At 31.7% G+C, this 72,089-nt stretch overlaps 1 protein-coding gene across 1 annotated transcript; it reads left to right on the top strand.

Annotated features, from left to right (window-relative positions):
* The first annotated feature begins 39,189 nt into the window (after positions 1-39,189).
* LOC139499431 (uncharacterized) lies at positions 39,190-47,025 on the top strand. Its single transcript, XM_071288109.1, has 3 exons — positions 39,190-39,310; positions 39,916-40,252; positions 44,572-47,025. The coding sequence occupies exons 2-3, from the start codon at positions 39,967-39,969 to the stop codon at positions 46,593-46,595; spliced, it is 2,310 nt and encodes a 769-aa protein (XP_071144210.1). The 5' UTR covers positions 39,190-39,310; positions 39,916-39,966; the 3' UTR covers positions 46,596-47,025.
* The last annotated feature ends 25,064 nt before the right edge of the window (positions 47,026-72,089 follow it).

Here is a 72,089-nt window from a genome sequence, read left to right as displayed (position 1 = left end):
CAATTGAGAAAGAAGTATTTTTCAATAGTTATTCATAATCTCTGCTTTTTGTAAGTGCAAATTGACTAAGAACAATAAGATATTGCTTTTCTACCAAGAAAAAAAAACGTTGACATATCAGCTTCTATTGTCCTTTTAATTAATTTTTTTATACTTTGCGTAATATTGTACCACAAAAAATGCCTTCATGGTTATTCATACTCTTTTTCGAAGCGTTTAGGTCCGTTAACTTGAAAGAAATTAACAGAGAAAGCGAATTCGGAAATTTGATTGAAAAGGGGGAGTGTGTAAAAATGTATAAAATCCAGAATAATACAGTGATAACGATATGTATTAAACATGTAATGAACTTTTGAATAATACGAACATCATTAATTTGGGTTGTCAAGCCGAAAATATCTAAGAAATGAAAAAAAAAATAGGAAAATTGGCACCATTTTTATAAAAAATTCCAAAATTGTTACAAAAATCTTTTTTTTCTCGTAAAAATTACTTCTTTTATTTATGAAAAGTATTTTTTTATACATTGACATGTTAAACGTACATAATTGTTGCATTGTGACAACAGAAAATGAAGCTACATGTTAATTTTTAACGCTTCAACACTGTTGATCATTTTTCAATTTGGAATTATTCTCGATTATAATTCAATTTTTACAAAAATTGTTCCGTACGATTTTTTTACAACCGACCAAAAAAGGACGTTCAGATACAGAATTCAGCTGTGTGTTAGTTGGGTGCATTAAAGTCACTAACTAAGCGTCTTTTCTGAAAATGTCACTCGCCTATTATTTGTTCCTTTCTACAACAATAATGATAAATGTGTTCCAGCTGGGCATGTTTTTTTTTTCTTTGTTTTTATGACACTTAAAACAATGCTACGTGTTTGAGTATTGTTGATGCCCTTTTGTCTAAGAAAGGGGGAATTTTATTTAACCTTTACCTGGGTTCTTTGATGTTAATCAATACTTCTTTAAATATGACTAAAGGATAAGTTTGTATTGTTGTTGTCTTAATTGTTTTCATCTGAAACGATTGTCACTACCCAGTTGAAGTGTGGTCTGTTGTTGTACCAATAGTGACTGGTGAATACTAATGTGGCCACCATTTGTTTTCTTTCGACCGACAGTAAACCCTTTGCCAAAATACGGTGTACACAGCTACTTTCGATAAAAATAGGCAAGACAAACCGATCTGTCGTGTAGAAATAGCGTTTACAACAACCCGTTAATGGTCCGTATGTGTTCTGGTGCAAGACAAAATATATGTTCACATCAAGTTTACCCTAACTTTCAAGTGGCTGCTCTTTAGTCGGGTTGTTGTCTCTTTAAGGTAGCACAATACAAAGATTTGTTTACTTCCAATCACTAACCTTTAAAATGCTGTAACTTTCTTATGAATGCATTCAAAACAATAAAAGAGGTATATATAGATAGATAAAAGATTAAACTTTTAAATGAATGCAATATGTTTATTATGCAATCATAATGCTATCAATTATTATGTAATTAGTGGCAAAATCTCGGTCAGTTCACTTGCACGAATTTAGCTCTTTCATTTCTTTAACTATACAGAAAATTTTTACGAAATCTTAATCAACACATCATGGGCTTCAAAGGGTTGTCTCAAATTGTCCCTATGGTATTTCATTCTCTCATAAATCTCTAATTAGTGTGAACATCCTAACCACATAAAAGAAGATAATGTATAATTAGGTGTAAAATTTGTTCTATACATTCTATCTGAAATCGGAGACACCCTTTTGTAGATAATGGCCATAGGAACAACATATAATAAAATCAATCCTCTAGGAATACCTAATTTCAATTGAAAGTGGAAATTCGAGGAAAACTATTTTAGACACAGTTAACATTATAATTGGTTACATAATTGTTGCATCATACTAACATTGCATTTATTTGAAAGAATAATCTGTTAGCTATCCATAACTACCACTTTTGTAAATTTTCAAGCATTATTAAGAAAGTTACAGCATTTTAATACTTGGGAGTTGGGGTTATAAAATCTTTGTATTGTGCTACCTTAACACATTCTCCATTTTCATTCTCAATTTAATATATAAATATATGTTTAAATATTAAATGACTGAATGATACATTTAGATAACGATAAATCTATATAAATTTAATTTATAGATACATTTGTTCATTTATTATCATTTTTTTTGGTAATGTCGTACCCTTTTAGACTAGATATATATTATATTTTGTAATGTACTGTATCGTATCTATATGATCCATCGCCCCGTAAGATTTATCGTTGGCTATCATTCAGTCATTTTATATTTGTACCTGTACATCTGAAGTTCTATTTCATTACTGGAGATGTTTGGTTTTGAGCAGTCCTGATATAAAAAGATATTAAAAGCTGCTACAAACATGACCAGGCCATTTAACTTATTTATACATTTTTCCTTTTTTCGGTCACAAAATTACTTATTTGCAAGCTCATGCATTTTGTATTTTTGTCAAAAAAAAAAAAGAAAAAAAAAGGGTTTAATGACATTTTCTTTGCTCAATGCTATTGATTATCGACATGGACTCCCCATTTACATGCTTTGGGTTTTTCCAAATGTTTCTAGTTGTAACATCTGGACTGTGGAAAGTTGGGAGAAACAGAGCTGTATAAAAAGATCATACAATCCTTGGTTTGACAACATTTTGAAGATGTACTCACAAACTAGCAGGTAAGATACAATAAAACTTTTGCCGTTTTCAAAATAAGTTGTTATGATCAAATTTCATTGTGAATCAAACACAAACATTATTTGATTTAATGGTTTCAAAAATCAAGCCCATTTAAAAACAATTGAATCAGTGACATTTTGGATATAGTTTCATATATTAAATTATGTTTGGTTGAATAATATATATATTTGTTTTTTTTTAATTCTTATTTCAGTTTAAATTTATTGTTGTCTTATGTTACTTTATATTATATGGCAACTCCACGTCATTTTAAAAATTTTTGTAGTGAAATGATTTGTTATTCTAAAAATGATATGCCTTCTGTAATCAACAAACAAATCAATAATTATATGTTTAAATAAAATGTTCATCGTGGGACACAGGAATAAATGTCATTATATTAGGAAGATGATTTACTAGTTATATACATGTGCCTCGTTTAGTCTTCCATAGAGGGAAGCTTATGAATCGCAGCTGGTAGAGTTGTCGTTAGTTGTACATAGTCTCATTAATCCTTGACTCGACCCATTTATGGTACTGGTGTAATGTTAGAAGGAAGAACATGGTCTCCAGTTATAAGATGATCACGTTAAATAACAGTTGTTTTCATATCGTTTGATGTCATTGTGCTTTACATGGTGCAAATTGATAAGGACGTTTCGTTTTGAATTTTCCTTAGAGTTGGTAGTTTAATATTTTACTTTTTGTTATTTTTGATGTTTCATCATAGTCACATTGTTCAAACATTTCTATAATATGATGGAATCTGCAATATGTAAAGTTTCATTTATGTACTTCTTTGTCGCCTAACTTTCCTTTAGATAACAAATCAGGAAAAATGTATATTGTTTTGAGAACATCTAGCCAAAGTATCAATATCAATTTTTTTGTTAGTTTGTTGGAATGTTAAAATTAATAACATAAATAATATCAGAAAATAGAATATTTCAATGCTGACATATTTTCTATCACAACTTTATGTGTCATTATTTTTTCTAATTGCATTTTTTTTTAAATCAGGTTGCAGAAATCAAAAGACTGATGAACTCACAAGTCGAAAAGAGAAAAAGTATATGACAAAAAAAAAAAAAAAAAAATACTACATTCAAATTAAAAATGAAGTAACACAAACCTATTCTAAAATTTGAGACGAACTTATGTTATTTAAATAGGTTTTCACGAAGCTTCGGTGGCATTGCTTATGGTAATTTTGGAGTAAAACTTAGTGACGTCAAAATAACGGAAACTTTTTAATAGCTTCTTTGTATGCAGCGACCCTGAATGAAGAAAATGTTGATCAGATGTTAATGGACAACCAAAACTCTTGGTTGTGTTGACAATATATTATTAAAATAGGATTTAGTAAAATGCGGCATTCTACAAACACGTCACACTTTTTTTCATTTCTATATTTTTTCGACAAAGCTTATAGAAAATTTAACTTTTTTTTCAGATTATGTCCTTTTTTAATTGTCATCGTAGCCTGTCTACATCTAGTAACTGCCATAGAGACCGGCCGCTGTTTCCAGGCTTATCAAGGATTATCCAGTGGTTGTAGTATACCTTTGTTTGATATTTTCCCTTATAAAAAAGCATGCACGCCATCTTGCTATCGTCACGATATTTGTTACGGTTGTGTAAGTATGAACATAGCGTCAACAAAAGACTATTGTATGCAGATTTTGCTCCTCACTGTCCAATGACAGTGTCCATATCGTTTTCAAAAGGATTGTCTTCACCGGGAACAAGCAATACAACTGTCCTGACTTGATTTTCTTGTATCATTTCATAACGATTAATCATAAAAAGATCGTCCTTAATCGTCCACCATTGCATTAGGATTTCTCAACATAAGAGTTATAATCAACGATAGAAGAAATACCACTTTTAAGATCACATTATAACGTATATTGATTACATGGTTAGCAATAATCTTAGCAAATCGACGAATGACACATTTGAAGTAGGATCTGTCTAACCTTTGGGAGTACCCGCGGTCAACCACGGTTTTTCCTGGGATTCGGTTTGTTTAGTCTTCAAATTTTTTACGTTTTTTTTGTAATCTGATTTGCCATAGCGTTGTCCGTTTTTTTAAAACTTTTGAGTTTGAATGTCCTGTTGGTGTCTCTCGTCTTTGTTTTACAAATTCCAAATTGTGCAGATGAAAGATGTATTGATGCGCCTTTTGTTCAAATCTACTAAATTGATTTTGTATAATAAAAGATATCCTAAAAAAAAGATATGATATAAAAAAGAAGATTGAATTTGAATGCCAAACGTCTCCAAAAACATAAGCACAAACAGATACTGGCAATAAAGATCACATGGTCTATATCATGTATATATAATTAGATTTGATATCTATTTGCAGGCATCAAAATTCAGTAAAATTAGATTGTACTTTGATCTTTTCTTACAAGACATGCTGGACGTTAGTAATAGGATGTCATTTCCAAAGAAAGCAGGATGCAAGTATTTTGCACGAAATATATACTATAACGCTGTTTGTGTTGGAGGTTTTTTACTGTTCAGGATGACACCAAAGACCGAATGCAGCCAAAGCCGGGTGCTTAGTTGTTATCCTTGATTATAAAGTCTTCGTGTTATAACAAAAAACAACAAATTATACAAAAATGATCGATCTTGTTATATAAAGTTGAATATGGCATTCTTGGTACTCGAGATGCTCAGACCAAGATAAAGTAGCGGTGCCAACAAACGTCTTTCTCATTACAAAAAACATGTGGAATCTGTGTTACAGTTATATAAACGTACTTTAATTAAAAAAAATCGACAGAATAGATCATATTTACCCAATATTTGACAAAAAAAAACTCCTGCAGATATGAAAAAAAATCGCTGTTTTAACTTTTGACAGTACAATCTTTAGTTTCATTAAACAGATTAGAAACCTCTCATGCCTATAAAGAGAAAAGGATATTGGAAGAAATATATTACAAAATCAAACTGAAGTCATGAAATGAGTAAAACTACAAACAAAAAAGATGAATTGCCTGAAACAATCAGTAATTAATTCACATTTGATCTTTAATTCATGAGTTTAAAATTACATATCAGCATTTTTACCCTATTTTCAGAAAATTTACTAAAATACCTTCATTCCAGCATATAAAAATGAGACAAACAATTTTCAGCACGCTAAAAATGAAGTGCTTTACACATAATGTGCTTAAAATTATATACTTTCGTATCATGCATGACCGGTTACTAATAAGAGCGACACAACCTTTCAATAGGTAAACTATTGTCCAATTAGCAATTCAAATCGTCTTCTTCAATCTAAATCGTGATTTCCAAGAGATGAATGATTGATCAATTGTTGGTTGCTAAACGTTCAGCGGCAAATATTTCATGCTTGTTTACGGAGATATTGTAATTAAATGTTCTTGTTCTGTAGTTGATAATGTCTGAAACGTTTTATCTGTTTTGGCAAGACATGCATTGGCTAGATGGCATTGACGTACACCTCTCCTGATATGTAGGTTCATCCAAATAATAATTGATATAATATGATTCACGATTTAAAACCAAAAGATGTTTTCGATTACTTGGTAAACATTTTATTATATTTAAACCCCACACGCTTGTAATTTTTAGAACAAACATCAAATAACGGCATTACAAACTCATCCCAAATTCATATTGTATTAAGAGAAATTTACTGATCACGTCACTTTTTACGTGGATACATTCGTATGACGTACAGTTCACTAATTATGTTGTGCTGTATTTGTGTTCTGTCGTAAATTATTTTCGGATGTTCGTTGCTATTCTGTTGTTGTTATGTTGATATATGGACAATTGTATTATTTAATTGCACTATTCAAAGAGAAGACCCTAAAATAACGATCAAGAGTTGTTGTCTTTTTTTTTCAAAACTATGTTGTTGAAGTCCTTTCTTAAACTGCAAGTGATAAAAAAATATTATAAAGTTGTCTCTTTTAGCATGTTGTTTTTTTTTGTTTTGTTATTCACAGACCTGAAATTGAAACACTTCAAACTTTCTGTGTACTATACTTAGTTGTGCAGAGGTTCCATCCTATGTTATGCATTGCTAACTTTTACCGCTTATACAAAAACAGCCATTCGAATTGATTATAAACCGTATAGCGGGTTACTTTCACGGATGTAAAATTTCGCGATTTAGGGGCTTCAAAGTATATAAACAAAAATGGCGGTTTTCATTTTGGTGGATTCTTAAATCCAAATTAAATATTTTGGCGTAAATTGTTATTTTTGCATATAAAATATTGAAAAATTGATAAGCAAGTTAATTAATTTATTTACCTAAATGACGTCTTATTTATTGATCTTGACCAAAACTTTGGTGTCCTTACTACATGTACTAATTAGGTTATAAAAATTATCAAGACTGATTTACAACTCTTTTGTAATTTGACACTAGCTAATAAGGGTACGTATCTGATAGAGTACCCTTCTCTCAATATCTATTTGACATTAATTGATAAGGATATACACACGTGACAGTCATTTTATAAAATATATGTATGTTCAATGTCCTTTTTGTTTATGATTTTAAAAGATCTCACGTTTTAGCTATTGGAAAGTAACGAATGTATGAATCTTTTTGAAATTTTCATCCTCCATAATACATTGTAATAAGCCAAATCAAATATTCCGTGAAAATAACCCGCTATACGGTATTTTATTACACTAACTTGACTATAATATAAATGTTTACTTGATGGTTTTATTTTGGCTACAAAGTATTCTATAATATTTTGTTGAGGCGCCAGGGTGACTACAGATTACCTATAAACAATAGCTAGCAGCTGAATTATGTTGACATAGAGTAATACAACTCCTTGTAGTAAAACACGGTAACGCCCCCACATAATATGGGAAGTGACCAAGGTAAACACTCCTGTAACCAATGCTTCAATAATCAGTGTCCCAACTGTTGGAAGATGGAGGCCTCGATTTTAAAAGATGAGGTGAAGGAGGTTCCAGGGTAACCCTTTTGTAGACCCCACCGTTACCATTAATCACATTTTCCAAACCTGCAAATTGTAGACTTGTCAGACCTAGAGCAAGGACCGAATCACTACCAGTTAACTGTGCACCCAATGATTGTAGATGATAATTGATTTCTTTAAAATGTGTTGATTTTTTCTTAGATAATAAAACCGGTATTTTGAAAAACTGAAGTTATTTCTAGTTGCCCAACTAACAATCGTTTAGATGTTGATAAACTACGTTATGAAGGAATATTTAAACTATCCTGTACTGGTCCAATACCATGGAGGAACTGCTTGGATACTCTGTATTTGTGACCATAATATTGCAACCACATACAGCAAACTATTATCTAAAAAAAAAAAAACATACCGCTAAAAAATAAAAAAAATAGCAACTGTTCTTTTTGGTGGGGTTGGAGGATTTTAAAGAATTAAAATATCCCTAGATTCGTTGTCGACATCAAATTAACCAGTGCCAGAGACATACATTCAAATGTAAATGTCATGCAAGAGGTTTAATTATAACGATGTCATACATGTATATGGCAATGAGCTAAACAGTGAAAACCCACACAAACATTTGATTGATTATTCAAAATAAAAAAATATTTATCATATCTATTATTTACGTATTTCTCTGTCCTTAATGATTTTGCATTTATTTGTATTTTATTCCTGTCACGCAATGTTTTTTTGGCGGTATTATGTATCTTGCTATAGGTTGCATTTCTGCAAATATTGACAATGCAATTTTCCATAGGAACTCCTTTTACGGCTAAAACTTTACCACTTTTACTATGAAGTTTTGAAAAAAATCTTATCCTAGCATTGAAAGTTCATATGCACCACCATTTTTTTTAAAGGTCAAAATATAGGGACTTCGAATGAAAGGTTACCACAAATTTCAATGTAAACAATGTGCACATGTTTATTTACTGGTAACATTCCCAAATTATGTTTCTGTGAGATGGAACACACAGAGCATGACTGGGAACCAGTATGTAAACAAAATTAATTTTTCTATGAATATTCAAGATCTCCCCAAAAGAGGCGTGTTTTGAAAAATAGCTGTATTTACAAAGTGCAAAGTATATACGCAGAAGGTTTGACATGCCAACAACCAGGTTCAATCCTCAATCTCTTTCTGAAAATGTCTTAAAGTTTAATCGGTAAATGACCATTGAATATTGGTATACTACTATAGCCTGAATGAGACTACATATTTGAAATGTGAAGAACAAATCACTGTATTTAAAACGCATACTACAGCGTGTAGGAATTAAAAACAAGAAAAGGTGGTTGCTGGTAAAGTAATAATGTATTAAGTGCCTGAACCAAGGCATGCTATGGAATCAATGTGTTGTTCGCTATTATTTTAGTTTATTTGATTGTTTGTTTGTTTAACCATTGTTGGTTTTCTGATGTACTCTAATGTATTATTTGGTCGATGTCATTTGTTTTGGGGATAATACAAACGAAAGAAAAAAGAAGATACCTTCGCATTATCACAACTTTTCATGAACGAATTTTGTCTGGTATCAACCTTGAAATGAGTAAAAGGAAAATTGTGAGAATTGAATATGTTACAAATGGAACATTACAACATGCATCGAACGAATATGACTTCTCTGCATTGATCGCAATAAATAGAACTCAAAACAGAATTGGACATTTTGTAATGGTAGATATAACTTTTTTTTATATTTAATTGAAATTTAAGTTGTTTTTCTATATCTAATTGGAATTTAAGTTGTTTTTCTATATTTAATTGAAATTCCTGACATACCATCGTTTTATTGCTGCTCCTTCTGAAATCAAACATTAGCAAAAGTTCGCATTTGAATGGTTTGTATATTTAAATATCAAATTGTTAAATTTTCGGCACACTTCGAACGAAAATCTAGTCTTTTGTTTTCTCTGAAGATACTTGTTATCCCCTATTATTGTACTTCATATTGGAAATCAATGTGACTGATAATATATATATTTTTTTCAACGCCTATGTGTATGCAAAATTAAATTAAGAATGGAAATGGGGAATGTGTCGAGGTAGACAACAACCCGACCATAATATCTCATGTATACCTCACCAATAATGTTCGTCGATGGGCTTCGTTGTTCAATCACACATGTATGTCTAATATCTATAGCAATTGCATAATAACTTTGAATGAGGACAGTAATTATGATCTTGTTCAATAACTACTTAGGATAAGAAATCCTGACTACAATTCAGATGAGCCAGAGGAATAGATTTGTATCAATAAACGTAGTAAAATAGAGGTGTAATTCGGAGATGTCAAATAGATGTTTGGTACCTAATGAAACGCAATATTTACAATCATCTATTAGCTTCGTCGGCATCTTGAGATTACAAAAACAGACACACAGTGTTATAGTTTCCTATCTTTGGTATTTTAAGTTGCATTGTATTGAAAAAATATCTTTATAATAATATATATGTACATCTCTGGAGGTTATTAGATTTTAGCATGTCATGATAGGTTGTTACAATGTTATCTAAACATTCATATTGTTTCATCTTAATTCGTACAACAGCAATAACATCAAACAAGGTATACTAGTTTTTAAGAGATTGTTTCAGACATTGTTTGGTTTGGATGCAGTTTGATAATTGAAAAAAAATGTAATCGAAGAGGGTTCGAAGCTTCGTTTTCTAAATGTTGTATAAAGCTTTTTTAACTGAATCCATGATTATGCAATAGATGTATTCAATGATACAAGTCGTGTCATTTTTTGGTTTGATCATTTTGTATGAAATACAAGGGGTAAAAAAAAGTAGCTATAATTCAAATTTGATAACCAATTGGTTGTTGTTTGCTTAAATAACAAAACAAAAAAGAAGATGTGGCACGAATGCGAATGAGACAAATTGCCATCCAAGTCACAATGTGTTAAAAGTGAACCATGATCATGATGATAGGTAAAAGTTCGGCCTTCAACAGGGAGCATTTACTCACACCGAATTCCAATTTCAATTTATTATAAAGATTCAAAGAAACTATCAACAATACAGAGTTGGCACGTTTTGCATGGTATGTCGACTGGAATGAATGGTTTTGAATTTGGACTGGCATAATAATTAAAAAAAAATAGGAGTATATTAATACATATTTTCTATTTTTGACATATTTCCGGGATAAGGGTATCGACATATAATTTAAAATGTATGCATTTCTATATAGATATAATTTTTTAAAAAAGATATAGAATTGTATGATTTTTATTTAAATATAAGTATACACATCGTCGCTTTATGTATATGACTTGAAAGTGAAATGATTTTTATATTGAAATTATACTGTCCGCGAAATTAACCCCGTACTTTTAAATTATATGTCGGTACTCTTATCCCGGAAACATGTTACAATAACATTAAGTATAAAAATAAAAAGAAGATGTGGTATGATTGCCAATGAGACAACTCTCCACAAAAGACTAAAATGTAACAGACATTAACAACTATAGGTCACCGTACGGACTTCAACAATGAGAAAGCACATACCGCATAGTCAGCTATAAAAGCATGAAAAGGCCCCGATAAGACAATGCAACACAATTCAAACGAGAAAACTAACGGCCTTATTTATATAAAAAAAATAAACTAGCATTGCTGTTACTAGCCACTTTTCCCTGCATTTCATATTTTCCCTTCATGTTCATATTTCGGAGATAAGAGTACCAACATATGATATAAAATTACAGACTAAATGTTTGAGATTGATATGAAAAATGGTAAAAGTAAGAAAAGATTAGCATTGTTTAGTCGCTATTTCGTTTAACTGTGTATTGCAAACACAGTTTGAGGTAAATGATAATATATTATTTTTGCTAGAATGCCCGTTTAGAACGTACAAATATTCAAAAAAATATATGATGTGGACAACTTGAAAAGAATATGATTATTAGAAAAAAACTTAGACATCGGAGATACTATCCTGATAGAAAGTATAGGATATGTGATATCTTTCAAAGACACGAAATCAGCATGTTCAAAGCAAATCAAAAATGCAAAGGAGTAAGATTTTAGTTTGCATCATTTCAAAGTCACAGTGAGGCCTTGCACACAAAGCAAAAAACTAAAACAAAAAGGAGCATATACATATTTTATCCTTTTACATATTTCCGGGATAAGGGTACCGACATATTAAATGAAATTGTAATAGAATTTTTTTAGGTAAATATCTATTAAAGTACAACCTATATGAATATATACATACAAGTATGTTATTTTGAAGAGAGGTGAAGACATCCGAAAGCATCACAGTTACAGCACGCTTGTCGCTGCATCACAAGTTTTCCATTCATAACATATTCCGGGATAAGAGTACTGAAATATGATTTTTCAGACTGATAAGGAGAAAAACAAATTAGCAGTATCAATGTGCAGTTCAAGGCGCATTTACTTTATTTATAAGATGCTAGAGTTTCATAAGTATACCAGAAAGAAAGGAGAGAAAACAACAGTATCAAAGAAACTGTCAACTTTTACTTAATCATACAATCATGTAATGTTCTTTAAAAAAATATTGACGGGCTAATTGACTGACATTCAAAATAAAAAAAATGTACACTAAAGCCAGCCTATTCAGTTGAAAGTATAATCTAAATGTTAATACTAAGGTAGTCTCTTATCTATATGCATCAAATTGTTTCCTATTTCGTACGTATTTTTAAACGGAGCTTATAGGATCAACAGATAGTATATTTTCCATATAATTGTGTGTTGAATACGTAAAATAATTTGTGTGGAGTGTTAACAGATTTTATTTTGATTTATATATATTAGCCTTAATCTATTGTTGATTATTTATATTTCCAACCGATTATAATTTTTCTATATAAAAGGCACACTTCACGAACAAGTCAAAAATCATAATTTTAGGGGGACAATCTTGAATAATGCTGCGCCCTCTAGCGGCCTATAGCCTATCTAGCTTAATGTAGCAATCGGAGATTAGACGGAGATCAGCAGAATATACAAATGTAACGACTGACATTATTCGGGTTAATTTGTTGGCCGAAAATTGATATCCACTTTTGACCACAACTGTTTCCTGCACTGTGTTTGTTTTGGCCAGGCCTGGGTATATATTTTTTTTTAATCTTTTTGCAACCCCCCCCCCCCCCCGAAAAAAAAGCTACAAGTCTATTGAGGAAATAAAATTACTTTTGATTTGACTGTTCATTTAACTATTTATTTTTAGTTGAATAAATATTGGAAATGCCCTCCTGTGTTGACAATAAGTCAATAATAAAACATTACACTTTTTGATAAGAGTAAACACGTTTCCGTTTAAGAGTAATAAGTTTCAGTTGTCTCCCATTCCATGAAATTAAAAATTTAATGTATTCTCCCTTTGCAAAGAAGAATTATTTAAATATTAGTTCGTTATTCAAAATAATCGAAATACTATATACCAATAAAAACTTATTAATTAACTGTAAATCTAATTAAAAAGAAATAATATCACAAACGATGTTTGTTCTCTGGTTAAGGGTAATTTGATAAAGGTAAAATTCCGGGTTAAAGGTAATTCCTGGATAAGTGTATGACACACGTCTTCTTTGGTGCCGGGCTGTCATACTTTTTGCGATGTTTGTTTACATTTTGGGCAACACAAATGCCTTTCATTTTCACGAAATTACATAAACCGTCAAATGTGGAAACGTTACAAAGTACTTCACAACGTTGTCGACTTATTCCGTAAAAAGTATCAACATATATAGTTTGCCTGGTTCGCCCTATGCATTAGAAAGCCAGATCAAGCAAAAATTTTGGGATCATTTCAAATTTCTTACTCAACCCAGTAATTCTATTTGCAATTGCAATAACAAGTGGCAATACAAAATTAAATATTGTATGACGGCAGATCATAAGATTACGACGTTACTTTAGCTGACAGAGTGGCATTGGTTTTTGCAACCTGTGTACTATGTTAAGTCATTTGTGATATACAGAAATTACAACGTTGAGCACACAACTAATTGATGTTCGGATAAACAAAGCCAATGTTGGACATATTGTATTTTTTAATATATGTTAAATAAACGAATTCGAATAAATTAGTACCACAAAGAACATTGTTAGCAACTCAATATTTCTAAAATGTGCATTTCTCAGTGTCGTCTTTTGCAAAGTGATTAAGTTGTACATCTTTTAGAGAATGTTTAACCAGTATGATACTAAGTATAAACAGATCTTGAATACAGTTTATCTATGAGTTTGACTGTCCCTTTGGTATCTTTCGTCCCTCTTTTATCCATATTTATGTTTAAATCATTGGATACGATATAGCTTGTAATGGGATTGAAATAATATTTGTTATGTCTTTAAGTGATATAACACCTAGTTATTATGAATAGATGTTAATAGTTTATGTGTACCTTCTATTCATGGAAGCGTATTAGCGCCACACATTTTTTTCTCTTTCAAATCTCTGCGTCTTAAAGCAAACCTTTTGCGTTATAACGCAAACATTAAATTGCGAAATACCGTAAACCTTTGCGTTATAACGCAAACATTAAATTACGAAATACCGTAAACCTTTGCGTTATAACGCAAACATTGCGAAGTAACGCAAACATTTGCGAAATATCGTAAACAATTGCGTTATAATGAGACCTTTGCGAAATAATGCAAACATATGCGTAATAAAGCAGACATCTGTTTTATCATTTACGCAAAGGTTTGCGTTATATCGCAAAGATAGGACATTTTTTTTTTAAATGTGTGGCGCTAATACGCTTCCGTATTTATTTGATAAATATTGGACAGCTGTTGATTATTGGATATAAATTCGATGATAAATGAATTTAGCATCATCTGAATGTTGTTGGATTTTGCAGCGTCTAAAAAACGAAATGGCACCACTATATCAACATACCTGTTATAGTTTTTGTAAATATGCAAGTTTCCCATTCTTCTCCTTTATCAAGGAATAAACTATTCTTGATTAAAAGACGAAATTAAGTAATAAGTTCACGAAGGGTGAAAATGGCCTCTCAGTTTTGAGTTTGAAGTTTTTTTCTAATAACAAAAAATAACCACGAAATTAACATAGAAACAAATTTGATATCACTTCAAATAAAATACGTCTTCTTTATAACGTATCCCGTCATGTATTTCAATGGTGTGACTCTTTAATTATGCATTACTTATGTTGAAACATCAAAGTTGGTCCAATTCTTCACAATTCATAACCTTGTCTGGCATTAATAACTTTGACTGCAACCCTTGATCTTGATTGATTTGGTAACTAGACATTTAATGGCAACAACTTCACATTGTAAATACAAATCATTTTAGATTTTATAATTACGGACAAGGTTTTTAATTCGCTTGTACTTAAAATCAAAAATATCACAAAAAGACCTTTGTGCCTATAATTTACCTACTTAAATGATTTGGTCAATCGGGTTAAAAGGTTCTATGTTAATTTCGAACAAAATTGCTGTCTTTTTATTCCTCATGATAAACAGGATATTCAAGGTCAATCACGGCTAGACGAGAACTTACACATAATAATTCTGTAAGTAGAACTATTGAAGGTGAATTGGCGGTAATTATTGCTTTTTATTTAATTGTTGATTTAAAAAATTTAACAAAACTGTTCATAACGAGCAAATTTAAATATTTTGATGTATGTTTACGTTTTCCCCCATACAATTGATCTTTAGTTTACCCCCTTAGAGAGGAATTTCTTAATACCGTCATTGAAATTAACTAATATAAATATATAGATATTTGTCAGGTAATGTTAATTTCATATATAATTATCCAACATTAGTAGTTTTGTGATTTTTTAACCAACCCATAGAAATTGCACTCAACGACATGTAAATATTCTGTCAAAACATTTTAAATGCTAACATTTTTTTTAAAGAATAGTTTGGAGAGAATTTCTGACCCGCAAAAAAAAAATCAAAAAAAATCAGATGTTTATATAATAGTTAGTGATAACAAGTTAAAATCGTATGATATAAAATCGATGAAATTCAACACTTAAACACATATTTTTGCATTTGTTCGGATATGTACAAATCAAATATTGATAAATGATTTATAGGATAAGATGTAATTGAATATTAATATTAACATACCGCATAGTCAGCTATAAAAGGCCAAGATAAGACAATGCAACACAATTCAAACGAGAAAACTAACGGCCTTATTCATGTTATTTATATAAAAAAAAATGAACTAGCATTGCTGTTAATAGCCACTTTTCCCTGCATTTCATATTTTTATACCCCACGCAACGAAGTTGCGGAGGGTAAAATGTTTTTGACCCGTCCGTCCGTCCGTCCGTCCGTCAGTCCGTTCGTCAGTCCGTCCGTCCGTCAGTCCTGTTTCTTGTCATCGCAACTCCTCTCAAACCACACAACAGAATTTCACGAAACCTTTTCAGATGACAAGGACATACTATGTAGTTGTGCATATCGACAGGAAATTGTGATTCAACTTTTTTATAAGAGTTACGCCCCTTTGAACTGATTTGCTTAATGTACTACTGCAACAGTTTGTCATCGCAACTCCTCTGAAACTACACAACAGAATTTCACGAAACCTTTTTAGATAATAAGGACATACTATGTAGATGTGCATATCGACAGGAAATTACGATTTAATTTTTTTTCTAGGAGTTACCCCCCTTTGAACTTATTTACTTTATTGTACTACTGCAACAGTTTATCATCGCAACTCCTCTGAAACTACACAACAGAATTTCATGAAACCTTTTAAGATAATAAGGACATACTATGTAGATGTGCATATCGACAGGAAAATACGATTCAATTTTTTTGCTAGGAGTTACATCTCTTTGAACTTATTTGCTTTAAGGTACTACTTCAACAGTTTGTCATCTCAACTCCTCTGAAACCACACAACAGAATTTCATGAACATTTGTAGATAATAAGGACATACTATGTAGATGTGCATATCGACAGGAAATTACAATTAATTTTTTTTCTAGGAGTTACGCCCCTTTGAACTTCTTTGCTTCAATGTACTTCTGCAACAGTTTGTCATCTCAACTCCTCTGAAACCACACAACAGAAATTTTATGAAATTTTGTAGATAATAAGGATATACTATGTTGATGTGCATATTGACAGGAAATTATTATTTAATATTTTTTCTTATACAATTGTTTTTTCTTACACTTATTTAATTTCTCCAATGACACTATGGGGACGTGGGGTATGTGAGCGTGCTCACTAAGGTTCTTTAATCCCTTCATGTTCATATTTCGGAGATAAGAGTACCAACATATGATATAAAATTACAGACTAAATTTTTGAGATTGATATGGAAAATGGTAAAATTAAAAAAAAAAGAATAGCATTGTTTAGTCGCTATTTCGTTTAACTATGTTTTGCAAACGTGACAGTTTGAGGTAAATGATAAAATATCATTTTTGCTCGAATGCCGTTTAGAACGTACAAATATTCAAAAAATATATGATGTGGGCAACTTGAAAAGAATATGATTATTAGAAAAAAACTTAGACATCGTAAATACTATCCTGAAAGTAAAGGATATGTGATATCTTTCAAAGACACGAAATCAGCATGTGCAAAGCAAAACAAAAATGTAAAGGTCGGAGTAAGATTTAGTTTGCATCATCTCAAAGTCACAGTGAGGCCTTACACACAGAGCAAAAAACTAAAACAAAAAGGAGCATATACATATTTTATCTTTTTACATATTTCCGGAATAAGGGTACCGACATATTAAATGAACTTGTAATATATTTTTTTAAGGCAAATATCTATTAAAGTACAAGCTATATGAATTTATACATACAAGTATGTTATTTTGAAGAGAGGTGAAGACATCCGAAAGCATCACAGTTACAGCACGCTTGTCGCTGCATCACAAGTTTTCCATTCATACCGAAATATGATTTTTCAGACTGATAAGGAAAAAAAAAACAATTAGCAGTGTCAATGTGCAGTTCAAGGCGCATTTACTTTATTTATAAGATGCTAGCTGTTTCATAAGTATACCAGGGACTTTAATTCATTCAGAAAGAAAGGAGAGAAAACAACAGTATCAAAGAAACTGTCAACTTTTACTTAATCATGCATGTACTTTTCTTTAAAAAAGATATTGACGGGCTAAATGTACTGACATTCACAATAAAAAAATGTACACTAAAGCCAGACTATTCAGTTAAAAGTATAATCTAAATATTAATAAGGTAGTCTTATCTATATGCATCAAATTGTTTCCTATTTCTTACGTATTTTTAAACGGAGCTTATAGGATCAACAGATAGTATATTTTCCATATAATTGTATGTTGAATACGTAAAATAATTTGTGAGGAGTGTTAACAGATTTTATTTTGATTTATATATATTAGCCTTAATCTATTGTTGATTATTTATAGTTCCAACCGATCATAATTTTCTATATAAAAGGCACACTTCACGAACAAGTCAAAAATCATAATTTAAGGGGGACAATCTTGAAAGGAGTAATTCAAAGAACCATCTGATTATTAGGTGGAAATTACCAATTGAGAGAGCCATCTTTTAAAGTTCAAATTAAGTGGTCGTATTTGCAGATTGGCTATTCATTGCCATCTATCTTAAAGTTATGTACGCTTACATTTGTTGGTAACTCGAATAATTCTGCGCCCTCTAGCGGCCTATAGCCTATCGAGGTTAATGTAGCAATCGGAGATTAGACGGAGATCAACAGAATATACAAATGTAACGACCGACATTATTCGGGTTAATTTGTTGGCCGAAAATTGATTTCCACTTTTGACCAGAACTGTTTCCTGCACTGTGTTTGTTTTGGCCAGGCCATGGTATATTTTTCTAAATCTGTTTGCACCCCCTCCCCCCCAAATTAAAGCTACAAGTTTATTGAGGAAATAAAATTACTTTTGATTTGACTGTTCATTTAACTATTTATTTTTAGTTGATTTAATATTGGAAATGTCCTCCTGTGTTGACAATAAGTCAATAATAAAACATTACATTTTATGGATAAGAGTAAACACGTTTCCGTTTAAGAGTAATAAGTTTCAGTTGTCTCCCATTCCGTGAAATTAAATTTTGAATGTATTCTCTCTTTGCAAAGAAAAATTATTTAAATATTAGTTCGTTATTCAAAATAATCGAAATACTATATACCAATAAAAACTTACTAATTAACTGTAAATCTAATCAAAACGAAATACTTAACAAATTTTGCTTTGTTAAAAAAATATCACAGAATATGTTTGTTCCCTGGTTAAGGGTTATTTGATAAAGGTAAATTTCAGGGTTAAGGGTAATTCCTGGATAAGTGTATGACATACGTCCTGCTATTGTGTTATTGGTCTACGGTACAATTGTTGTATTCTTGTCCTTCATGTTTGTATATATAATTTGTCTATATACAATTGAGAATGTAAATGGGGAATGTGTCAAAAAGGCAACAACCCGACCAACTTATATGCTTTGTTGTGTTTCGTTGTAACACATGGCATTGCTCTGTACTGATACATGTACATATTGAAATTTTGTGATTTTTCCATGATAAATTTTTGTTCGTTGCCTTTAATTCATCAATGTGCTTTGTATAACACAAAGTTGACTGCTGTACTTCATTTTTTGACATCTTTACCAATTATGTAAACTATTTTATTTTGTTCATTGTCCATGTGATGATAATTACAAGTGAATGGTTTACCTATCTACAAAACCAAGTTTAATACACAATTTTCTAAATAGTAAAATACATGTATCAAGTCAAAAATATGACAGGTATTATCAATTCGTTTGATTTGTTTGAGCTTTTAATTTTGTCATTTGACTAGGAACTTTCTACTTAAATTTGTGTAGGAGTTCAGTATCTTTGTTATTTTAGTTTTCACAAAAGCCATGGATTGGCTTATACGAGCTGCACAACTGTACAACTCTATAAAAAATAACTTTAAAAAATAATGAATGATATTCTCGACAGGAACCCATTGTATTTCTTTCCCAAAACCAACTTTCCTAAAATTCGTTTTTCTATTTGATAACACTTTTTCTTCATCTAAATTGATATTTATGTATTTATGGTATTATTTTTTTATGTAGATAATGAAATATTAGACTGTGATTGATAATAATACTCTGACGTAAGTTTCTGATTGAATTTTTTTTTTCAATTTCCAGCAACCACTATATCTAAAAAAAAAAAGATATCTAACAATTTCCAAGCAAAAGCATGCCAAGGCGCCTATAATGTATAAACAAGGTGTCCAAAACAAGTTGAACGATTTTAGCTCAAAGATTTCACTCTTCCCATTAAATTGGGTTGTAGAACTGTTTACAAATTACATGTTAAAGAATATTTTTCTACCTTGAACATGTTGAAGATGATTTTTAAAAAAGTGTCATAAGCAGGGGATTTTGAAAAGTGATATATGAGTGTCAGAAGAGGGTCAGACTGCAAACTTTCCGCAAATTATCACAACATATATTCGGGTCTACTGCGATCTGAACCCTTGCCGAATAACTGATTATGTGAGACAGGATGGATCGCGTCTTAGTCCATTAGATTTCCTGTCGTACCAATATTAGTTTAAACGCTAGGTCTCTGATGAAAAGATACACAATTAAAGGATATGAAACACAAAAAGAAAAATTCAAATAACCCAACGGCGGTTCCTCGACATATGTCTTCTGAACACAGTTAACGCAGTCACTCCTTTGACAAATAATGTCAAACTGGGATGATCTGGTTTTTATTGAAAACGGATACATGTCAGCAACAAAAAATGATATAATGTCATATTCGGTAAGTTGCACAATTGACCCAAGGTCATTCTCCCATGTAAATAATGTCTAATAAACAGTTACACATTAAGACAGAGGGATGAATGAATTGGGTTATTTTCGTAATTTCAGTATTCATAGATGTCAGCAAGGCACAGACAAAGGATACGTGTCTTTCTGTTCCCGTTCTCCAAGATAACATATTACTATAAGTCATTTTTATATGATTATAAAAGGATCAACACAATTGGTCATGTAACATTGATGGTAAAAAATGAAAACAAGGAGAACTATACCAATAAGCCGAAAGTAAACTAACTTCCTTTGCTCTTCTACAGAGTTTGTGATAATAAACAAGGAAAATAAAGATCAAAATCATGAAAAGTCTGATATAAATAACGAACCACACTGATTGCTACGATAAATTAAACGGACATGTTATATCAAAATGATGTACTGTTTATTGACAATATATTGGACATTTTTTATGCGTACTTTTCTTTAAATGAACTTACCATTAATGATACAATTTAAAGCAAACGAATTATTTCATATATTTTTCGTCTTCTCTTTATTGACATAGATGGACGACATTAACTAGAATCTTTAACAAACGTGACATGTTTACGCTGGCTACGATCATTAGCTACACATTTAATCGTTTGAACTGCTATTTTATCGGTTTGATCTTTCTCCCTTTGAGACGTTTTAATTAAAAATGCTGAGTTTGAAATTTGATAGGCGGCTGGTATATTCGTAAGAAGAGACGCTATTTTGATGCACCAGGTATTGATTCGTTTGGAGAATACGTCTGCTTTATTTGCTATTTACTTTTATATGTCAGTTTTCTATTGATAAAATATTTCAACGGATAATTTATATTTTCCTAGCTTACGATTCACTGCACTAGACGCGCAGTATGTTTGACATTAAACCCAATACTTGTTTACGAAAATGATTTATCGTTTGCAATAATCTACAGTGATTTTTTCTCCACAAAAATCATGACAATCTGAAGATACATAATTGAATAAATGTATGTTTTATAGATCACATGTCCTGGAAGGAAAATAATTCGCAGGAAAGATACTTATACGAACACTTAGTTAATACAGCTGGTACTGAAATAGACATGCGTACAAGACAACAACTCTTTTTTACACAGGATATTATAAATAATACAATAACGCAAACATTAGATATTGATAAAAAAGAAATGTCGAGTGGAAGTTTAGCAGAAGGTATTGATTTACTAGGTAGTGACATGGATATAATGTTCGTAATGAAAAGAGCAGACGTAATACGGGATGATAGGAATATCAGACACTCAAAACAACGTACAACATTAGTTATGGAGACGGATAACGATTATCCTGGATTTACTTATCTCCGAGTAATAGCAGGAGGGAAAAAGGATGCTTGCTTTAAACCATTCATTATTGAAACACCAAAAGGTTCATATCTGTCTGTGCACATATTTGTTAGTCATGTAGATACGAAAAGATTTTTATTATCACCCCATGGCCCGTGTTTATATGATACAGACCAACAAACGGATTTTGCATTTTGTCTACGAAGTAAATATTTACCATTTAATGCAATACCATGGGCTACGCGTTACCGAAAGCAATGGCCGCCCAATTCCGTTATTGACCGGATAAAAAAATACGGTTGTTTGTTAATACCTATTGGTCCAAGGACTTTGCCAGATTGTGATTTATTATGGAGATTATCTTTTTCTGTAGCTGAAAAATTACTTGTCCATTCGTTCAATTTCACTCAACTGCTATGTTACTGTCTCCTCAAACTAACATTAAAGAATATCGTTAACACGAACAAGCATGTCGAAGGTTTATTGTGTTCTTACTTTCTGAAGACAGCTTTATTTTGGGTTTCAGAAGAAGTTGATATACACAAATTTCAATTATCTAAATTATATTTGTGTTTTTCTCACTGCCTAAGTAAATTGATATTATGGGTAAATAATTGTCATTGTCCGAATTATTTTATACCAGAACAGAACATGTTCCTAGGAAAGATCTGTCCAGATAACAATACAATATTACTCGATATATTGTGTAGTATAAAGTGTGGCGGAATTGATGGATTATTGCATTGTTTGTATCAATACGACAACGGACGTTATGGTTTATTAAGTACACAGCTTAAACCTTTATTTATTATGTTAGACTTACTTTTTTACAAGATATCTCATATAGATTTCGCTGATATGTATGACGTATCACACTGTTTGAAATTACTTGAATTTACTGAATATTTACTGAAGTCGAAATTGTCTAAATTTATTGTTGATGTTTGTAAATGTCATCATGCTGAAATAAGTCAATATGCAGCGCAAATGCTACCAGCACCAACAGTAAAAACCGATTGGTACAACTTGCACAAACGCTATCACAGGCATTTACATGACGGTATTAGGACAGATTCTGTCTCGGGCTGGTTGTTTTACGCGTCGTCTTATTAAGCAACAGGACAGTTCAATGTTACATTGAAACTTACGGCTTATGTTCTTTCAAAGTATTCACCTGATATGGTAACAATTGGCTGTCTAAATTACGATGACAGACAAGTAAAAAATTACCAAAACAGTGTACATTCAACGATGACACTTCAGAATAAAATGTGCATTGCAGTTGTAATCTATGTCAATTACATAAGGCATTCATCATTAATACCAAAGGAACTTCAGTTAGAGGTGAAAGACCAGTCTATATGTTTAACTACACCTGATTTGTGTCGCTGTTTTTGATTTTTCTGCTATCATCATATTGGAGATATTTGTAACAGACAACAGGCTTTGTGTGATTTGACGTCAACATTTAGAGATATTAATTCATTGGATGTAAACTGCCTATCTAATTCATTAACAATACTTGGAGTATGCTTTCAACTATCCGGTGATAAAGACGCAGCCTATCAGTGTTATGTGGAAGCTTTACAATGTGAAGGTATCAAATGTGCTACAGCAGAGGCGTAATTAAATATCAAAATGAAAAAAAATATGGTTGTTTTCCATCAGATACATTATTAGGCAATATATTAACAAATGATCATACAGCAAGAGTACAAATGATGCATTTTATTAGTGTTATGACAGTGCTTCGAATAGCAAACGTCGAGATGTCTATGATATTGATGTGAATGGGTAAACTCATAAAAAATACCACGATTAACGTTTTTTTTTGTTTAAATATTCTGATTTGAACGTCACTGGCGGGTCTTGTGTAGACGAAACGTGCATCTGGTGTACTTAATTATAATCCTGGTATCTTCAATAACTAGTTAAGCGAGACGCGCATTTTGTTTTCAACCAGCCCATCAATAACGTCGAAATGATTAAAAGATCAATTTGGAAAAAACACATTTAGTCTATTCTATACTGTTGTTCGTCTTGGAGGATTAGTATTATTTCCAGACACGAAATGCATTCAAAGCTGGGTGTTTCCATAATTTTAAAATCGCCATGTTATACAAACATGTAAACAAAATATGAAAATCGTTAATCTTTCGACGTATATATAAGTATTGTGTTATCGGAGGTAAAATTGGTAACTTACTTAAAATGCTCAAACGAAGAAAGAGAAGAAGTGGCGCTTGTCTTGTGGAAAATAACATTATAAAAAATGTATTGGTGAAATTAAATACCTCATGTAGGTATTTTAAAAAAAATGTTGTTTTTACATTTTAACAATACGATCCTTAAAAAAGTGTATTTGTTAATAAATGAGTGAGAAATCTGAACGCCATGGCAAAATTATATCCATTTTAACAATGTAATGAGGAAATCGATACAAAATGAATGAATGACAAGAAACAATGAGCTGATGTGATGTTCCTTTTTTATTTTTCCATTATATTCAGATATAAGACAGGAAATATTATTTGATTTGAAAGTCTATAATCAACGGTACCAAAGGACACTAAATTACTATTAAATGGATCAAATCTCAACTGACATTATAAATATTCGTATTAAGTAACAGAGCAAGTATCTTTGATTTATGTGTGTATTATGTATCAGATGTATTGAATTTATCAAGAAGACAGATTAATGAAAGCACTTGTTGCTTGTTTTTTTTAAATTATGTATGTGAATGTGTACATACAATGTACAAATACTATTCATAATTAATATTTAGTACATCGAATACATGCGATTTTTAAATCAAACAATGAGTAACTCCTCAATAAATCTTTAGTATAAATAACTATATAGTTGGTTTCTTGTTGTTTACTGTGTTTCGTTGTACCATTACTTGTAGTCGCTTACATTGTTGTTTTCGATTGGTATTTTTTGTCAAATAAGCAAGCAAACCAAAACGTCTACCTTTATTTTCTATCTCTGTCCTGTATTTGGCCTTCACTGATGAGTCTTTTGTAGACGAAACGCGTGTCTGGCGTATATACTAAATTTAGTCCTGGTATCTATGATGAGTTTATTTACAACCACTGGGTCGATGCCACTGCTGGTGAAGATTTTTTTCCCCGAGGGTATCACAAGCCCAATAGTCAACACTTTTTGTGCTGACATTAATTGTCATTGATATGGTTATATTCATAAATTTACTGTTTAAATATTTTAGATTTTTTGGAAATACTAAGGCTTTCCTATCTCAGGCATAGATTACCTGAGCTGTATTTGGCAAGACTTTTAGGAATTTTGGATCTCGAAGCTCTTCAACTTCGTATTTTATTTGGCCTTTCTAACTTTTTTGAATTCGAGTGTCACTGATGAGTCTTTTGTAGACGAAACGTGCGTCTGGCGTATAAACTAAATTTAGTCCTGGTATCTATGATGAGTTTATTTACAACCACTGGGTTTAGCCACTGCTTGTGGAATTTTTTTCCCCCGAGGGTATCACAAACCCAGTATTCAGTACTTTTTGTGCTGACATGAATTGTCATCGATATGGTTATATTTATAAATTTACTGTTTACAAATTTTAGAATTGTTTGGAAATACTAAGGCTTTTCTAACTCAGGCATAGATTACCTCAGCTGTATTTGGCAAAAACTTTAGGAATTTTGGTTCTCAATTTTCATCAACTTCGTACTTTATTTGGCCTTTTTAACTTTTTTGGATTCGAGCGTTACTGATGAGTCTTTTGTAGACGAAACGCGCGTTTTGCATATATACTAAATTTAGTCCTGGTATCTATGATGAATTTATTTACAACCACTGGGTCGATGCCACTGCTGGATATTTATTTCCCCGAGGGTATCACAAGCCCATTAGTCAGCAAAAATCCTTAAAGGGAGATAATTGTGAACTTCTTACAAATTTATTTTTGCGGATGATTATATTTCTAGAAATTAAATGTCACGCTCAATTTTTTTTATGAAAATATTCTTTATAAAGCACAAACATGTCAGTATTCACTTCAAAAACTAACAAAACCTTTAAATAGACTTATAAGAAGGGATATAGATACGATACTGTTGTCAGGTCATTAAAGATTGCATATTTTGGCGTTAATATTGATTCACTTATAGGGTCTTTGCATCGGAACTAAACACATTTATTAAAGAACAAGTTATTGGCATGACACGGGTTATGTTCTTCTCATATATGTTATGATTGTATGGTACTAAACCCCTAACGGGAAGGATTGTGCCTGATATTCATATGATGAAATCATAATCTTTCATTCAGTTAAATTGAAGTCTGGAGCTGGCATGTCAGTTAACTGCTAGTAGTCTGTTGTTATTTATGTATTATTGTCATTTTGTTTATTTTCTTTGGTTACATCTTCTGACATCAGACTCGGACTTCTCTTGAACTGAATTTGAAATGTGCGTATTGTTATGCGTTTACTTTTCTACATTGGCTAGAGGTATAGAGAGAGGGTTGAGATCTCATAAACATGTTTAACCCCGCCGCATTTTTGCGCCTGTCCCAAGTCAGGAGCCTCTGGCCTTTGTTAGTCTTGTATTATTTTAATTTTAGTTTCTTGTGTACAATTTGGAAATTTTTATGGCGTTCATTATCACTGAACTATTATATATTTGTTTAGGTGCCAGCTGAGGAATGCCTTCGGGTGTGGGAATTTCTCGCTATATTGAAGACCTGTTGGTGACCTTCTGTTGTTGTTTTTTCTATGGCCGGGTTGTTGTCTCTTTGACAATTTCCCCATTTCCATTCTTAATTTTATCAATGTCTGTTCGATTAATTTATTTACCATCATTGTATAGACGGCACATACATGTAGACTAGACCATGATAATTTGACCGCTGTCTCATTTCTATAAAAGCCTTAAACCGTGGCTTGAATTATTTAAGCATCTGTTTAAAAACGTATTGATAAAAAAGCATTAGTAGAGAAGCAGTTTACTAGATGTGGCTTTTAAAAGTTAAATCTGTCATTTCCTACATAAAAAAAATTCTTGAACCAATTTTAGTAATATGACAGTTGTTTTTCATTCATTCATCTGTTTGAGCTTTTGATTTTGTCATTTGGTGAGGGTCTTTCGTTTAACAATTTCCTCTTAGTTCAGTATATTTGTGATTTTATTTTTTACTAGACGTGGCGATAATTTACATCATGTATCACTTAAAGTATTTCGGGTAATCTTGACAAACATTTGATACATTTGTTATATTGTATGCCATTTGTATGTAATGATTTTTGTCATTGGCCAGTAGTTGCCGTCAAATCCACAGTTGACCAGGCGTCCCTAATAAGGGACCCGCCATTTTGAATTGATCGGATCAATAAATGTTCGATTACTACTATATTATCGAAAATTAAACAACGCCTACCTCGAATTAGCCGTCTTATTGTAATTTCATCCGAATTGGAATCGTACAGGCAACGTAATATCTTCCAGTTTGCAAGTTTTCATTTGCATGACGTCACGTTTAGCCATGACGTTTCTTCGCCAAAATTATTAATCAGTTTTCGCAGATCTTTTTAAATTTGTCATATTTAGACTTTTTTCAAATTTTAATCGCATTATTTCTTTTTGCAATGCATTATAATCGGAATAACAGTACAGTACTGTAGTTGAAGAGTTGCCACAATCAATTTTGATTTGACGGTCGCTAGTAAAACTGAATATGCAACCGTCAAATCGGTAATTGACGTTGAAACTCTTCAACTACAGTATTGTTATTCTTGAATTTTAAGAACAAAAAAGAAAATACGATAAGTCGAGCTCTTATTAGTTTCGTCCATACCTCCAGTGTTCTTCTTCATTTTAAAAAATCTTTTTACGTTCTACCTCACACGTTTAAATGTCGCCTATGCATACACCCACCGTGATAGAACCCCGGAAATAGTGTTATATAAGTCCTATCCAATCAGTCATTTGTATAACTCATATAACGCTTTATCAAAAACCATCGCAGAACAGAATAGCATTTATCATTGTCACTTACCCGAGGATTGAAAAATCCAACTCACTTCTTCATGTTCTTAGCCAGGGAACAAAAATGCGACTTATTACTTTGCCAGGGTTAAAAATATGACTCCCCAAACTTCTGACAATGTTACTTATACTCAGATATATGAACAGTGGGATTGTCAGTAACACGATATCCCATTTTCTCTAATTCTGCTTATATTTGTCCTTTTCTGCACCCATTGTATAAAAAAAATTTAATCAACGTGTGGTTCGTTTGATCTCAGTTCTTCATTGGTTAAAATTCGATTATAACGTCGAATTGTCTTGTGTAGTTTTCGTCTGAATTTCCTATTGTGACGAAATGAAAAAACGGCGACCATGACTGATGACGTCACATAGAAAGAATCAGTCGCAAAGTAGGCATACGTTTGCCTGCGTACTGTTTGAAAATCATTAGAGAAACAGATTCTCCCACCAAATCCCGTGTAATACGATATTTATCCACTCTCGACAGTTAAATTTTAAATATTTAAAACGGTCGGTGAGCCTCGCGTTTTAAATTTTAAAATCTATCTCGAGTGGATAAATGTCGTATCACACTCGATGCAGTGGTAGAATCTATATATAACAAAAAATGCATTACTAACAATTGTTAATAAAATACGGATAACAGATAAATAGACATTATTTCTTCTTGTTCTTAGCTTGGGATAACAAAAAATGCGACTCATCATGTAGCTTGAGATAAAAAGGACGACACAAAAAACTTCTGACAATTTTACTTTCGATCAGATATATGAACAGTGGGATTGTCAGTAACACCTTACTTATCCCATTTAAACAAATAAAACACTATTAACTATTGTTGATTAAATACGAATAAACGATACAGACAATGTTTACATGGCATTCATCTATGACAAGTACACGGGATACAAGACATTTATCCATGACAAGTTTATGAACAACGACATGATTTGTTTTGGCAAACAGTATCTGATGATAACATCTAGTTTAACAGTCAGGAAAAAACAGGTCATTTAAAACGGAAATCCGCACTTGTCTTGTTAATATCATAAAGATAGACTCACTTTTTTAAAGGTGAGAAGACGTTATTTATTAGATTGAAATTGTTCTACCCAGTATTGATAATAATCACTGAATTTAATTACAGTAAGAAAGGAAAAAACACAAACGTAATATAATCATTGAGAATTTGAAATTTCTGCGTTCGTGTTATTTCAGTGAACATTTACATCTGCCACTTTTAAGGTAATAGTTGTAAGTTGCCGAAAATTATCCAGTGGATGTAGTATCCCATTATTTAAAAAAGTTTCTGTTTTAGAAGAATTTCACACCAGCCTGTCAGCGTCATGACATCTGCTACAACTGTGTAAGTTATCAGAGAGTTACGTATTTCAACTAAATTGCTTGATTCATCACCATGATGATATCAACGTGTCATATCAACCAATGTGTACTCGTCCTGACCAATGGAACGATTCGACTCATCACCAATATAATATAACCTTGTTATAGCAGTTATATGTGTGTATTCGTTCTTTCTAATGAAATATTTCTATTACACATCCCCATTATAACAGGAAAATTGCGATTTCTGTGAACGAGCATCTTCATTTGCTAGTTCATAACTATTCAACAACAATATAATGCACACGATATGAAAGTTTTCAAATGAAAAAAATACAGGTTGGAACGGAATATGTTGTATTTTAGTTGAAATAATGTTCATCTGTTTCAATTTTTTTTTTAGGGCTCAGCATTAAACAAAAGCAGGGAATACTGCGACAATTTATTCTTGAAAGATATGAGAAAGTTTGTAAGAAAATGAAATGGTATCAGAAAGGAACCTGTAGATACTTCCCACTGGTGTATTACAGAGCTGTTCGCATTGGTGTTTTTGTTCTAGTTACGAGCTTTTTTCGAAGAAGCAATGTAAGCAAAAGTGGGTACGCGGCTGCTTCCCTTTAACAGCAGCAATGGAAGCAGAAAGGATGCTACTTATATAACAATAAAAAATACTTGCATATAATGTTATTATGGGGTTCGTGTTGTTTATTCTTTAGTTTTCTATGTTATGTCATGTGTACTATTGTCTGTCTGTCCCTCTGGTATCTTTCGTCCCTCTTTTATAAATGAATAGTATGGGTTCCTTTCAGCATGTACAGAGTGTATTTTCTTTCATATTACGTGGTCATGAAAAGTGACCTCCATATATAACAATTAAACAACTATTATAACATAAAAATTTATAAAAGATCCATTTGAAGTGCACATATAATTTACGACGAGGCAAACAAAATAGGAATCAAACGGTCAATTAAATCTACTATTTATGTTGTCATGTGCTATCTGTCGTTGATGGAAAATGTTAGTTGTTGTTTTGCGGTTTGAAAGTTGTGTCGACTATTATGTTATTTGTTCGATCGTTTTTCTGTGATGAGTGTTCTTATGTGTGTTTGTGCTCTATTTCTGGTACTCATTATTGTAATTTTATAGATATTTTTATAATTCCCATATAAGCGGAAATTTTGGCTAGCCATAAAACCAGGTTCAACCAATCATTTTTCTGAAATTGACATTTGCCAAGTCAGGGCTTTGGCAGCTGTTATCAAATTGTTCGTTTCTATGTAAGCGTTTGTTAATTCTTTTTTGCACTTCAGTGTTCTTTTTGATCCTCTTATAAATGATGCGTTCCCACAGTTTAAATTTGTAGCCCGGATTTGTTTTCTCTCAATCGATTCATGACTTTTAAACAGCAATATATTGCTGTTTACCTACTGTATTTTTATTTGTTTAACTATAGGAGAGGGACAAAAGATACCAAAGGGACAGTCAAACTAATTAATCAAAAATGAACTGACAACGCCACGGCTAAAAATGAAAAAGACAAACAATAGTACACACAACATAGGAAACTAAAGTAACACGAACCCCAAAAACTAGGGGTGATCGCAGGTGCTCCAGACGGGTAAGCAGATCCTGCTCCACATGTGGCACCCGTAGTGTTGCTATTGCTATATCAAATATGTTAAATAGTCTAATTCGATAGTTCACATTCATGAAAGGGAAGAGGATTGTAGTTACGACGTAAGGAACATATCCGATATTGTTTGTGAAACGGTTCTTCCATAACGGTCAAATAACTCGTTATGGCGTCCGTAAAATTTACAAAGGGATGATTTAACTTCATCATTTGGAACTCTTGGTTGAATAGCTTCCTTGTGAGCAGCAACTATCTATCAAGACAATCATGATAGGAAATGCAAGCACTGGAATATTGTACCAATTGGGAGATATATACCCCGTATGTACAATGTAGGTGCTGCTGGAATGTTGCTACTTAGAAATGGGAAGTTCACAATAGTAAAAGAGAAATTATCTCTTATCGTAAAGTTTTGTTTTCAGCCGACCTTCATTGTCAATAGCTAGATGTAAGTTTCAAGATATGAGGCCAACGTAACTGTATATGTTGTATTCTTTATCTCTAGTTCGATGGGATAGATGCCTTCAAGATAGTCACAAAAATTTGAATTATATAGTGAAAGAACGTCATCTATATAGTAGAAAGTAGAGTTAAATAGTATTGCTAACTTATTATTTTTCTTCCTTCCTAGGAAGTTCTTGTATGACGTTAGCCTCATAATAATAAAAAAACAAGTCGGCAAGAAGAGGGGCACAGTTGGTTCCCATTGGAATGTTGACAGTCTGTTCAAAAACATGTCCTCCGAACGTAACAAATATATTGTCAATCAAGAAATGAAGCATTTTGACAACTTGCACGGGGGAGGAGGGTGGGGGGGGGGGGGGTAACTTCCTATTATTGGGTATACGGAAATGTGCCAAAAATATGGGTCATAATTTTGCAAGATTTTATATAAAAATGACCCTCCTAAAATGCATTTACGCTTGATAACTGTATATTGATTTGGGGTATGATCTACATATCATATATGAATATTCTATTGAAAACCTTACATTATTAATGGTCAATTATAATATTAAATTAAATCAATTCATTTGAAAGTTCACCTTTCAAATAAGTTCCCAAAAAGAACCCTTGAAATTTTCTCCTGATTTGATTTTCAATAACAGTGTCAATTCATACATAAAAACTTAAAGGTAGCTGGTATATTTATGAATTATGAGTGATGATGAGTTAGTGCTTATATAAGCATGGGTCATAATTTAAATATTGTATATAAGTATAGGTCATTCTTTCTTAAATATTTATATAACTATAGGTAACTGAATTTCAGTGAATGTTATATTAAAATGGGTACGTTTTTGAGGCAAAAATGGCACACTCTACCAAAAAAATATCGAAGCTACCTTCCCGTGATAACTTCAGTTTCAGAGATTTTTTTGTTTGAATTAGAGTGATCCTTTACAAAGTAAATGCATATTTATGAATTATGAGTGATGATGAGTTAGTGCTTATAAAAGCATGGGTCATAACTTAAATATTGTATATAAGTATAGGTCATTCTTTCTTAAATATTTATATAACTATAGGTACAGAATTTCAGTGAATGTTATATTAAAATGGGTACGGTTTTGAGGCAAAAATGGCACACATATACCAAAAAAATATTGAAGCTAACCTCCCGTGAAAACTTCAGTTTCAGAGAATTTTTTGTTTGAATTAGAGTGATCCTTTACAAAGTAGGATTTATTTCTCCAATGAATCAAAGCAATACCAACTCTTTTAATTTGTCTTTTAGTTCTTATACGACATGACGTCATTTTTGTCTTCTACCTTGAAGGGTACACAGGTTTAACAATGAAGTATGGTGTCGCGTCCCGTAATAAAATTATTCATTTAAGAATTCTAAAATTGCATTGTTTATATATCCGTACCAAGTAAGGACCATCGTCACTGTCACTTGTTTCAACGTGTATGTGAATTTTTATTTGGTGGTTCTTTTTTAGTTTCGTAGCAGTCATGATAGTTGTTTTATGACAGACAATTTATTCGTTCTTATTAACTTCTTTAGAAACTATAATCGACTTGGCCTGGAGCTATTTAGAGCCTGGTATATTGTGCGAAACAGATTTATGTTTTTTTTTTTATTTTTTTTCTTGTCGTTGGTTGCTGTATCATTGACGAACCCATCATCTTTTATTCATAACTAAAACACACAATTATAATTATCATGCTTGTTAAACACAAACTTTGATTTTAGTGTCTTATGTATAATTTGGAGTTTAGTATAGCATTCATTATCGCTAAACTAGTATATGTATTTATTTAGGGGTCAGCTGAAGGACGTCTCTGTGTGCGGGAATTTCTCGCTGCATTGTAGACCTTCTGCTGTTGTCTGTTATATGGTCGAGTTGTTGTCTCTTTGACCCATTCCCCATTTCTATTCTCTATTTTTTTGTTGCTGAATGTTGCTCTGGTAGACGGAACGCTTATGGGGTAAATATAAAAGGAGAGCCATGACTATAAAGTAAACTTTATTAACCATACCGTATTCAAATATTTAAATTACAAGAAAAGAAAAAAAGACAAATCCGACCTATAAATATTACAAACGAGATGCTAATGAATATTACACATACACACAAATAAAATTATCGTATATGCGAAACAAAGTAAAAGACACGCTGTTAATTGTTAAAGCGAGTTAACGTATCAAAACTGAAATCAGATTGAAAAATAATACGAGGACTGTGTCAAAGACACTTTTTATTCTACGTCTATGAACGATGTAAACGAAAGTTTCAGAATCTATAATCCAAAATGTATACAGAATCAGTTCTTGATATATTAACAGTTTCTATGATATTATCAGCGAAATTATGTTGATTGATTATTGCATGGATTTAACATATGATACAAAAAGAAACGAGAGCCTTTAAGGGCCATGTTAATTTCCTTTTTGCAATTGATAATACAAAATATAAAAGGCAGCACCATAAAATCAAATGTTATCAAACAGAGGAAATTCGTAAAACGTTTCACCCTTTTGCATGTTTTGTGTAAAGCGTGAAGGTGAATACGATTTTTAGTTATTAATCACCTATTATTGAAATTTAAAAAAATAAATCATTTTTATATAGATTAGAGCGCTGGTTTTACCGTTTGAATTCTTTAAAGGTGAGAGGTACGTAAATGAACGCCTCTAGCGGAAAACGGGAAAATAGGCGTTTGTTGCTATGGGAGTTATCTCCGTACACCATAAAGAATATTTTAAAGATGTCGGAATATATTCCGCTTCGTCGGAATAATGGTCAATTTGGTGGAAGAGTATTGAATGCATCTCATAAGAAATATAGCTAAAATTGAATAATGTAAGATGAAATATCTTCATGCTCTTGTAACAATTAAACAGTGCTTTCCTCCCATGAAAATGAAAGCAACTTAGCATGTTGTGATGGCCGAGGAGCCACGGAGTTGGGTTTACTCATACTAGCTGACCAACTTAAAGCTTGCATTTAACTTATGTTTCTACAAAACTGTTTAAAGTACAAAGAATGGGTCTCGAAAGTATTTTGTTTATAACTTGGAGTCACTGTCCATACATGAACTTAATTACTATACGCCGGTAATCGGCAAAGATCAGAGACTTAAAAAATCGGGAATGTTGATATGTGACGTAAAAAGGAAATGTAATATATTGATAAGAAAATCATAAACACGTACATGCATTACACACGTTAACTCCCACTATAACAAATTAAAGCTTACACTGTATTGTCATTTTATTTATTGAAATTCCGAAGCAAACTTTGTCACGGACTTACATTCAGTCATTTGCATTCAAAGAAATAAATTTTCCCAAAACAACTGTCTACGTGAATGAAATGGGCTAGGAAGTATTCAATCCTCGACACAAAAAAAAAGAGGTTAATACTAATATTTTTTAATTGGATATTCCTGTTATAACTGTTATATAACCAATTTCTCATATAAATATAAACATAAATCTTTCTTTACAGTGCTTTCTTTCACGTCCACGATATGGTCTATAAATAGAATTTGAAAATGAAAGTACTAGTGCTATTAAAGACAAATAATTCATATTTAGTAAAAATAAATATTAAAAAGCAAAAGAGTTTTATTGCTTTCTGTGTGACATAAATTTGTAAAAAATAATGTCGGAAATTACATCAGACAGGTAAGCAAGAGAAAGTGACAATAAACTTGAACGAGAATCGTAATGACTAATGGTGATGGGACCTTCCGCATGAACAAACGGGAAACCCAAAGTAAAACTGTCTTTCAAAATGAACGAAAATTTAAAAGAAATTAATACACCTTGCTTTTCAGTGAATTTGAATTGAATGGAAAATTGTGAATTACAAGCTTTCAGCATGAAAAAGCGGCAAGGGAAAATATAGATCTGCTGATTGAAAATTACGGCTTTACCGCCACTTCAAAAATAAAATAATTAGCAAAGTATATACGTATATTATACTGAAGATATAGAAATTTCTGCTTGCGTCAATCAATTCATTTTCGGAATTACAGTTATTTCGATTTCAGTTAATACTGTTTATATACATGTGCAAATGCTGCTATAAAAATTCAGAATTAGAGTTTTTATTTTTGATTTGCGTATTTCTTCTTAATTTTCGCAAAACTTGCAAAAATTTCTAAAGTACGAACAGGAATATTGTTGGCATAAATCACGAGGTCCATAATGCTGTTGGCGATTTCCATCTGCTTTTTTATTCAGTATATTGTTAGCTTGATCATTACAGCTCACAAAATCGAGACTGGATACATTTATCTAATGTTGAACAATTTATAACAACACTTAAGCTGAGTGGGGGATAGAGCAGATTGATATCCCGAGAAAACATTGCTAACCGCGACGAAGCTGAATAACAAAAAAAAAAAAAAAAGATAAATAAGTTGAAATTTATATACATTTTTTTCTAGATATTCACATCTATGCACTGTTCGCACTATAATAACGGAACAAAACCAACATTGGAGAAAAAGTAGGGATAATATGCAACAAACTTTGAAATTTTCTTTTTGTTGGTCTTTTGCCTATAATCTAAATTTATCCCACACCTCGTTTCGTGTCATATTAAACACACTACTTAAGTTTGCTAATGACCAGTACTATTTGGATCGAAGTATGTGTTCACGTTTATGTTAAGTTCTCGTGTCATTGAACCATCATTTTATATATTTTATATGCATGACCTCCTGCAACTATCGGAGGATTAAAAGTTAAATGTTGTGACTTTTTTATGCACACGCCGTAGCGGAGGGGGCATTACTTTTTAACACTTGTCCGTCTGTCCGTCCATCGTATCGTCCAAAATTGGTTTCCGTTCTCTAACTTTAGTTTGCCTCTAACAAATGTTAGAACACTTATACACAATGCTGATTACCAAAACAAATCACAGATCTAGTTTAAATCTTGGTGGCGTCAATTTTAAAGTTTTTGTTAGTAATATCACTTTATAACATCATATGTAAGCGGGCGCATCATCTGCGTCCCATGGACACATTTCCCCATTTATTTACCATTGTTTTTCTTTTGGCCGTTTTCGATTTTTTTCACATGACATTGTCAGTATGTTTTCGGCTTATAAGTTTCAATTTCCCGTTGCGCGGTATATTTCTCCTCCAATATTCCAATATTGCATCAAAATTGTGGTCGAATATGTGAACATTGAATGTATTTCGTCATTCGGAGAATCTATTTTAATGATAGATCTTTTATCGTTTCTGTTCAATAAGTTTATAAACATATGTCCGTAAACATTGTGTTTTTAATCATTCCAGAAATTTTTACGTTATAAATACATAAGACCTTGTATAATCACTGAAAAAACAATAATAGGTAATCAATCATTTTTCCAGGCAGGATAACATGCTGTATAGCGCATTTGAATAACCAAACAAATTATAATTAAGGAATAACAGTACTGTAGTTGAAGAGTTGTCACCGTCAATTGTAGATTTGACGGTCCGGATGCAGTTTTACTGGCGACGCGTAGCGGAGACAGTAAAACGGAGATTTGCGACCGTCAAATAAAATTGACGGTGGCAACTCTTCAACTACAGTACTGTTATTCCGATTCTAATGCATTTCAAAAAGAAATAATACGATAAAACTTGGAAAAATGTCTAAATTTGACAAATAATAAAAAATCGGCGAAACTTCATGAATGAATTTGACGCAGAGACGTCATGGGTAAACGTGACGTCATACAAATAAAAACTTACAAACTGAAGGCTATTATGTTACCTGTACGCTTCAAATTCGGATAAAATAACTTTAAAACGGCAAATTCGAGGTAGGGGTTGTTTTATTTTGGATTATATAGTAGTTATCGAACATTTGTTGATTCAATCATTTTAAAATGGTTGTCCCTCCTTAGTTACGCCTGGTCAACTGTGGATTTGACGGCAACTTTTAGCCAATGAAAAAAAAATGTTACATACAAATTGCATTAGAATAAGGCAGTCATTGTCTTTACAATGCTGCTGAAATAGCCTTGACATTGCGTAATCCTTTCGGCGACGTCATGATTTTTCTCTCTTTTCCCGTCAACAACACCTTTTCAACGGCTGATATATGAAAGAGGAGTTCGGTAACCCCATGAAAATTATATATCAAAAGAAAGGAAAATATACCTTAAAAACATTTGATTTTTACAGAAAAATTGTAGGATTGGTTTCAACTGTAAAATAAATAAAGCTTGAAATTTCTTATTTTTGGTTCAAATTTGACGTTATGTCTATGTACTTTATGTTGTTTCTTAACCATTATTCTCGGGAATAAGATCGGTGACCAACTAATTTTTCGATTTTTCATTATCTTTTAATAAATTCTAGGTGCATACAATTTCTATTAAAAATCTCAGGACAAGCCATTTACGCACCTGTTACCTTAAATTAGTAATTTTTGGGGCCCTTTATAGCTTCCTGTTCGGTGTGAGCCAAGGCGCCGTGTTGAAGACCGTACCTTGACTTATAATGGTTTACTTTAATAAATTTGGATTGGGAGTTCTTTCATTGGCACTCATACCACATATTCTTATATCTATAAAGCGGCACCAATAATCTGTTACTAGCAGTAATAACAATGCATTTTTTACCAGGGTCTTAATAAAATAAAACTGAATACGTGACATCAAATGCCGCATTTCATTAATTGTTTTACCAGAAATGTTCTTGATCATTAATATCCAACGAAACAATATAGCGAGAGAGACAAAATATACCCTGTAAAGAAATAAATGTAGAACATTTTGATGTTTAAATGAATTAATCTTTGTAGAAATAAAGTTGAAAAGAGTCATTTGGTCAACTTTCTTATTGTATCAGTATTGTTTTTTTAATATACCTCCCGTTTCTTGAATCTTCTGCACTTTACTTATGTGTAATGTGTTTATTAGTTTAGACGTTTAGACGTTCGTACAAAATTAAATGAAATTTTTGCTGTATTATCAAACGTGCAGTTTCTGTTGACACCATCTTAACTGTTATCTATATGTTTTCACATTAGAAAAAAATCTATCGTCCATATTTACCATTGTTTATCCAATAATATGATCGTTTATTTGCTATTGTTTTTACCAAAGTAACATTCACAGCTGGTTGTGATTGAATTATGAATACATACGAGATGACGACAATAAAAACATTTGACGAAACTATAAGGATGAAGTAAAAAGTATTTGCATTATACATGTTATAATCATACAATGACCTGAGAAAGTATCTAAAGAATAATTATAAAATCGTAATTTGTTCAGAAGAAAACATTCTTATAACACTTTACCTTTTTTGATTACATAACGGTTTGTAACAATGCTGAAGTTTTTATTTGATTTTCAAATTAAACTTTTGAAAATTCGAGTTTAAGTTACACAGATGTGCCATTATTTATGTTTTGGAGAGTATTTATTATTACTTTTCATTTAAAAGGCCTTAGTATATATGTTGACAAGTTACACACAAAGGGTGTCATAGCCATACAATATGTGGTAATTATGATCAAGTGCCTACACATTGAAGTTTAACAAGCGATACAAATAAGTTTAAATCATACCAGAATTAAATAGTAATGACAGAGTAATTTAGATAATTGTGATATTAATAGCAAAAATAAAATTGGAAGTTCTACGTAGGCGTTCATTTAAAAAAAAAGACCTGTGATATTATTTGTTACTTCAATAACTTGTTTTGTGTAGTTTCATAATATGCCAAATGACCATAGTTATGTAGTGTGTCATACCTTTTCAGTAGTAAGTTGTTATGATCAACTATTTAGATATAGCAGTTAAACATAGCTGAAAGAATTTAAATTACGTCGAAGTTTTAAATAAATGACAGAATGAGTTAGTTTATCATGTTTATTGGGATATCGAAAGCTAAAAAGAATTTGACATGTTGGATTAGATATCACGGTCAATTTTGTATTGAGAATACGACGATTGTTGATAATTCTAGTAAGTTTTTGTTTGTGTGTAGTTAAATGAAATGCAAACAAAAATCACCAATGTTCTGTAGTGTATCATTGCAAAACTACAGTATTTTGTTGTTATTATCAAATATCTTCACATTGAAGTTTAACGTAGCAATAAGAATAGATGTAAACTACAACGAAGTTATTAATAAATTAGTGACTCGGCTACGTGGGATTTAAAGCGTATTCTTATTAGTTAAATGTATATAAAAAGCCTAGAAAAATTTATCTTATCTATGGCAAGCTGTTTGTATTGAAATAGTTCCTGCAGAAATGAAATTAACTTTATAGATTTAGGAAGATGTGGTATGAGAACCAGTGAGACAACTCCCCATCCAATTATAATTTATGAAGTAAAAAATTATCGGTCAAGGTACGATCTTCAACGCACAGCCTTGTCTCACACCAAACAGCAAGCTATCTAGGGCCCCGGAAATTTCTAGTAAAAACCATTTAAACGTGAATGTTATATCTTAAACAGATATATCAAATTTTCAAAACTAATATCAACTACATTGTACTTATATACTTATAGACTTTCACAATATTGCACAATATTGTATTATATATTCAATTTATTCCTAACAGCCAGCATAAACCGAAACTCAAGAAATAAAGGAAAGAAATAAAAATCATAACATGTATGGATTATGGAAAGTGCACTTCTGGGAAAAGTACGGAGTCAAAGGGTTTCCTTACAGTGGGAGGCGCAGATATTCACCATTTGCGTATCAAACTGCAGACGGGGATATAGTTATCAGTAATGACGTTTTCGGGCAGACAATCATGCAGTTTGAACAAATTTATAAAACTTGTATAATCAGAAGAAAAACAAACGAACAGTACATACTAAATTTAAGATATCCTGACAAAACCTCAGACGAATATCTTGAATACCTAGAGGATAATACAAATTACAATCAAGGTAATTACAAAGTTATATTAACCAATGACTCCAATTGCATATTACATTGTCCAGTTAATACTAGTCGATTGGTCTGAGAACTTGTCATTAGTATAGGTCCTAAACAGCCATGTTCGACACAAATGGTATTGTGATCCTGGATGAGTTACACCTTTCAATTGTATTTCTATGGAACGCGACAGCTGTCTTATGTAGAACTCTGATATTACATTATGTTGTTCTATTATTACTTAATGATAGTTTGTCTTTATATACTATGGGTTTGACATTATGCAATGATGTTTTGATGTAACTCATTATGGAATAGTCATTACATAATGATATTTCGATATTACATGATATGGTTTCGTATTGACTTGATATAGTTTTGTCATTACTCGATGTGGTTTCACCATTATTAAATTTGGTTATGGCATTAGGCAATGTGGTTTTAACATTACTTGGTGTGTATGTGACATAACGTAATGTAGATGTTTCATTACATGATGTGGTTTTGTTATTTCGTAGTGATGATTTGTCAATTCTTTATATGGCATTAACATTACGAAATGATGTTTCAAAATTTGACACAAATTTTTACACTACATGATGTGTTTGTTTCACTATTTGATATGGCCATGTCTTTCTTTGATGTGGTTATCCCATTACTACTACGAGGTAAAACCACGCGACCATTTTTGAAAAAAAATTATGTTCTATTTTTAGACCGATTTCCATATGTCGTTTGTGTAATGCGCTTTGGATGAGTATCGCCAGCCATTAAGTCAAGTTCAAATTAAAGTTCAAGTTGTTGTTAATAGTTCGTATCATGCAATATCGAAATATCATTATGTAATGACTATTCGATATCGAATTATATCAAAACATCATTACGTAATGTCAAAACCATAGATATCAAATTATCTCCCCTTTTTCACTCAAAATTATATCGAAACCATTTATGTATGGCATCAGTATAAAGAAACACGCTTCTTTTCAAAATTTCTTTCATGTAGTAAGACCTTAAATTGTTCTCTGACAAATTGGTTTTTCTGATAATTCGGTCTTTCCACTTTTCTGTGGAAAGACCTATTGTATTTGTTCTGATTATTATTTTTTTTTTCTGCCACATCTTGAAATTTTTGTTTCGCAATATTTCGCTTAGATATTTCTTTTATAGTATTGTACAGTTTATGCGGTTTTAAATTTCACCCTGCTAAGACGACCAATTTTCTTTGAAAGAGTTATCTTCCTATTCAATGTTTATCTAATGTGTGCATCTCCTTTATAACAAAAAAATACATCAACTAATTTCTTTTACAAATTGTTCATTACATCCTAAGGAATTTTATCTACCTTTACAAAATAAATTTGTCGGTATGTTTTTTTTAACTCATCAACCATTAACCGTATAACCCTGGAATGTTTGTATTTAAAGTTCCTAGGTACTAACTTAGCAAATTAGATCAAGGTCAAAGGTCAAGGTCAAATTCTAAATTTGACTTATGCTTATTTTTGCATTTTTCAAACATTTTAAAAAATATGTATAAAAGAACAAAAGCAAAATGTTTGTTTTATGATAATGAAGATATGTAACATTTGGTCTGATACAATCTATTGGAATCTCATGGGAGTTCGTGCTCCTGAAATGTCTAATTATAAATTTAATTGACAATTACTTAAAATAGGTTCTTTATAAAGTCGAATTACCTTTAACAAAAGGTTGAATGACATATGACTTTGAAAAATGAAAACCGGGAGTGACCTTTAAAAAACCGGAAGTAGCCTTTTTGGCACTTTTTTCTTATAAAAGTACTCAAAATCAATATATTTTGAAATTATGATACATTTCCTTATCACTTAAGACTAGAACTGACTTTTGATCAACCGTAAGTGGCCAATTATCTCCGGGTGTACATACTAAAGTATAATAAACTATGTGTTTCGGGAATCAATTTCGAAATCATTAATTTCACCTGAGGTAGCAAATTTTCTCCCGTGTTTAACTGAATAGTTTATGGAAAACAAAAATTTATCCAATCAGTATGAAGAAACTAATGGTTGGATGCCATTTTTTACTTTGAGTAAACAGGAACTTCTTTTATATAGTTTTTTTTCAAATTGTTGTGGAAAGACCTGCAATTGTTCTCTGAACAATTGGTTTTTAATTTTTGTTAGGACTTTCTTTCCACTTTTCTGTGGAAAGACCTATTCTATTTGTTCTGATTATTATTATCAAGTCTTTCCACTTTTCTGTGGAAAGACTTATTGTATTTGTTCTGATTCTTATTATTATTAGAGCTTTCTAATTTTCTGTGGAAAGACCTATTGTATTAGTTCTGATTATTATTAATTTTATTTTCCCGCCACATTTTGTCTTGCGATAAATGTTTGTTTCGCAATATGTTGCTTAGATATTTCTCATATTGTATCGTATAGTTTATGCGCTTTTAAATTTCACCCTGCTAAGCCGAACCATTTTCTTTGTAAGAGTTATCCCCTATTTACTATTCACCATCAGAGTGCATCTCCTTCGTAACAAAAAAAGATATCAATAAAATTTCTTTTACAAATTGTTCGTTACATGCTCAGGAATTTTTGGCTACTTTGAATCGAAGCGATTCGATGAAATCCAATATGAGTTATATGCTACCTTTAGCAAATAAATTTGTCAGTATGTGTTATTTACTTATCAAATGTTAACAGTATAACCCTGGATTGTTTTTATTTGAAGCCTTTTGGTCCTAACTTAGAAAATGAGGTCAAGGCAAAAGATCAAGGTCAAATTCTGCATTATGACTTTTCCTTGTTTTTGCATTTTCTCAAACACTTTAAAAGATATGAATTAAAGAACAAGTGCAAATTAATTGCTCAATGGTAATGAAAGAGGGACGAAAGATACCAAAGGGACAGTCAAACTCATCAATCGAAAATAAATTGACAACGCCATGGCCATGATGGCTAAAAATGAAAAAGACAAACAGACAAACAACAGCACAGGAAACCAAAGAACAAACAACCAAAACCCCACCAAAAACTAGGGGTATTCTCAGGTGCTCCGGAAGGGTAAGCAGATCCTGCTCCACATGTGGCACACGTCGTGTTGCTTGTGTGATAACAAATCCGGTAAATAGTCTAATTCGGTAGGTCACATATATTAAAGGGAAGGGAAGGGGATTGTTGTTACGACACAAGGAACACATCCGATATCATTTGTGAAACGGTTATTTCATAACGGTCAACCAACTCGTGATGGCGTCCGTAAAATTTACGAAGGGATGATTTCAGGGAAGATATGTTATATTTGGTCTTAAACAATCTAATGGCATCTTATAGGAGTTTGTGGCCCTGTAATGTCTAAATACAAGGTAATTTGAATATAACTTCAACTTGGTTCATAATAAAGCCATATGATGTTTAACAAAAGGTAAGGTAACAAATGACCTTGAAAAATGACAACCGGAAGTGACCTTGAGAAAACCGAAAGTAGCTTTTTTTGCATGTTTTTCTTTAAAACAATAGTAGTCGGAATCCATATATTTTGTAATACAAATACATGAAGTTATCACTCAAGACTATTAATGACTTTCGATAAACCGGAAGTTGCTAATTATCTTTCGTTCTACACACAAAAGTATATAAAAACTATATATGTTTTGTATCAGTGTAAAATAAGCTATCAAATAATACCGGAAGACACATTAACTTCACCGGAAGTAACACATTATCTTTTTTATTTCACTCAAAAATATATAGAAACCATTTATTTATCATATCAGTATAAAGTAAACTTATGATTGGATGCCAAATTTAACATTGAGTAAACAGGAACTAGATTCTTGTCAATAACTTTGATGTGGAAACCCCTTCAATTGTTCTCTGAACAATTGGTTTTTAATTTTGATAGAACCTTTAAAATGTTATCGTTTAGTAGATAAATATATGGGTAAAACTAAATGACGAGGTAATGATCGGTGAATTCGATTATCGGTAACTGAAATAAATATTCCCTTTAAAGGTTGTCCTAGAAATCATCCCATTTAGAAACAAATATGTATCAAAACACAATGTTAAAAACATTTAGCATAACAAACACATTTGGTAAGAACGCAATTATAAAATTACTTTATTAAAATAAGAATATACATTACAAAGAGGTAATTTTAAGGAAAATGGCTCACAAAAAAGGTATAAGGGGACATTGCATGACTTTATCGTAACGACACTGCTTATCTGAGGTATTCACTTCAGACAGAAAATTAACCAGGCGTTGGTTCACTTGTTTTTAAACTTGTTTAAAAGTTTTAAGATACATATTTATATAAATGAATATTTTATAGATCGCGTGACCTGGTCCGGAAATGATTTGAAGGAAAGATGCTTATATACACACTTAGTCAACACTGCTGGTTCTGAAATAGAAATACGTAAAAGACAACAACTATTTATTACACATGATATGATACAAAATCAAATTATGTTAACATCAGGATCGAAATTAACAGAGAAATCGAGTGGAAGTTTAGCAGAGGGACTGGATTTACCAGGTAGTGACATAGATATAATGTACATCATCGAGGACGTAGACGTAATACGAGATAGGAAGAATACCAAACACCAAGTTAAGCATACAACCCTGGTTATGGAGACTGACAATGATTATCCTGGATTTACTAGACTCCGATTACTAGCAAGAGGGAAAGTGGAGTCTTACTATACACCGCATACATGCTTTGACTTTACTAGAACAGGTTTATATTTATCAGTGAACAAATTTGTTAGTAATATAAGTAAGAACAATACCCATTATATTGTATCATCTCACGGCTCCTGTTTATCAGATCACAGTCAAAACGTGGATTATGCATATTGTCTCCGATGTAATTATTTACCTTTCAATGCAATACCATGGACTACCCGTTACCGATTACAATGGCCGCCGAATTCCGCAATTGACAAGATTAAACAGTACGGATGTTTGTTAGTACCCATTGGGCCAAGGACTTTGCCTGGTTGTAATGTATTATGGAGATTATCTTTCTCTGTAGCTGAAAAAATACTTGTACATTCGTTTAATTACACTCAACTGTTGTGTTACTGTCTTCTCAAACTTACATTAACACATATCATTAACAAAAACAAATATGCCGAAGGCTTATTGTGCTCTTACTATCTGAAAACAGTTTTATTCTGGGTTTCTGAAGAAATTGATATTGACACATTTCAATTATCTAAATTATTTTATTGTTTTACTCATTGTCTACGAAAATTAATATTATGGGTAAATAACTGTTATTGTCCGAATTATTTTATTCCTACACAGAACATGTTCGTTGGCAAGATCAGTCCATATAACAAGAACATACTACTAAATGTATTAGAAAGCATAACGAGTGGCGGAATTGATGGATTGATGCAGCATTTTCCTCAATACTACACTGTTATATATAGTAGAGTGTATATATCAAGTGCACAGTTTAGACCTCCATTCATTATGTTAGACTTACTTTTTTACAGGATATCTCATTTATCTGTTGCTTCTCTGTCTGACATATCACAATGTTTGAAATTACTGGAATATACAGAAAATTTACCTCAGTCGAAATCGTCTGCATTTATTGTTGATGTATGTAAATATCATTTTACTGAAATAAGTCAGATTGCAGCGCAGCTACTACCAACGCCAATAATAACGACTGAAAGGAACGACGTACACAAACGTTATCATAAACATTTACAGGACGTACACAAACGTTATCATAAACATTTACAGGACGGTATTAAAACAGATGCTGTCTCGGGCTGGTTGTTATACGCGTCGTTTTATTATGTAACAGGGCAGTACAATGTTACTTTAAGACTTTCGGATTATGTTCTTTCAAGATGTTCACCTGATATGATACTAATGGGTGGTCAGAATTGCCAAGACAGAAATGTCGATTATTACAGAAATCATGTACATTCCACAATAAAACTTCGTGACAAAATGAGAATGACAGTTGTAAATAATGTTAGATACGTACAGTATTCATCATTAATACCACAAGAACTACAGCTGGAGGTGGAAGCCGAATTTATATTGATACCTCCTATCGTTATGTCTCACTGTCTTAGATTTCTATGCTATCATCATATAGGCGATATTTCTAATAGACAAAAAGCTTTACGTGATTTATACTCAACAGTGCAGGCAAGAAATTTAATTGATGTAAATACCCTTTCTATGTCATTTACAATACTTGGAGTATGCTTCGAAATATCCGGTGATTACATTGTAGCCTATCAATGTTATGAGGAAGCTTTACAATGTGAGTGTTTTATATGTGTTACAGCAGAAACAAGGAGGTCAAAACTATCGGTGTAGTCTTTGGATGTATCTTTATTTTGCTGCATGCATGACACTAAATGAAAATGTGACATAGCTACAGATCTAGTCAGATAGCTATAGTACTTGTCATTAACAGCTCCGGGTATACTTAACAATCAGTAAAGCAACAGTTGCAATTATCACATGTGTACTTTTTTGCAAGGTTTGAATGAAAGTTTATAAGAACAATCTATTGAAGGAGTTCGAACATCAGTACCAATAAATTATTTTTAGGAGATTCGTCCCTTGGACACAATAAATATGTAAAAAAATGCATCGTTAGCACTCTCTTTTGTACAATTCTTGCCAGAATTTTATGAAACTAAAAGCATAGGTTCATATTAGTAATGTCTTGGATACATTTGAAAATCAGTGCTCTTTAGTTTCATGTCACAATCAAGTTGCATTACATAACGCACATAAACTATGGGATGGTTGTTTTTTAAAAGAGTTTAACACATCGGCAATAGTGATTATATGAACAATGGTCTCATGAGTGCTCTAATGTGTACAATGTTTGTCACATTTTAAGAAATTTAAACTATAAGTTTATATTATGAATGTACTTGAGAAGTTTAGTGCCAATAAATTATTTTCAAAACAGTTATGCTTAAAGGTTGTGTAAGCTTTTGAGGTGAATACTGACATGTTTGTGCTTTGTAAAGAATATTACCATAAAAGATTGGATGTAAAATACATGAACGAATAAGATGTCTGCATGTTGAGTTAATTTTACGAATTATTTCCTTATACCTATGATCAAATTTAGTAAATGTTTTGACTAGTTTGTGATATCTATGTCCATTAGAATATAAACAATATTTAATTGCATTTGGTCTAAAAACTTCTCCTAAGATACTTATCCAATGTTTTAACGTTTATCAGCCACTAGCATTGAAACACAATTGACAACATTTTCTCGTAATATCGACCAATAGATTAATGACTTCTTATGGCATGTTTTGTCATTCTTCCATCAATCGATTATTACGGAAAAGTTTGTGTTGGCTTTTCTTCGGTTGGTTGGTTCAACAGTTTGACCTATACATGTTAGATATTGTATAGTTGTTTTGAAATCAATTTTAAATAATTGTCGATGAGCAATTCGTCGTTTAGCGAGTGACACATGGGTCTAGAATTTCATGGTTCTACCCCCTGTGAGACCGAATGCTTAATATCGAAAAAATAGGGTTTCCAATTCCGTCCACATAAGTAGCATATACCAACTTCACCTGTATATGGGATATACACATCCCGACTTACTCAGTATTCAAGAGCTTGCAGCTCCTACTCAGACTTTGTGATATCTATTTGAAGTGACTCTGTGTGTATGCATCCCGTCATATATTGAACAATAACAGTATTTTATTTCTACCTATGTTACGCCAAACGTGCGATGTAGCGTCAAAGGTGATGTTAAGTTAATCATGTGTCTGTCAGGGTGATGATTTGGTTCCAGTTCTTAAAATAGTTCAACCTTGTTATGTTGGATAATACTTAAATTTAGTAAAATACAAAAACAAAACGAGGTTGTTAAATGTGAGGTATGATTTTCGTGTTTTTTATTTTTTGTTTTTATAGTGATTGAGATGATAAAACGATGTGGAATGCTGTGTCCCTATTTTCTACATTTTTAACGTATACAGATTATCAAACAAGTGTTCGGTTTCGCTAGCTATAAATTCAGGTTCAATCCACTATTTTGCACAATAGAAAATGCATGTAACAAGACAGGATTGTGACATATTGTTATCCATTCGTTTGTTGTGAATTTTTGTTTTGATTTTCTCATTTGATCAAATACTTTCCTTTTTGAATTTTCTTTGGAGTTCAGCATTTTTGTGATTTTCTTTTTCATATTTTTCCAATCAATATTCTGTCAAAATTACGATCCCAATGACGACAATTCACACAGATACGACCATTATTAAACTTGGTTCATTTCGAAAGCAACACGACCCTAACGACTTGCATCCCAGAGCAAATATTGTTGGCCCCTCCAATCGCATTCTTGTGTGGCAACTTGTTGATGTCATGCGTACAGTAGATCACTTTGATTTCGAATTTGCATACTGTAATGGATATTAATGGTTTAAAAAAAAAAACATTCTTTCAAAGCAAATCAAAACCATAGTTATCTTGAAATCATACAAATTAATTTATAAAAATTCATACAATTAATCGAACATCTATAAATGTGTTAAACTTTTATTCCAACTTCATGTAGTTGTAGCTACAAACATATTTTATGACCGAATTAATATGTTACACCCATCCCTCAAATCTTGTATAGATTAAGCTACAAAAATATTTTTCTGTCATGCATCCGATTTCACCTTGAGAGATGCACACGCCTGATGAAGCTAATTTGTTTAGCGAAATATTGCGTATTTCTATTTAACATCTAATAGAACTTTTTAATGTATCAATTAGTGTGTTTTAGTTATATTCTTAGACATTTATATATATATATATATATATATTTTGATAAATAAAAAGTCCTTGGTACAGAAAATATAATTTAAAAGTAAAAAACACAAAAAATCACATCATAAATCGAACATTGTTTCTGTTAGCGCTTTCACCGCATCTCCAGCGGTTCATCAGACAGAATTGTTATCGTTAATAGTAACGACTTGTGACGTTACGTTATAGTAACGACTTGTGACGTTACGTTATAGTAACGTCATGCGGTAGTTGTATATATCTTACGGAATTTTATTAACGGACCGAATTTCACTTCCTATTTAGTGTGGGCTTATAAAGTTCAATAAAATATTGTTCCTTGGCTTCACGCGGAATTTTATCTTCGGTCCACATCTTAAAAAAGGGATATATTTTAAATTTTCCCTTTCCACATCGGTCAAAGTGTTCAGAACAGGGAGAATTTCGAATTGACGGGTCTTTTATCTGCTGTTTATGAACTCTCACTCTATCAATTAGTCTATTTGTTTGACCTATGTAGTTTTTATTACAAGTGGGACACTAAATAGGAAGTGAAATTCGGTCCGTTAATAAAATTCCGTAAGATATATACAACTACCGCATGACGTTACTATAACGTAACGTCACAAGTCGTTACTATAACGTAACGTCACAAGTCGTTACTATTAACGATAACAATTCTGTCTGATGAACCGCTGGAGATGCGGTGAAAGCGCTAACAGAAACAATGTTCGATTTATGATGTGATTTTTTGTGTTTTTTACTTTTAAATTATATATATATATATATATATATATATATATATATATATATCTTTTTTCATGCTGTCACAATAAGAAATTCAGAGGAAAACAGGCAAATTTGACGTCATAATTGGATTTTAACCAATGAAGAACTGAAATCATTTGAACCACACGTTGATTAATTTTTTTCATACAATTGGTGCAGAAAGGGAGAAATTGACAAATTAGAAAAATATATATGACATGTATAACAAATGAAATTATTAAAAGCATCAAGTTGAATAGAAGCCTTTGGTTCACAGTTAATTACCAAGCGATGAATCTAAACAAATCACACAGTATAGCAATTTTGTATGAATTAAAAAATATACAAAATTTCATTAAGTAATTTATACATAGTTCATGAGAAAGATGGGACTGAACAGTATATATATATATATATGTATGGTAGACAAACATTACATTCTTGACATTTAATAGCCCACCCACAATATGGTATGTGTTTTTCTCATTGTTGAAGGGCATACAGTTGCCAATATTTGCTTATTCCCATTTTTTTATTTGTATAGGACAACTTGTGTACTTTTATCACCGAAATTCCATAAGCTATCACCTGTATCAAACATTGCGTATGTAACCTCACCCTTCAAGACCTTCCCCCCAAAATATATAAATACAAAATGAATTAAATTAATTTTAGGATGAACTACTGTAACTTTGCAAAAGTGATCATCAGCAGATCCACCATAGATATAGAGACAATAAACTGGTGGAATACCCAAAAAGATAAAGAAAATAATAAGGAGAGACTGACAAATAATATCAACATGAAAGATAGATACTACAATTATTCAATTTTTATGGAAAAGTACCCAAACATGTATTTGAATTTCGATCAATTTAGAAGCAAAACCACAAAACTACAATCATATCTCTCAGACAAGAAATACAGGCAAAATCTTAACAAATCTGGACAGCAGCATTCTTTTCTTGGCCATTTTTCTCTTAAAAATTGGCTTACACTTACCTCCAATGAAAGGCTTCAACACCAGCTAGTCGACTGTAGACCTTGTTCAACTGTTCACTACAACTTTTCAACTTTTCATAAATCCATAGCACCTAATTTTGAAAATGCACATCAGCTTTACGAACAAGGGACAGAAAACATTTTAAAGATAACATCACCAAACAGCAATACCACTACCAAGGGAATGAAAGTAATAAAATCTATCGTCAACATCATTCAACCCATACACTACAAACTCCTCAGAGTCTGAATTGACCAGTTTTTGTGCTCGACCAGTAAAATCGAGCACACATTTTACTCGACTAGTCTCGACATTGTCTCGACTGTACTTAACTGTACTTAAGTGTACTCGACTAGGTCTCGACTTTACTTAATTAGTCTGATTCAGTACTTGATGATCTTTGTGTAGTCTGAAATGGTCTTGACCAAGGCTCGACCTGTCTCGACCTGTCTTGACTAGTCTCGACCTGTCTCGACTAGTCTCGACTCAGTCTCAACCAGTCTCGACCTGTCTCGACTAGTTTTGACCTTCAAATTTAGTTTTGACTGGTGTAAATCAGCCCATCTAACTAAATTAAATATTGATCTTACAAAATTCAAGCTTATTAGGTAGTTTGATTTATTGCTGTGAAATGAAAGAATTTAATTTTACAATATGTAAAAAAAAATTATTATAGAAAGATAGGCATCTTTAATTTTTTTTATAACTTTTTCAAATCAACTTGGATTTTTATCAAACTATGCAGATATCTTATATATATATCAAGCTTACTGAATCCCATTTCATTTATTTTTTTGTTGTATTGCTGTAAAATTTAAGAATTAAAGTAATTTTGGTAAAAAAAAGCTAGGATTTGCAATTCGGACAAAATAGAGATAGTACACTTTAATTTTTTTAATAACTTTTTCAAATCAACTTGGATTTTCATCAAACTATGCAGCTATCTTACATATATATCAAGCTTACTGAATCCCATTTCATTTAGTTTTTTGTTGTATTGCTGTAAAATTTAAGAATTAAAGTAATCTTGGTATAAAAAGCTAGAATTTGGAATTTGGACAAAATAGAGATAGTACACTTTAATTTTTTTAATAACTTTTTCAAATCAACTTGGATTTTCATCAAACTATGCAGCTATATTAAATTTATATCAAGCTTACTGAATCCCATTTCATTTAGTTTTTTGTTGTGTTGCTGTAAAATTTAAGAATTAAAGTAATCTTGGTATAAAAAGCTAGGATTTGCAATTCGGACAAAATAGAGATAGTACACTTTAATTTTTTTAATAACTTTTTCAAATCAACTTGGATTTGCATCAAACTATGCAGCTATCTTACATATATATCAAGCTTACTGAATCCCATTTAGTTAAGTTTTTTGTTGTATTGCTGTAAAATTTAAGAATTAAAGTAATCTTGGTAAAAAAAGCTAGGATTTGCAATTCGGACAAAATAGAGATAGTACACTTTAATTTTTGTTCAAACTGCAAACTCTAGCTTTTTTTACCTAGATTAATTTAATTCTTAAATTTGACAGCAATACAACAAAAAACAAAATGACCTGGGATTTAGTAAGCTTAGTATACATTTAAGATAACTGAATAGTTTGATGAAAATCCAAGTTGATTTGAAAAAGTTATAAAAAAAATTAAAAGTGTACTATCTCTATTTTGTCCGAATTGCAAATCCTAGCTTTTTTTACCAAGATTACTTTAATTCTTACATTTTACAGCAATACAACAAAAAAATAAATGAAATGGGATTCAGTAAGCTTGATATATATGTAAGACAGCTGCATAGTTTGATGCAAATCCAAGTTGATTTGAAAAAGTTATTAAAAAATTTAAAGTGTACTATCTCTATTTTGTCCGAATTGCAAATCCGAGCTTTTTATACCAAGATTACTTTAATTCTTAAATTTTACAGCAATACAACAAAAAACTAAATGAAATGGGATTCAGTAAGCTTGATATATATGTAAGATAGCTGCATAGTTTGATGAAAATCCAAGTTGATTTGAAAAAGTTATAAAAAAAATTAAAGTGTACTATCTCTATTTTGTCCGAATTGCAAATCCTAGCTTTTTTTTTACCAAAATTACTTTAATTCTACATTTTACAGCAATACAACAAAAAAATAAATGAAATTGGATTCAGTAAGCTTGATATATATCTAAGATATCTGCATAGTTTGATGAAAATCCAAGTTGATTTGAAAAAGTTATAAAAAAAATTAAAGATGCCTATCTGAGTTTTTCTATAATAATTTTTTTTTTACATATTGTAAAATTAAATTCTTTTATTTCACAGCAATAAATCAAACTACCTAATAAGCTTGAATTTTGTAAGATCAATATTTAATTTAGTTAGATGGGCTGATTTACACCAGTCAAAACTAAATTTGAAGGTCAAGACTAGTCGAGACAGGTCGAGACTGGTTGAGACTGAGTCGAGACTAGTCGAGACAGGTCGAGACTAGTCAAGACAGGTCGAGACAGGTCGAGCCTTGGTCAAGACCATTTCAGACTACACAAAGATCATCAAGTCCTGAATCAGACTAATTAAGTAAAGTCGAGACCTAGTCGAGTACACTTAAGTACAGTTAAGTACAGTCGAGACAATGTCGAGACTAGTCGAGTAAAATGTGTGCTCGATTTTACTGGTCGAGCACAAAAACTGGTCAATTCAGACTCTGAGGAGTTTGTAGTGATAGTAGAGCAACGTTTAGATATGAAATTTCCAAGACCCATTTCAGATTCCATCATGCTTTCCCCACCAGTAACACCAAAGGAATTGCAATCAACAAAAATTAAAGTTATGCAAGAAAGCAGGAAAAAAATCAATGAATCTTTCACCGACGGAGGAAATGACGTTAACAATTTTCTTTCTTCATCAATTTCCTTCCGTGAGCATGACACGATTCGCCTCGGCTATTTTTTGGAAACCAAAGACAACGCCCAACAGAGAGAAATAAGAGTCTAGAGAAAGAGAAAACTGGTAAGAGGAAACACAAAAACCACCATGGACAATTTGATTCTTACAGATTTGACAGAACAGAATTTTTAGCAGAGATTAAATCCAAAAATGAAGGGGACACAATCAACTGGACAGCTCTAGCCCCACGGCCCCAGCTTGTCTGCCACAACAGCCGTTAGACATCAGAGTAATCTCCGAATAGAGTAGTTGGAGGGTGGTAATTACTCCTCTTCTACATGTAATTATTATCTTACTTTGAAAGGCTATTTTAGTTCTTATCTATGATCTCTTGTTAGGCTTGATTAGATATGTGTTATTGAATCATAAAAATATCAATTGATCACCAGACACGAGTATCTGAAAATGTATGATAAGCTACATGTAGGTCTATATGATTAATGCACACTCAAAAAAGAATAGAAAAAATGAACAATTTTCACGATGAATACCGTGATTGGTGTCTTGACAATCGGGAATGCAAGTGGTAGAAACCTTAGAAGACACATTTGTTTCATCCTCTACTCTTTTAATTTAGAAATGAGAGTCAATTATTACATGTTATATATTTTTCCCCCGGTATAATTTCGATCTGACCACGTGTAGCATGTTTGGCAAATTTTAATTCTATTTTTTTCTTATTTTTACCTCTTTTCGTCTACTGAAATGAATGATAGACAAAGTAAACAACTTATATTCCTTTGTGCTTACATATTTTAAAGCTGTCACTTACTTTTGTCGGTATATTTTCACGCATAAGAGAAATAATTGATCCAGCAAGGTGATTTCACTTCTGCCAGCTTCAAGCACCTCAAGACGGCGATCGGCTTTTCATTGGTTGATACTCCCAAGGAGGCGGGGTCTAATCATGGCAACAAAAACATCTATTGCAACCATTTATAATATAGTTTCAGCACAAAAATGCCGCAATCGTGTTTTAATAATCAATGAACATCATACCAATATTATTCTTTTATCCGCATGTATGCATGCAATTTGTAATCAACAATTTTATCGATGGACGCCGCTTACGGAATCCGCCATTGATGAATATATAATGAGGTAATTTCGGAGTTACCTACCCTTGACAAAAAATCCTCGAAATTGCCTTAACATCACTGCGTAGTTATCAAAGATACCAGGCTTATAGTTTGATACGCTAAACACGCATTTTGTCTACATATGACTCATCAGTGACGCTTAGATCAAAATAATTGTAAAGTCAAATAGTGTTGCCAACTACGGCTAACCGTAATATATGAGTAATTCGGGTCTCAGACAGGGTAAGCATGTGCATGTTCTTTTCTAAAGTGTAGTAAAAAAACTGAAAATATACTTAATTAAAAGGTTACGTTATAGATAATGCATATTTTAAGGTTTTTCTTGTTCATAGAACACACCGAGGGGTGTCAGGATTGATCAAATGAAAGGCCAACCGGAGGGAGGTCTTTCTGTGAACAATCCTGACACCCTGAGGTGTGTTCTACGACAAGAAAAACCTTAAAATATGCATTATCTGACTTATATACCGTCAAAGAAAAATTATTTTTATAAAGATTTGTAAAATTTAGTATCCTATTTTACCGACAACACTAAAGTGGGATATTCCTTTCTAATGCGTTCAGGTTTTAATACGCCCTGCGGCTCATTTAGAATGTGAAACAAAACTCACTCAATAATTTAGATATAAACCTTTTAAAAAATATTATCCATACACAATTAAAATATTACTTTAACTGCATGAAGTAAGACATAAATGTATTGTTACCATAAGATAACGGTGTATGACAAATAAAAGACACATTGTAAGTACTTTATTGCAACACTTAGCTTATGAAAAAGGGGGAGGGGTATGTTTTTTTATCTTCTATTTGTTATTTCTATCGCGGAAAAGTGGTTATTTTTTTAACAATTTTACTTGAATCGAATGAAAAATTCAGAAAGATTGTCTTTTGAATAGCAATACATTTTATTAAAAGATAATCAGGATATAATTATATACCCTCCGCACCCGACCCTTTCATGAGTTACGTTAATGTTATTCAATAGAATATAAGATTATCTTATTAGTTGATCATTTGATAGAGTAAAAGGTATACATAAATTTAAAAAAGTTAAGAACTGACACGAAGACGAATATAAATACATGTAGGTCACAGTATGATTTCCTATTCAGTGTGTATCGTTCTGAACATGCATGAAATATTTGCCACTGGACGTTAAGCAAGCAACCAAAAATCAATCAACCTATACAGTTTGACTCAATAAGATTTTCAAAATATAACACACGAATATGTTAAATCTGGATTTATTTTATGAAAGTCTACATTAAAATTCATCTGACATATATGATAATGTTTTTTATTGTAGCGATAAATTAACAAAACTTCACGTTATTTGTCTTTGAAATTAAAATGCGGGACTACAATGACGGTTTCTTTTACACCTATCATCGATTGAACTTTAAAAAATAAATTTCTAAATAGGCAACAAAAAACTATTAGACGAATAAGGTTTTGAAGTAAATCATAGATTGCATGTTTATCAAGGAAAATAATGACCTCACACATAGTCATTATTTTATGCCTTGGAGCATATATCATTGAAAGATGGTATCGTCCGGGTTGATTCTGAAAAAGAATGACCTGTCGTTCTGAAAGAAAATTACTCCATATAGGTATATAAATATTGTTAGTGGCTTAGAGTCGTATATTCAAGTTGCATAACATAACTGAACACATTATTAATTAGACACATATTTTGACCATAAGACTTAAAGGTAACGAGTGATTTTATAGACAAATAATGATACTATTCGTCATAAGGTCAAATTATTTAAACATTCAAATTGATGACCAAATTAAAATAGAATTTGAATAGTAGTTATTTTAACAAATGCGACACTGAAGCTAAAGAGTACATTTAAAACCAGGTTGTTTTGTCATTTTAATAGGCTCTAAACACGTATAGTTTATATACAGTTTTACTGATGTGCAGTTTACATACAGCTTTACAGATGTACAGTTTTGAGACAGCTTAAAAGAATACAGTTTCTATACAGCTTTTCAGATGTACATTTGATATGCATCTTTAAAACTGTACATCAAGATTAGTTGTACTAAAGTAGTTGTATAGAATACATAATACACAGTCTTTATCTTAAGATTACCATACCTCCTGAAATGCAAAAACTGAAAATTTTCAATATCCAACTTGACCTCAGTTGTATCATAATTATAATAAGTTAATTGAAACTGAAAAATTATTGGTTGAACTGTACTATGTTATTGAACGAAAATAACTTCAGTGCCACCCAAAAGTTTTAGCAACTATGAATCAATAATTTGATTTATTGTGTAGAACCCGGTGAAAATTGCTAACAACTATGAAATTAATTTCATTTTGGAAGCATTCAACCAATGCATTTGACAAATCCAGTTCAAATTTGATATTAACATTTTTCGTTCAGGAATTATTTATTTACCATTTGCGACTTTTTGTATTTCTTTTGTTCTTATAACGTGACTCTGTACTTTAAAAGATCCCGTCAGTATGATATTGTTCTATTATATGTCATTATGATATATTTTTATTATGAATTACAATATACGTTGAACCACAAACGTCAAAACCATTCAATCGCGTAGTGGAATTAACTATTTTTGGATTCTTATAAATTCTATATATAACTTTTTTATATGACTAGTTTAAATCTCTGTCTATTTCTTAAATTTATTCTTTTATACTTTTGAATTTTAACCCTGTATGCTAACATTCCCATCAACATTTTAAAATTGTTTGTACGCACATTGAACGACAAATTTATGTGACGTATAAAATTTTCTGACGTCAGACACTCAAATCAATAAATGTAATCGTAGATAGTAGATGTTTTTGTGTTCTGTTAAATTGTTCCTTTTAGAATTGTTAAACGATGATGACTGATGTACCCATATTTTGTCTATTATATTTATTGTGTCTGTTAATTTAACGCATCAATGTAAAAATATCGGAAATTAATGAGACTGTCATTAAAGTTAGAGGGTTAGCGCTATAGAACCAGGTTTAATCCACCATTTTCTACATTTGAAAATGCCTGTACCAAGTCAGGAATATGACAGTTTTTGTCCATTCGTTTTTGATGCGTTTTGTTATTTGATTTTGCAATGTGTTTAAGGACTTTCCCAATTGATCTTCCTCTAAGTTCAGTATTTTTGTGATTTTACTTTTTTTTAAACATACGATCAGCGACGGCTTGAGTCATTTTGATAGGCTCTTAATTAAAGTAAGGCTAAATATTTGTACTTTAATCCAGGAAAACACATTCAAGAAGTATCCTTATTAAGCCGTTTGCAGCCGAATTTGTCCCGATTATCCCCTTTCCGATTATGAACAGATTTGTATCTTTTGTATAATCAAAACCGAGAATATGTCTGACAACGTCCCGCATCAATTGGAAAGCGATCCGACAGTTAGAAGATAGTAAACCGACGCTGTTAGATTATATCCGTAAGGAGATCTTTGTCATATTTGAGATGATCAGGTATTGTCGGACCGCAATCATATTACAGTCTGCTCTACTGCATTGCAAAGGGCTTTGTCTAAACTCATTCGTATTGTGTTCTGAAATTGTCGGGACTCTGACAGGGGTATCATTGCCGAATTTCGAATTAATAATGTAACTGTTTCGGAACGGTTTCTACAAAGACGGTTCGCATTCGGCAAGAGACATTCCATATTATTCAGGATAGTAATTCAACTTTTTCATTATTCCCTAGCGCTGTCTTTTGTCTAACTGGAGTCATAATCAATACTGTGTGAACGCCGCACTACATATTTGTTTTTATGGCATAAAGTTACTTAAGAATAGTTTATATTACAGACATTTTATTAAAGATATGATAGAAACATTTAGAGACAGGTACATGTATAGACGACTTACTATGATTGTTTGCAGAACATCCGCACATTCATGCACATAATAATTATGTTTCGGAAGTTCAAACTAGCATCAAAATCGAAGTGCCAGCAGGGTTAAGTCATCGCCTGTTTTCCGTATGTGAGAGCAATACAGTACTGGAATACTTATGAATTATATTGACATTAATAAATAAGATGAATTATACACAGTTTCTAAACATAATATTACGTGTTATCATATCTGCCTATTAATAACAAATGTGTGTCCCAAAATTGTTGTGTATACATAATTAGGTCTTTCCACTTTTCTGTGGAAAGACCTATTGTTTTTCTTCTGATTATTAGGTCTTTCCACTTTTCTGTGGAAAGACCTATTGTTTTTCTTCTGATTATTAGGTCTTTCCACTTTTCTGTGGAAAGACCTATTGTTTTTCTTCTGATTATTTTTTTTTTTTTTTTCTTCCGCCTAATTTTGTTCTTGCGATAAACATTTGTTTCGCAATATGTCGCTTAGATATTTGGTATATGATATCGAACAGTTTATGCGATTTTGAAATTTACCCTGCGTAAACGAATACTTTTCTTTGTAGGAGTTATCTCCCCAAACACTGTTTTCCTTGTTAGCGCATCTCCTTCGCAACCGTAAAAGATTATGACAAATTTATTTTACAAAATTGCTCGTTATATCCTTCGCATGATTTGTCCTATTTTGACCGAAGCGATATGACCGCTCCATATGAGAGTTATTTCCCCTTATGCATCTGATATAAGTGATATGAATTTCTATCTTATAAATCATAAGTGATAGAGACCTAGGATCTTTTGATTTGAGGTCCTTGGTCCCAAAAAATGAAAATTAGGTCAAGGTCAAAGGTCAAGGTCATATTCTAATATTTGAATTTGGCTTATTTTCACTTATATCCAAAGACTGTATAAGATATCAACAAATTATTTTTACTAAATTGTTAGTTGCGACATGTCGTAAGATGTAAATTTTGATTGCAAGCGTACGTTGAATGTAAAAGGGAGTTTTCTCCCCTCTTGTATTTAAAAATACGCGTTTGGTGATATAACTCATTAACTAAATATAATAAAGACCTATGGTCTTTTGATTTGAGGTCCTTGGTTTATGACCTTGAAATTGATCTCAAGGTCATAGCTTAATTTGACGTTCTAGATTTTGACCTTTGCTTTTATTCTATATGTATACATGATAAAGATATACAACTTTTAGAAAAAGGTATCAAACCATTTAACCTTGTAAAAAACAACCGGAAGTGACCTTTTGTAAACCGGAAATAGCTATTTTTTTATACTTTATTAATATAAAAGTATATAGAACCAGATATTTTTGGAATCAGTGTCAAGTAAATATTCAAATATAATCGGAAGTAACATTTTTCAAACCGGAAGTAACAAATTATCTCCCTTATTTAAAAAAAAATGTATGGAAACAATATATTTTTGGAATCAGCTTACTAGGAGCTATCATTTGACGATTGAAATGACATTTTAAACTTAGTTTCACAACTTTTCATATCAAAATACATTGTTTTGATGGAAAGACCTTCAATTGTTCTCTGAACAATTGGTTTTTAATTTTTTTTTTTTTTCTTCCGCCTAATTTTGTTCTTGCGATTAACATTTGTTTCGCAATATGTCGCTTAGATATTTTGTATATGATATCGAACAGTTTATGCGCTTTTGAAATTTACCCTGCGTAAACAAATACTTTTCTTTGTAGGAGTTATCTCCCCAAACACTGTTTTCCTTGTTAGCGCATCTCCTTCGCAACCGTAAAAGATTATGACAAATTTATTTTACAAAATTGCTCGTTATATCCTTCGCATGATTTGTCCTATTTTGACCGAAGCGATATGACCGCTCCATATGAGAGTTATTTCCCCTTATGCATCTGATATAAGTGATATGAATTTCTATCTTATAAACCATAAGTGATAGAGACCTAGGATCTTTTGATTTGAGGTCCTTGGTCCCAAAAAATGAAAATTAGGTCAAGGTCAAAGGTCAAGGTCATATTTTAATATTTGAATTTGGCTTATTTTCACTTATATCCAAAGACTGTATAAGATATCAACAAATTATTTTTACTAAATTGTTAGTTGCGACATGTCGTAAGATGTAAATTTTGATTGCAAGCGTACGTTGAATGTGAAAGGCAGTTTTATCCCCTCTTGTATTAAAAAATACGCGTTTGGTGATATAACTCATTAACTAAATATAATTAAGACCTATGGTCTTTTGATTTGAGGTCCTTGGTTTATGACCTTGAAATTGATCTCAAGGTCATAGCTTAATTTGACGTTCTATATTTTGACCTTTGCTTTTATTCTATATGTATACATGATAAAGATATACAACTTTTAGAAAAAGGTATCAAGCCATTTAACCTTGAAAAAAAACAACCGGAAGTGACCTTTTGTAAACCGGAAGTAGCTATTTTTTGTACTTTATTAATATAAAAGTATATAGAACCAGATATTTTTGGAATCGGTTTCAAGTAAATATTTAAATATAATCGGAAGTAACTTTTTTCAAACCGGAAGTAACAAATTATCTCCCTTATTTAAAAAAAAATGTATGGAAACAATATATTTTTGGAATCAGCTTACTAGGAGCTATCATTTGACAATTGAAATGACATTTTAAACTTAGTTTCACAACTTTTCATATCAAAAAGGATGGAAAGACCTTCAATTGTTCTCTGAATTTATTTTTTTTTCTTCCGCCTAATTTTGTTCTTGCGATAAACATTTGTTTTGCAATATGTCGCTTAGATATTTGGTATATGATATCGAACAATTGATGCGCTTTTGAAATTTACCCTGCGTAACCGAAAACTTTTCTTTGTAGGAGTAATCTCCCCAAACACTGTTTTCCTTGTGAGCGCAACTCCTTCGCAAACGTAAAATATTATGACAAATTTATTTTACAAAATTGCTCGTTATATCCTTTGCATGATTTGTCCTATTTTGACCGAAGTGATATGAATGCTCCATACGAGAGTTATTTCCCCTTATTCATTTGATATAAGTGAATTGCATTTCTAACTGGTAAACCATAATTGATAGAGACCTAGGATCTTTTGATTTGAGGTCCTTGGTCCAAAAAAATGAAAATTAGGTCAAGGTCAAAGGTCAAGGTCATATTCTAATTTTTGAATATGGCTCATTTCCACTCATTTCCAAAAAACGTTTAAGATATCGACAAATTATTTTTTCTAAATCGTTTGTTGTGACATGTCGTAACACGTAAATTTTGATTGCAAGGGTACGTTGAATGTGAAAGGGAGTTTTCTCCCCTTTGGTATTTAAAAAATACGTGTATGGTGATATAACTCATTAACTAAACATAATTAAGACCTATGGTCTTTTGATTTGAGGTTCTTGGTTAATGACCTTAAAATTGATCACAAGGTCATAGCTTAATTTGACGTTCTAGATTTTGACCTTTGCTTTTACCCCATCTGTATACATAATAAAGTCATGAGACTTTTTGACAAACGGTATCAAACCATTTAAACTTAAAAAAAAACAACCGGAAGTGACCTTGTATAAACCGGAAGTAGCTATTTATTGTACTTTATTACATAAAAGTATAAAAAACAAGATATTTTTGGAATCAGTGTCAAGTAAATAGTCAAATATTATCGGAAATAGAGTTTTTCAAACCGGAAGTAAAAAATTATCTCCCTTATCTAAAAAAATATTGTTTAGAAACCATATATTTTTGGAATCAGCGTACAATAAGCTATCATTTGACGATTGAAATGACATTTTAAACCTATTTTTACACCTTTCATATTAAAATACATTGTTTTGGTGGAAAGACCTTCAATTGTTCTCTGAACAATTGGTTTTTAATTTTTTTTTTTTTTTCTTCCGCCTAATTTTGTTCTTGCGATTAACATTTGTTTCGCAATATGTCGCTTAGATATTTTGTATATGATATCGAACAGTTTATGCGCTTTTGAAATTTACCCTGCGTAAACAAATACTTTTCTTTGTAGGAGTTATCTCCCCAAACACTGTTTTCCTTGTTAGCGCATCTCCTTCGCAACCGTAAAAGATTATGACAAATTTATTTTACAAAATTGCTCGTTATATCCTTCGCATGATTTGTCCTATTTTGACCGAAGCGATATGACCGCTCCATATGAGAGTTATTTCCCCTTATGCATCTGATATAAGTGATATGAATTTCTATCTTATAAACCATAAGTGATAGAGACCTAGGATCTTTTGATTTGAGGTCCTTGGTCCCAAAAAATGAAAATTAGGTCAAGGTCAAAGGTCAAGGTCATATTTTAATATTTGAATTTGGCTTATTTTCACTTATATCCAAAGACTGTATAAGATATCAACAAATTATTTTTACTAAATTGTTAGTTGCGACATGTCGTAAGATGTAAATTTTGATTGCAAGCGTACGTTGAATGTGAAAGGGAGTTTTCTCCCCTCTTGTATTAAAAAATACGCGTTTGGTGATATAACTCATTAACTAAATATAATTAAGACCTATGGTCTTTTGATTTGAGGTCCTTGGTTTATGACCTTGAAATTGATCTCAAGGTCATAGCTTAATTTGACGTTCTATATTTTGACCTTTGCTTTTATTCTATATGTATACATGATAAAGATATACAACTTTTAGAAAAAAGGTATCAAGCCATTTACCCTTGAAAACAACCAACCGGAAGTGACCTTTTGTAAACCGGAAGTAGCTATTTTTTGTACTTTATTAATATAAAAATATATAGAACCAGATATTTTTGGAATCGGTTTCAAGTAAATATTTAAATATAATCGGAAGTAACATTTTTCAAACCGGAAGTAACAAATTATCTCCCTTATTTAAAAAAAAATGTATGGAAACAATATATTTTTGGAATCAGCTTACTAGGAGCTATCATTTGACAATTGAAATGACATTTTAAACTTAGTTTCACAACTTTTCATATCAAAAAGGATGGAAAGACCTTCAATTGTTCTCTGAATTTTTTTTTTTTCTTCGCCTAATTTTGTTCTTGCGATAAACATTTGTTTTGCAATATGTCGCTTAGATATTTGGTATATGATATCGAACAATTGATGCGCTTTTGAAATTTACCCTGCATAACTGAAAACTTTTCTTTGTAGGAGTAATCTCCCCAAACACTGTTTTCCTTGTGAGCGCAACTCCTTCCCAAACGTAAAATATTATGACAAATTTATTTTACAAAATTGCTCGTTATATCCTTTGCATGATTTGTCCTATTTTGACCTAAGTGATATGAATGCTCCATACGAGAGTTATTTCCCCTTATTGATTTGATACAAGTGAATTGCATTTCTAACTGGTAAACCATAATTGATAGAGACCTAGGATCTTTTGATTTGAGGTCCTTGGTCCAAAAAAAATGAAAATTAGGTCAAGGTCAAAGGTCAAGGTCATATTCTAATTTTTGAATATGGCTCATTTCCACTCATTTCCAAAAAACGTTTAAGATATCGACAAATTATTTTTTCTAAATCGTTTGTTGTGACATGCCGTAACACGTAAATTTTGATTGCAAGGGTACGTTGAATGTGAAAGGGAGTTTTCTCCCCTTTGGTATTTAAAAATACGCGTATGGTGATATAACTCATTAACTAAACATAATTAAGACCTATGGTCTTTTGATTTGAGGTTCTTGGTTAATGACCTTGAAATTGATCACAAGTCATAGCTTAATTTGACGTTCTAGATTTTGACCTTTGCTTTTACCCCATCTGTATACATAATAAAGTCATGAGACTTTTTGACAAACGGTATCAAACCATTTAAACTTAAAAAAACAACCGGAAGTGACCTTGTGTAAACCGGAAGTAGCTATTTATTATACTTTATTACATAAAAGTATAAAAAACAAGATATTTTTGGAATCAGTGTCAAATAAATAGTCAAATATTATCGGAAATAGAGTTTTTCAAACCGGAAGTAAGAAATTATCTCCCTTATCTAAAAAAAATATTGTTTAGAAACCATATATTTTTGGAATCAGCGTACAATAAGCTATCATTTGACGATTGAAATGACATTTTAAACCTATTTTTACACCTTTCATATTAAAATACATTGTTTTGGTGGAAAGACCTTCAATTGTTCTCTGAACAATTTGTTTTTAATTCATATATATAATGGTTCAGACTAAGATGAAACCAACATTCTTGTTGATGAAAATACTTGCCCTTGTTGGAAATTAGTCCCTAACAGCTGAACCGTATAAAATATGACCTTTATCAACAAAAGGTTGAGTTTCGCGTCTCATATTCTGATCTATGATGAGCTTTTACTCATTCAATAAACATGAAATTATGATTATAAATAGCGAATACAGAACAGTTTAACGATATCCCCTTCAACATTGTTCAATCCTGAAACAGCCTCACATTATTTTTTTTTCAAAATTTAATTAAAAATGTAATTATTTATCAATTTCTAAATGTGTCATGATTTGAAAATTTAGGAAAAAATAGATAATGAAAGTTGCATATGAGTACTATATTTGACAACAATATAATAAAACCATACGAAATGACACAAAAATGTGTGTTGTCTCAGCAGTTTTCTCAAACCATAAAGGTTCCTATGTTATTCATATGGACTGTTCATATTCTGACATCGGACTCGGACTTTTCTTTAACTGAGTTTTACTGTGCTTATTGCTGTGCGTTTGTTTTTTCTACATTAGATAGAGTTACAAGAGAAGGTTCAGATATCAAAAAACTGGTTCAACTGCTGCAATTTTGCGTCTGTCCCAAATGAGGAGCCTCTGGCCTTTGTTAGTCTTGTATGGTTTTTTTAATTTATTTTCTTGTGTATAATTCGGAGTTTAGTATGACGTCTATTATTACTGAACTAGTATACATATTTGTTAAAGGGCCATCTGAAGAACGCCTCTGGGAGCGGATATTTCTCGCTGCATTGAAGACCTGTTGGTGACCTTCTGTTGTTGTCCGTTTTTTTGGTCGGGTTGTTGTCTCTTTGACACATTCCCCATTTCCATTCTCAAATTTATAGTAGTCCAAATATGAACAGATCTGAGTTGTGCGGCTTTGTTAAAAGTCCTTTACTGTTGAATATGTTTTTTAATCACCTTAATCAGGTTCGTCAAATGCTTTCAAAATATTAAATACTTATAAAAAAGTATACCACGTTTAACATAAGGAGGGTTTTTTAATTATAAAAATTGATAGACACAGAAACACTTGTATAAACGTAAGATTCATTGGCATAACAATTATAAATAAATCCGATGAGCTTTTCTGTATCCTCTTTTGGAAGAATTCATGTAGTTTGCTTAAATTTTATAATCCTACTCTTAGCTCTGTACTGTTTGTGTCGGTATAAAAACTTGATACCAAAGCAAAATGCTAAGCTATGTACTGATGATCAGTGACGTCATAATGCTTGAGTAAACCATCTCAAACCCACTTTATCAAAAAACTATCTTGCCTTCTTACAAATTTCCAGATATCAGTCACTGATTTCAACTCACAAGAAGACTGGATTTGATGTTCTCCCGGTACTGCGTAGTTTTTTTTTTATTATCAACGGTTCCAGAAATGGTAAGATACACTTATCTCAATCACCAACAAGTTCACATTATGGCTTGCGATTTTTCTATATTTATGCTGATAAATTCAGAAGAACGACTCAGATACTATATCTAAATGGATTAATTCTGTGAAGTTGATACAGTCTTTAAAGACACAAATATTGCAAAAGAAAACTTATCCTACCTTCATGAGCAATAGGTTGGTGTTTCCACACATAGAGACCAAAAAAACACATAGTTTTGTGTTTATCAGAATACATAAATTTCTTAACACCTGGATAAGATATTAATAATGCACTTGGCAGTTCAACACAAACGTGTTTGGATACATCTTACATGCTAAATCCCGCAATAGTCTGTATGTGTCTGTCCCATGTCCGGAGCCTAATGTTCAGTGGTTGTCGTTTGTTGCTGTGTCACGTATATGCTTTTCGTTCATTTGTTTTTACATTAACTGGGCCGTTAGCTTTCTCGTTTGAATTGTTTTACATTTGTGATTTCTTGGACTTTGTGGTATGGGCTTTAGTCTCTGTTGAAGGCCGTACCGTGGCCTACAGTTGTTAATGTTTATGTCATTAGGTAACTTTAGGAGAGTGTTTCATTGGCAATCACATTTTTTTTTATATGCATACAAAAAGTGTTAACCTACACACTAGTAATATAACGGATGCCTCATGTTCAAAAGCAAATATGAATATCAGTTATCCGGACTGCTATTTTCAATGTCCGCTCCAAAAACCCAAATGGACAATTTCAAGCTCAAAGCATAATTTTTCTGGTTTTTTTTTTCTAAAAACTGAACTGCCGAAAATCCTTAGCGGTAAACAATAATCAAAATACAAACAATCCGATCAAGTAAAATGACTAGATCTTTGTTTTTCTACACAAAACATGTGTATAGTTAAATAAAAAAGATAAATATGTCGGTTAAGTATGCTAAACGACATCAATTAATTTTTATCTTTTCTTCTTGAAAGATCACTATTCAATCTTGCAGAAATTATTTCCTCATTCTGCACAATGTCAAATTGTTTACTATTTAAATTGACTGCATGTCGGCTGATGGAGAGAAAACAAACTTGATCCCACGTATAACTTCTGCTACATCGAGTTAAAGTTCATAGACTGGGTGCTACATAAGAATACTTTCTATTAGCTTTCCATTAATCGATTGGTCACGTGAACATATCTTACTATATTACTATTCCATAAAATGTTTCGTTTAAAATGAACTCGTTATGAAAGAAATTAGAAAATTACAAAAATGACATTCAAATTCATCAGTTGGAAAGACACTGACAACACCATGGCTTAGAATGCAAAAGATTTACAGACAGACAGACAAATAACAGAAGATGAAATACAAAAAAAGAAAACAAAAGACTAAGCAACGCAAACCTAACATAAACTGGTGCCAATGTCAAGTGCACCATACGGGTAAACATATTCTGCCGACCAGTGACATCCGTAATACTGTTTGTGGAGGAAAACACAAGGGGATCAGTATTTTTTGGAATGTCACAGTATTTTGGCATCTTTTGTAATGACTTTTTTTTTAAGATAGAGTCTCGGTTGGCACGTGGTCTAAATAGCTCTACTACTGTAATAACTATTTAGTCTACACTGAGGTTGTGAGATCAAACCCAGCTTATGCGGGTGCTCTTGACTTCAATCTTAATTGACTTGGATTGTCAGTTTTCCTAAAAATACCTGCTATAAGGTGTCGCTCAAATATTAACAATCACGCAATCGTTTAAAGAGAAAGCTTGAGTTCTCTCTTAACAAATGCATTGGATAAACTGATCTGGAAAATTTTGCAAGGATAAACTAAAAGGAATCTTTTGCATTAACTTTTGAACAAGGAGTGGACACGGGATCTGTTTTTAGTCAGATTTAAGTTTTTCTTTCTTCATTTACAGATTCACTTTTGCATTATTACCATCCTTTCATGTCTGCAACTGTCAACAGGTCAAGATTCAAAATGCTTCAAGCGTTATCCAGGAATATCAACTGATGGCTGTTCTATACCAATCTTTAAAAAAGTTTCCATATAAAAGGTTTTTGAACCAGCATGTAACCGTCACTATATCTGCTATATCTGTGTAATTAATATACATGGTTAGACAACTGGTAAGGCAGTCAAAATTTCCCAGAGATACCAAGTTGATGAATGACCATATTAAGCATCTGTTTCGTCTACACATGACTCAGAAATGGCACCCGAATCGAAACAGGCTTGACCTATAATGACATTTGATATTTGTCGTAACACAAAAGATATTGGATGAATAATGTAATAACGACGCAAACAACTGTAAATGTAAAATACAACTGGATTTTCCAACGGGTAATTGTATAGTATTATATTGCGGTTCGGTTAACTTAGCTAAGTTAATTCCGTTAAATAATTAAACATAGTTTAACCAAGTTTTTATAATATCTATAATAGTTATGTTAGAGAAAGTGAGGTCAAGTTTGATATTGACACCTTTGAGGTTCAGGAGTTTTGTTTCTTGTTCCATATTTCTTTATTATTTGATGTGAATTTTTGTTATATTTGAAGGCACCGTTCCATCAATGCTTTTTAAATTTTTATTGGTTGTTTCTAACGGACAAAATTGAGGTCAGGTTTGATGTTGACAATTTTCACATTTGTTGTCCAAGAGTTTACGTCCTTTATTAATAAAACAAAATGAAACAAACGAATAAAATAATAATTTTGTTTGCTAAAAATTGACAAATCTTGTTAAATGTAAGCTGATATTTGTACTTAACCTTTTTGTTTATAGTGTATACAATTCAAGAAAAGTAGATTCTATTGAGACAACCATTCCTTCAAGATATGAGAAAAAGATGTTAAGATAAATTAAAATTTTTAAAGAGGATAGCTTGCAGATTAGCTTCACGTAATGTATATTATAAAGCTGTTCGAAAGTTTGGTCTATTTAGTTACAAACTGAAGCCAAGAAATGAGTGCAAGCAGAGTTGGGTTAAATCCTGTTTTCCATAGAATTCAGTAGTGCATTAGTGAAGTTCCCGTGGATTAGACTAGGACGACATATGAACAATTTCTAAAATTAAAATAAATGATACTATGCCAGCTTATTCATATACCAAATCTGTATTGTGATAATTTATTTGAACTAAATGTTAAATGCACCTATATATCTTAGATTTGTTGAAAGTAAAACAACAAAAGACAAACAACAACAGCAAACGAAGACCCACTCACATGTCACTATGCACGAATGACAAGGTTTTTCTTGGCAATTTTTTAAATATGAAACACAGATGTATCATACAAAAATTGAAACATTAAAGATGTGATTACAAATTTTATATTGGAATAGGACAATCACAATACATTTCGATGTTAAATCACTACTTCGTGATATGTCTGATTAGATCTGTGTGCCCACTGGGTATACATCTAGCAAGATAAATTGTACATTTCGGTAAGTTTTTGTTATGTAGTTTTATGAAATGTAAAATGGCTACATGTATTGTTTTTTATTGTGTCATAGCAATAGAGTACGTTTTTTTTAAAAATGTTCTTGGTGAAAGATCTACACACGAAAATTTAAAGATATTTTAATGACATCGAAGTCACAAATAAATGAGTCACTGGGCTAAGTCGGATCGAAAGCATTAATCCTATTTGATCTGATGTATAAATAAAAAGACTAGTAATATTATTTGTAACTAGACGCATTTGCTTTTGAGCAAGAAGGGATTAAACGTGTGTCCTTAATATACATTTATTAACAGTACAGATATATGTGAACTCGCATTTCAAGCAGTTACCGAAAGCTTGTTCATGTCAAATTAAAGTAACAACAAATCATGAATCTACGTCTTCAGTATCAATTAGTACACTTCCAACATCTAATATGACTGAGTGTAATTACGTTATTCAAAGTCAGAAAAAAACCTTTTTGCAACGCCTCATTAAATCTATCGTCACATTGTAGTATCTTCATAATGTGTATACATATTCATATATATATGACGGTGATATTAATTATGATTTGATTTACGTATAACGTAAAATCAATATTTTAATCAATTAAACAAATATTCAAATAAAGGCAACAGTAGTATACCGCTGTTCGAAACTCATTAATCGATAGAAAAATAAAATCCGGGTTACAAACTAAAACTGAGGGAAACGCATCAAATATAAGAGGAGAACAACGACACAACAGAAACACACGATTTAAATGTAACACATACAGAAACGAACTATAATATAATAATGGCCATTTTCCCGACTTTGTACATGGCATATTAAGATACAAAATGGTGAATAATTTGAAATTCTTAAAACAATAATCGATTCTACAAAGACCAAAACATCAGAAAACAACCAATGAGGAAACAGTTATTACATTTTTGTTTAAATGAAGTCAATTTGAATGGGTTTTAGGATAGATTCTAAAGAGAACTTATGAACAAAAAGCAATTGTTAAATTAAATGCTTATACTAACATCATTTCTTTTTTTCAAAACTCGTGTTCTTTGTTTAAAAGACTAAAAAACGGGAAACTCATTTTTTACTGAAATATTTTTTTGATCTATACAGAGTGTTATAACATTGTACACTTGTACACTTCCCAATACAAATTAGAGTATCTGTCGTGATGTTTTATGTCAACATATTTTAAAATCCCATACAAGACCAAACCATGAAGAGCCAATAAAATATAAATAGAATCCTATGTTATATCATTTTAAACCTGTAGATTATAACAGTTACTTCATTGTTTTTCTTCCAAATGCGTTCAAAGGAAAAATACTTTCAAACGGCCAGAGCCTGAGAAAACCCATCTTCTGTTGTTTTCCTTATGAATACTTTGTTGAAACTGCTATTATACTGATTTTTCAGATATACTTATTGTCTTAACATACAAGGTGTTCATGTTTATAACATCCTGTTTGCATGTAACTGCCTTGTAAATCCGTTCTATAGTTAGACGTTTGCTATGCGGTTTGGGATTCAACAACAAATAACGTATGCGCAAACATTCTGAATTAATACTCGCAATAATTTAAAATCAAAGGACTTTTAACATTAAGCTACATAGACAGAAGAAACATTTTTATACGTTCGATGTAAGAACATTAAAGTGACGGCACACTCTGAAAATGTGTCGTGTTTCCCGCTGCAATAAAAAAATTGATTATACAAAATAAAAAAAATTGGTAATTTATATTTCATAGTCAAATGATAGTTAAAAACCGGTATGTGTGGAGGATAACAGTGCAAACAAAAAAAACATAGATTAAACCTTAATGATGATTTTAATTGACACAAAATGACTTGAAACAAACAAACAAACAAACTTAGTAGCGTATTTACCTGACAATATCGGGATATAGATATTTAGTCGGATCTAAACATGAACATGTGACTTGTTTAAAACAGGTATCTTCCTATATCTATCGATTACAATAAACAAACTATGTCGAAATGTTCAGGACAAAACTAAATCTGTATTTGGGTAAGTCGATGCAAGCATACGATTTGTATTGCGTCTAAAACATTGCGAAGCAAATAATCTTTAACTACCTTATTGAAACATTGTGTTAAGATGTAAATAATGAGCCATGAAAGTCAAGTGGCTCGAGCATTTTTCTGAGTAGGTTTCTAAAAAATTCAAAGAAATACTGTTTACAGTGGGTGAGCTTTCATTAGTCTTCACTATCCTATAGTTTAACAATATTATTTTTGGTTATATTTATAATTTGGAATCTTCATTGAAGGTGAAGAACGAATGCACACTT

The sequence above is a fragment of the Mytilus edulis genome, chromosome 12, assembly GCF_963676685.1.
Source record: "Mytilus edulis chromosome 12, xbMytEdul2.2, whole genome shotgun sequence".
NCBI classification, from domain to species: Eukaryota; Metazoa; Mollusca; class Bivalvia; order Mytilida; family Mytilidae; genus Mytilus; species Mytilus edulis.
The sequence above is the reverse complement of the archived record's forward strand: the minus strand, read 5'-3'. Positions and strand labels throughout refer to the sequence as shown.

Excerpts from the sequence above, each read along its gene's own strand:
- LOC139499431 (XM_071288109.1), top strand. The coding sequence starts at position 39,967 with ATGTATGGATTATGGAAAGTGCACTTCTGGGAAAAGTACGGAGTCAAA. Across the intron at positions 40,253-44,571 it reads TAATACAAATTACAATCAAG|ATCGCGTGACCTGGTCCGGA; the intron begins GTAATTACAAAG and ends AATATTTTATAG.